Source organism: Diabrotica virgifera, chromosome 1 (assembly GCF_917563875.1).
Source record: "Diabrotica virgifera virgifera chromosome 1, PGI_DIABVI_V3a".
NCBI classification, from domain to species: domain Eukaryota; kingdom Metazoa; phylum Arthropoda; class Insecta; order Coleoptera; family Chrysomelidae; genus Diabrotica; species Diabrotica virgifera.
Window position 1 is genome coordinate 76,345,670 of NC_065443.1, and position 72,089 is coordinate 76,417,758.

The 72,089-nt window shown below is 32.7% G+C and overlaps 1 protein-coding gene across 1 annotated transcript; it reads left to right on the plus strand.

Annotated features, from left to right (window-relative positions):
- Nucleotides 1–12,767: 12,767 nt before the first annotated feature.
- LOC114334745 (paramyosin) lies at nt 12,768–39,061 on the plus strand. Its single transcript, XM_028284832.2, has 4 exons — nt 12,768–12,908; nt 32,051–33,795; nt 36,228–36,491; nt 38,670–39,061. The coding sequence occupies exons 2-4, from the start codon at nt 32,121–32,123 to the stop codon at nt 38,963–38,965; spliced, it is 2,235 nt and encodes a 744-aa protein (XP_028140633.1). The 5' UTR covers nt 12,768–12,908; nt 32,051–32,120; the 3' UTR covers nt 38,966–39,061.
- The last annotated feature ends 33,028 nt before the right edge of the window (nt 39,062–72,089 follow it).

Genomic DNA, 72,089 nt, shown 5'->3' on the forward strand with positions numbered 1-72,089 from the left:
GAGATATTTGAAATTAAAAATCACACTAAATTTTCTCTTAGTTTTTCACCCCTGTAACTTATTAAAATAAACATCATAGAAGTTCTCAGGGACTTTCGGCCCTCGCTAATAACGTAATCTTTCATTCTGCGTTTAAATTTTTCAAAAATACTTATTAGTTTTCTCAGGATTCGAAAAAAATGAATCCCCATTTGAATAGCATTGCAGCCGAAAATACGTACCGATCCTCTTAAGAAGGTTTTATAACAACGTAAGGAATGGCCAAATTTTGTCAAATTTTGAATTTTTGCTTTGTGTTTTTAATTATTTTATTTTTTAAATTGTATTTTTTATTTGTGAAGTGAAAAATATTTTAGTATGTTAAATAAATACGCCTAGTAATATTCAAATAAATTATTTATAAAAGTATAAAGAAATTAATGTCATTTACTGTAATAAAATTATTGCTGTTATAAAACGGTAAAATATTATACAGTTCATAATTTATTGTGGTTTTATTGCTTGGTTACCATATTATATTATAATAGTATCGTCAATGTGAGGATAAATGTGAATATGGGCATAAAGTCTTTATTGCTACCGCGAGCATGACACAAAAGCAGTCTTTGACATTAATAATCCTTATTAATATTAACAAGCTTACAAAATATTAATATGAGTGAATTTTATGAGTATTTAACGTTGAAGTTAGCAATTCTGGAATAATAAGAGAATAGTTAAATGGCCTGCAAAGATGTTAATTTATATTTCATTATCCACATATTAATTTTGTAGTATCCTTGATAGGGGAGTGCAATTAGAACGAAAACATGCATTATTTCGGAAAAATTTAAACAAGCTGATATTTTTTTTAAACTTTTTTTGTGAGTTTATATACATGTTAAAGTAAAAAGTTCTACTCGCAGATTTGGCCGCTAATTGTTTATTAATTGTTTAAACAATACCAATTGTTTTGTATAAATAATTTTAAAAATATCGTTGAATTCATGATTTTACTTTGATCAAATATGTTTCTATTTTTTACTTTATCGTACTATATACGTAGTATAGTATAATAGATAAAGTTATAGGATCGTGCAAAAAAAAATTTTCAGATTTCACTTTTTTTCGACGTCTTGAGTCCCCCTGAGTCTAAAAAGCAAATAAAAAAACATGTCGGAAGTATGTACGTACGTACGTATGTCGCCACCGCCCAGCAAAAACTACCAGACCGATTTTGATGAAATTCGGTATGAGTAAGTTTAAGAGAATTTTGTCGAGAAACTAAGCTTTTAAAAAAAAACCTCTCAAAGGGGGGCCGAAATAGGGGGGTTATTTTTGGCCCATTTTTGCAAACTTTGACCAAAATGAATGAAATTCAACTAAAAGTAAGCTCATCGATAGTTAAATAAAAATACGGAGTTTGACATTTCCCAATTCAAAATGGCGGCCAACATGGCCGACCGCCCACCCGACACATTTCCCTACCTATCTAAAAACTTGTTTAAGATAAGTTTAATTTGAAAAAGACGTTATATAGCCTAAAGATGGGGCTATAAGAATAATATTATCGTTTTTCAGAAAAAGTTACGGGTTGCCTATATTAAATTTGACATAAATTTGAACTAGATTTTCTCAAAAATGGCTCCAAGGATTTTTTTATTTTTTGATATATTTTTGATATCCTGTCGATAAATTGAATGACATTAGTCAGATTCATTAACTCCCCATAGGAGGGGAGTTATGACTTTTTAATAAAAAAATATTCGAGTGCCCGTAACTTCCTTCCTAATAGAAACTAAAATTTGAAATTTTGCAGACATATATGGTACTTTATTATCTATTATCGCAATAAATTTTACCAAAAATATGGCTTCCGGTTGAACCGGAAATGAATAAAAAATCTTAATTTTTTTTGATATGCCCTACATATTTTTACATATTTTGAAAGAATGCAAAATGACCTTTCCAATGACATAAAATTCATTGCTGTAGCTCAAAAAGTCGAAAAGTTACAGTAAATAGAAATTTTGCTATAATCTTATGTGTGTCCTCTCCCACGCGATCATAGCAGAGCATTATTGTAGGGCAGTCAATGAGGGTATTTGGCTCCGATTTCCATCCTACTACATTGAGGTACTTGATATTTTCACAGTAAGTAGGGAATAGCTCAAGAAACAAAATCTACCCTATATACTATGGCGCTTTTTATCTTGGGGCGGTTCCCACTTCTTCAAGGGGGTGGAAAATTTTTTGGTCAAAATAAGCACGGAAGTGGCTAAAGAACCTATTTCTAAGCAAAAACTGGTCTATACTTTTTTTTTGAGAACTCAATGCTTTTTGAGTTATGCGTAGTTGAAAATTGGCCATTTTCATTGAAAAAGTACACCTTTTCGGACGGATTTTTTGTGAATACCTTAAAAACTATGCATCGAACTAAAAACACTATATAAAGCATTTTTTAGATTATATGTAAATAATAAAGAGATTCGTTCCTTCGTAAATGTTCTATTTATAATACAAAAAGAGATATGGTAGGTGAAAATAGTTTGTTTTTTGGTGCATGCTCAAATTGGTGTATTCAACTTGAAATAACAGAGGCACGGTAGGTTTTAGGTGTATAATGCTACCAACACCTTTTGTAGTGTTTTAAAAGGCCTTTAAAACGAGCACCGTTAAATGTCGGTTACATACAAACTAAGCGAGATATAATGCAAAACATTAATGGGTAATGTACTTTAAGGAAAAATGAAAAGTATATACATTTAACTCCCCATCCACCATAATTTAAATGCATTATTTTTCTTTTGCAATACCTTTTAATATAGTGTTATTTCTACTTTCAAAAAGTTGAACGGGTTTAAAATGAATGGTTTTTGTAAAAAATGTGATCAAATTATAGACTGAATTTTTAAATTTTCTTTAAAATCTTCCTTTTTCTCCATGTAATTCGAAAATAAAAATATTTCACCCCTGAGAAGTGGTGGGAACCGCCCCCATGATAAAAGCGCCATAGTATATAGGATAGACTTTGAATTAAGAGCAATCTCTTTGAATTAGGAGATTGGGCTAATCCCAAAATTTCATTAAAATCCATGCAGTAGGATAGAATTCGGAGATAATATCTTGTTCTTAATCTCGCGCATTCACTGGCGTAATCGAAATAGAATGAAATGCAAATATTTTAAACTATTAATTTCTCATAAAAATGAAATAATTTGAAATGAAAGTATGACTATAATATTCTATAGATTTATGCAATAATCTATACATATATGGTACTTTATTATCTATTATCGCAATAAATTTTACCAAAAATATGGCTTCCGGTTGAACCGGAAATGAATAAAAAATCTTAATTTTTTTTGATATGCCCTACATATTTTTACATATTTTGAAAGAATGCAAAATGACCTTTCCAATGACATAAAATTCATTGCTGTAGCTCAAAAAGTCGAAAAGTTACAGTAAATAGAAATTTTGCTATAATCTTATGTGTGTCCTCTCCCACGCGATCATAGCAGAGCATTATTGTAGGGCAGTCAATGAGGGTATTTGGCTCCGATTTCCATCCTACTACATTGAGGTACTTGATATTTTCACAGTAAGTAGGGAATAGCTCAAGAAACAAAATCTACCCTATATACTATGGCGCTTTTTATCTTGGGGCGGTTCCCACTTCTTCAAGGGGGTGGAAAATTTTTTGGTCAAAATAAGCACGGAAGTGGCTAAAGAACCTATTTCTAAGCAAAAACTGGTCTATACTTTTTTTTTGAGAACTCAATGCTTTTTGAGTTATGCGTAGTTGAAAATTGGCCATTTTCATTGAAAAAGTACACCTTTTCGGACGGATTTTTTGTGAATACCTTAAAAACTATGCATCGAACTAAAAACACTATATAAAGCATTTTTTAGATTATATGTAAATAATAAAGAGATTCGTTCCTTCGTAAATGTTCTATTTATAATACAAAAAGAGATATGGTAGGTGAAAATAGTTTGTTTTTTGGTGCATGCTCAAATTGGTGTATTCAACTTGAAATAACAGAGGCACGGTAGGTTTTAGGTGTATAATGCTACCAACACCTTTTGTAGTGTTTTAAAAGGCCTTTAAAACGAGCACCGTTAAATGTCGGTTACATACAAACTAAGCGAGATATAATGCAAAACATTAATGGGTAATGTACTTTAAGGAAAAATGAAAAGTATATACATTTAACTCCCCATCCACCATAATTTAAATGCATTATTTTTCTTTTGCAATACCTTTTAATATAGTGTTATTTCTACTTTCAAAAAGTTGAACGGGTTTAAAATGAATGGTTTTTGTAAAAAATGTGATCAAATTATAGACTGAATTTTTAAATTTTCTTTAAAATCTTCCTTTTTCTCCATGTAATTCGAAAATAAAAATATTTCACCCCTGAGAAGTGGTGGGAACCGCCCCCATGATAAAAGCGCCATAGTATATAGGATAGACTTTGAATTAAGAGCAATCTCTTTGAATTAGGAGATTGGGCTAATCCCAAAATTTCATTAAAATCCATGCAGTAGGATAGAATTCGGAGATAATATCTTGTTCTTAATCTCGCGCATTCACTGGCGTAATCGAAATAGAATGAAATGCAAATATTTTAAACTATTAATTTCTCATAAAAATGAAATAATTTGAAATGAAAGTATGACTATAATATTCTATAGATTTATGCAATAATCTATACATCTATAGTGTGTCCCCGAAATATGGCATCGAACATTTTCTCAAATGCAGGAATTAATGATACGTAGAACCATAAAATACTTTCAAGTACAGAAGGTGTTTCTAAAATATCAAAATAACGAGTAATTTTTGTTATTTTTATAGAATGCCAGTATCTAGTACCATAACGATAATAGATCGGTACGAGAAAGTTCTCGGGCGGCCTTTCCGTCCAGCGTTTTTTTTTTTTGGTTATGCTGAATCCGAATATGACAAATTTGAAAATTCTTATACAGAAGCTCTTTACAGTATGTTTGCGTAGCTAGGTATCACATGGAAAACTTTTTTATTATCAATTTTACGAAAAAAAGTTATTCTTCATAAAATGCTCTACCTGGTCTAGAATCTAAGATACAACCATCAGACATCAAACTTTTTTAGTTTTTTACGAGGTATGTAAATAATATGAATGTTTAATAAGAGTTAAGTGCCTTTATTATTCACAATATTTTAATTAGGAGGATGTAATTGAACACTGAAACATACGTTTTAATTCCAAACAACTTTTCTTAATAACAATTTTCGATATTGTGAATTTTAAAGATACTTTACTCTTGAGTGAAAGTCATATTTTTTGACATAACTCGTATAAAATTAATAAAATTTTATATTTGATGCTTGCATCTTAGATTTTATATACGATGCAAAGTATTTTATAAAGAATAACTTTTTTCGTAGGACTGATAATAAACAAGCTGGAAATGCGAGCATTATCATAATGAAAACTTTGTTTATTTACGTATTTTAATTCATAATATGGAAAATTGCTATTATGAAACGTAGTTTAGAATTAATAATTATATTTTAATGTGCAATTATATTATTCTAATTTAAATGTTATGAACTAACAAGGTAGTTTACCCTTGATCGAAATTCATATTTTTTATAAACCTCGTATAAAATTAATAAAATTTTATATATGATGGTTGCATCATAAATCTTAGAATATGAAGAGCTTTTTATGAAGAACAATTTTTCTTCGTCAAATTAAAAATAAAAGAGTTATAAATGGAAATGTTGTTGGTATCCATAATTTGATAAAAATCTTCAAATATGTTTTTCCATTACAATGATGTAATTGCACATATCAGACCATAATTTTTTATACCAAACAATATTATTTCATATACTGTCGGTTCGCTAAACTTAGACACAACTGGCTAGTGATTTTAGTCAATAATTTTGCCAATTAATTGGGCAAAAAAATTATTACTAATTACTTAATAACTACTAAATAATTAGTAATTTTGCCAATTTTGGCAAAATTCGCAAAAAAACAAAACAATTACCTACTAAAATCACTAGCCAGTTGTGTCGAGTTTAGCGAACCGACTATATTTTAATTTCATAGCAAATGGAACGGTCCATTTATCATAAAGGGGAGGCCGTATACTCGTATAAACCTTTTCACAGCTGTTAATAAATTATTGCTTTTAAAATATACTCAAATTGTATTTTTAAACATCTTATTTATTTTATATAATAATTAAATTCACTATCAAATGTCATTGATGTTTTATTAATATTTAATTTAAAATTTAGTTTGACACTCACGAAGTATCAAACTCAAATGTAAATAGCCTATGCTTTGCTTAACAAATCGAGATTAAAAAACTAGCCTAACTAATAGCAACGATTTCAGCTGGACGTGTAGTGTGTCGGCAGAAAATAAAACGATTGTGACACATTTTAGACTTTGAGGTCGATTATCTCGAAGACGGTTTGAAATATCGAAATGCCGTTTTTAGATTTAGATTCAGAAGAAAAAACTACATAAGAATTAATCGATAAATCTGATCTGAGTATTGCAGGAGCGGCAACGCAATAACACACACACTTTTGCGAATTTATAAACGAAATGTTTTCGTTGAAAAGTTATCAATAGGTTCCAAGTTAGGCAGACATACTGTTTAAGAACTGAAAAAAATTTTTTTTGTGAATCATTTATTATTGTTGAAGCTTATTATTAAATGTATATTAGGTAAGCTTTACAGAAAAAAGTTTTGATCACTTTGTATAAACTTTTTAGCTGGTAATTTTCGATTTTTGTATTACGTTTTTGTTATTCTTCTTAATTTTCTTAAAAAGAAATAGTTTATTTCATTTCTAAAGTAAAATAAACTAATACATTTTAAAGACTACATCCTAATCTTAAAAAACACCTATAAAACTGTGACAGATCTGTTCAAACTTGAGTAATACCGTCTTAAAGTGGTATTAATTCTGTAAAACTATGAAATTTTCAAAAATTACATTATTTAAAACGTCCGTCGTATCATTTCAATTCCATTCTTGAGATATTTTTTTAATAAAACATCGTTTGTAAGATCTTTGAAAGGTAAGTTGTGCAAAATTGAGAGTTTTATAAGAAAAATTGTATTAGTTACACATTTTTAAATCATTTTTAAACAAAATTCATGTAAGTCTCATTTTCAGCCCACACCGTACTTATGCCCATACATTTTATTTCTTTTTATTATAAATATAAGATAGTTTCATTATTCTTCTTTCATGTCCAATTTGTAAAACTTCATTTGATCGATTAGTTAAAGAATTACATTAAAATAACAACCGTGCACTTCGCCGTACGCTAGTTTACAGTGCGCTAATGTTTGTGAGAGGGTTAACTTTAGCGTTAAAATTAAAAAATTATAGAAGCTACAGATTTAATTTTAGAAAAATCTGGTTTTTCTGTAGTCTTTTTTGAATATTGCAATGGTCAAGTCAGTTTTTTTCTAAAATTTATATTTTCGGAGTTATTTAAAAAAACCTCTAATTTAGCAGTTCATTTGTTTAATAAAAAATAAAGCACCCACTTCTCGAGTAGAACTTTTTGATATGTTGTTTATTAAACATTTCTTAATGAAATTACAAAAAGTTCTATCTTGTTTGATTTTTTCCGAAGTGAAAATCTATATGCACTCCCCTATGAAATATTTTTTTATGTACTGTTCTCTAAACCTATTAGCAAACGATTGATTCTTACATCCAAAAAAAGCAAGTCAAAGGGATTATAAGCCAAAATTAATTGCATTAAATATCATTATGGTATTTTTTACATTATTTATGTAAAAAAAGTTGGTGGTAAATATATCCAGGGTTACACAATTACACATATCAATGTGTAACCCCCTGCATATAGATACTTGAAACAAACGCTACTCAACATTATACCTATACCTGTAGCTTTGGCAGTCTTCATGCCTTTAAGTGTATGTTCCATAAAGCAAAGCGTTTAAGCTACTTTGGATATGAGGAAGAATATGAGGGAAAAGTTGAGGCATGAAACCGAAATAGATATCTTCTTTTTCTTCTTAGCCTTCTATCGTCCACTTATGGACATTGGGCCTCCCTTTCAGCTCCATAGCTCTTTATTCTGAGCAACATACATACTACCAATTTGTCCCGACTATTTTTTTAAGTTATATTTCTTTAGGCACGAGGGTGAATTTTTACATTCCCTGGCGCATGCGCACACCGACAGTATGTTGTTAGTTGCTAAATCATCCAATTTATGTATTTATCAGCGCAACTAAGGTTTGAAAATAATATATTAATGTTTTTAGTAAATATATTTATTATAATTTTTGTGTCTTTGGATTTGTCTTCCTTGGAAGTAAGATAATAAATATTTTAAACATTTTTATATTTATTACTTCACTTGATCTATTTGTCACCGTCGTTTGTAATTACGTCCCAGAAGCCGTAAAAACAAAACCCTGATGGGTTATTGGTAGAGCATTCGACTACATAACACGAAGGCCCCGGGTTCAAATCCTGACATGGACGATTGTTATCATTTTTTAAATTTTGGTGTTGTTTAAATAAAAATATTTTGAAAGTGGTAGTATCAAAATTGGTTTATTAATTAAATAAAATACAAATAAACTTTTAAGTATATTTATTTCGTTGAAATCATATAATAGAAGTATAACTTCTTACGTGCTTACAAAGTACACATTCTTTTTTATGTCAACCGTTCATCTCATCCGTGGTCTTCCTGTTGGTCATCTACCTTCGTAAAATCTCCAATATTGTATTTTGGCGTTCAAACTTTGGTTTTTTTGTCTAGCAGTGTGACCTGCGAAGCAGGGCCGTAACTACCATTGGACCATTAGCCAGTGGTAACTACCATTGGCCCCGTGACATTGGCAGTGTCCCGGAGCCCCCGACCCCGTGCATAGATTTTAAAGAGTAAAATAAAAATATGAAATATTTTTATAAATATTTTTAAATGACATAATTTTAAAAACACCTTACAGAGGCACCATAGACCTCAACATAAAGTTTTAATTTTTCCTTGGAGAAATTAGTCTTTTTCACTAAAGTACAATTGGAACAAAAGAAGGGCCCTTGAGACCTGAGCTAAGCTGGGGCTCCCAAGACCTAAACATTAAAATTTAAATTATTACTTAGGAACTTAGTTATTTCGGCGTAATAATTTTTTTTTCACCGTTTATTTTCTTCTTTCATTGCGTATTTGACTTGTCTGTCCCTATAAAGCCTTTTCTTGTCTTTCTCTTCGTAATTTATTCTCTTCTTGTTGTGATTTCGTGAAAGACAAATTACCTTTTACATTGTTCGGCTACACTGTAGGTTTATAATCGCTTTGTACTGCCTATAGGCAATATAACGCGTTTGTAATTGCGTTGTACTGCCTATATAGTGCAGTAACTTAAGGTTTTCACTTCCGATTTCGTTGAACCCTTATAGATTTTCATGAAAATTGGTGAGTAGTTAGAGGATAGCTCAAGAAACAAAGGTGACATGATTCCAACTTGCGCTTTTAGCCTGGGGGTGGATGCCACCCTTTCCCGGTGTTAAAATTATTTTATTAAAAATAATACCATTAATCTATAGAGGCACAAATTATAAGCAAAATTTGTTATATAAAGGTATTAATATAAATCACTACTTTTTGATTTATTAAAAATCAAAAATTTTATTTTTTCGTAAAAAAATGCATGTTTTAAAGCTGTTTTTCATGTATAACTCAAAAACTATAAGCTTTTACAAAAACGTTATTATTACCAAAATTGAAGATAATAAAAAATTTAATACACTCCTCACTTGAAGATCTAAACTAATGTTAATTCAAAGTAAGTTATGAGTAATTGAATGTATATTTTTTTCGACGAGTACTCAAATATAAATATTCAATCTTAAATAACGGGAAAACTATGTATTTTATAAAATATAGGTATCTATTAAACACTTGTCAAAGTACTTCGGAATACCTATCAAATGAGCTCCAAAAAAAGTTAATAGCACTAAAACTACGCAACTTATGATAAAAAAAAAGAGAACCCGTTCGAATTTTTTAGGAAAAAGTGAAAAATAAAACATACGCCATTTCCACAAAAATTAAAATTTATAGTAATGCTTACTACAATTTCTTTACATTAGCATAAGTAATGATTTCAACAATTTTGCACGGTTCAGAATGCATATTTTTGAAAAAAGGTATAATTTAAAAAAATCAGTATTTTTAAAATTATCGTAATTTTCATTTTCTTTTGATAATAACTCCAAAAAACTCAATATACGTAAAAAATTATATAACCGAATTTTAGTTTTTTTTTTGTATTGAATGCCCCCACTAAGTTCCACCTCTCCGAACCAACACCGGCAGAGGGATATTTAAGAGCACCGCAAGCGACGATCCGACAGTCCTGAACGACTGTTCTGGGCTCCATAACCAGCCAAGCGAAGTGAGCGAGGCAGGCCGACCTTAGTCGCGACGTGCACCGTACTGACGTGATTCGCAAACTTAAAAAGGCCAACTCGAGACGCAAGGTGTACCGAAGTGAGGTAATTTGCGATTCGTAATTCAACGGAGGCAAGCGTAGTGAGCGAGTCCCCGATAAATATATATTTGAATATCGCTGTTAATTTTGTTCTTCTGTTACAGACGCCTATCCGGGGGAGGACTTCGCTGGGACGAAATAGAAAATTGAATTATTATTTTGACTTATTTTGTATATAATTTAGAATTAATAGATTTGCTTTATTTTCAACCTGTGTTTTACTGAGTCTGTCGTCCTAAAAGAACTACCACGTTACAACAGTTTTACTATTTCTGTAGGGTAAAAAATAACCGAGATAGAAACGTTTAAAGCTTAAATTTTGCTGCGAGAGCCATGTAAACGGGGCCATTTAAACTTTTATTTTTAGAAAAGTAAAGGGTTTTAAAGATTAAGTTTAAGGCGGTTTAATAGCCCTTGGAATTGAATTTTAAATGGTTTTCAGGTGAACCTGATATCGTAAAAAATAACAAAGTTATTTAAAAAACACAATAACATTTTTTGGAAAAATTTTTTAAAAGATAAATTTTGGAGCATAAATTTTAATGCAATCAACTTGTTCGGGTGCTCAGTTGATAGATATTTCTAAGTACTTTCACAAATGTTTATGTTATAAAATGCATAATTTTCCCATTTTTTAAGCTTGAATACTTGGGTTTGGGTACTCGCCGATACAAATATACATTTAATTACCTATAACTCACTTTAGTCAACACTAAAAGGTTTTTCTAGTAAGGAGTTTATTTCATTTCTTACTAGCTTCAATTTTGGTAATAATGACTTTTTTGTTAAAACTTATAGTTTTTGAGTTATTTATCAAAAATCGATTATAAACATGCATTTTAAAAATTAAAATCTTTGATCTTTAATAACTCTACAAGTTTTGACTTATTCTAATAACTATATAACAAATTTACTTAGAATTTGTCCCTCTACCGAAGTATGGGATTAATTTTAAGACAATAATTTTCACCCACGAGAAGGGGTGGCATCCACCCCCAGAGTAAAAGCGCAAGTGGCACCATGTCACCTTTGTTTCTTGAGACATCCTCTAACCACTCACAAATTTTCATGTAAATCGATGAAGGTTCAACGAAATCGGAGGTAATAGATCATATCCACCTTCAGTGACTGCACTAATACAAAATATAATACGAATACAAACCTACATTGTCGCCGAACAATGTAATTAACATTATAGTATATTTTTTATGAAAACAGAAAAGATGTTATATTGATGGTACTTGCAAAATTAGTTAGCTTAAAATAAGGTGATTTCAATTTTTTTTTTTGTGTTGGTCAACTAAAATAGCAATATGTAGGTAGAGGAAACTGCAGTCATGGAATGCATTAAAATGCGTTTTTAAGGGGTTAAATATCAAATATATTTCCAGCTCCTCCTTCCGCTGGGGTAAACCCCCAACTCCCCAGATCCGGCCAGTAGGGGGTCCCCAGATCACGTTTGCCCCGGGCCCCCGAACATCGTACTTACGGCCCTGCTGCGAAGCTCCATTTAAATTTACTAACTGCTGCCTACGAATGGCGCACCAATATGGACTTCTAAATGCCAAAAAAAGATCACCAAAGATAAGCTGAATAAGCTTCAATGACAACCATGATTAATCATAACAGGAGCGATGTGGACTACCCCAACCACCTCCAAGCAGGTCATGCTTGACCTTGCTCCGTTACATATATGGATGGAAAAAAAGCGAAGAGGAAAAAGAGAAGCCAGAAAGGACGACAAAAGGATACCGGGATCAAATCTGAAGAAATAATTAAAAATCACCCAGAGTTGGTGATTTCATTGCGTCCTATACAATGAAAAAGATGAAAAACAACAAAAGGCAACAAACGACAAAGAAAAACATTTCATTGGACTGCATAAGTAGGCAGGCCAATAAAAGAAGAAGAAGATCGTCAGTTATTTAAAGTAAAAATTTAACTACTTGAGAGTCAAAAAGATTATTAGGGAAATATAAGGAATATATTTACTATTAAATTATAATATTATAAGCAAAGACTTACAATTCCCCTATCTATTAAAAAAAATGTATACGAAACATTTTAGCATTTTATTTGAGATAGGTATAAAAATGTTGCTCATATCCATTGCAATGCAAAACTATTGCAAAATACTAAAAAACACTTCTAATTGAATAAAAAGAAGAAGTCGCCATGACAACAATCAATTTGATGACACTAATAAGGTTATTCTTCTTTTCTTTAGAAGAACTTGTAACGTCAATTATTTGGAACATTCATTTAATTTTGTGTCATATTTTGTAACATGCAATGAACAATAAATTTTCCTTTCTTTATATCAATAGATAAGAACATTTAAATGGCTTTTACTTACAATAATGGTAAATATAACATTTTATTATTTTAAATTCAGTTTGTTGCTTTAATCATCGTTTTGAAATATTTGTACACTAATCACAAAAAATCGCATAATTTTTAAAATAGAATAAAAGTTTAAAAGTAACGTTTAATTTTTAGCAGAATGTTATAATACTCGTATATGGTCTCCTTTAGGTATTTATAAGCCCATAACATTTCAAGTTCAAGCGTGTTTTTGCTGAAAAAAAAGTAAACAAAACGTTGATAAGAGAGAACATTTATTTTGGATATTTGTGTTCTAGTCCAAGTAATGAAGCTTAAAATAGGACAAAACCTCGCAATTTTTACAGAATGGATCAATTTGCTTGAAAATTTGAGAATAAGTGGTAGATAGTCCAAGGATCAAAATCTATATCATGCCAAAAGGCGCTTTTACCATGGGGGTGGTTGCCACCCCATCCCGGAGGTGTCAATTTTTAATATATTTTGACCGCAAGAGTTGGTAAAAACATTCATTATAAGCAAAAAACTTTCTATACATTTTTTTTGATACAACTAATAGTTTTCGATTTATTCAATATCGAAAGTGTTAGTTTTATATCGAAAAAATCAATGTTTTTAATTATTTTTCTGCTAATAACTCAAAAAGTTTTCGTTTTATCAAAACAGCTTTACTTAACAAAAATGTACCTTTTTAAAAAATTAACAAAACCGTTTTTTTATTTTCTTTAAGACCAATAGTAATCGAGATTAAGACCAATAGTAACTTCATTATATGTTGGCTCTTCTTCGTCAAATGCTAAATATTGTAGTTTCAAAGTCAAAGGACGGGAAAACTATGCAATTTTCGAGGATAACTTGTTGAAACTAATTTAAAGTATTTAAAAATATGTATCTCCAGAACTAAAAAAAACTCTAGCTAAAAAAATTAAGTGACAAATGAAAAGAATGTCAGTCCCTATTTTTTTTTTCAGCAAAATAGTGGTCGTAAACAACCGCCTAATTACCACTCTAATTAAAATTTTTTATTGACCTGATTCGATTTTCTTGATTTATGTATTGTTAGTAGGTTCTAGAAGTTTGATCGGCTTAGAATGACTAGTTTTTTAAAAAATTGAATCAAAACTAATAACGAGTTTTTGTAGTTTGGTAAAAAATGCTTTTTTCTTCAGAATAGAAAGATTAGCATCAGAGATACGAAAAAATATTTAAATATTAAATTGTAGATAATTTAATTTCCAAAAACTTGGTTTGCAAAAATTTTTTTTGCGGCAAAAATTGAGTGAGCTATTGACAATTAAATCTTGTAATATCATGCAAAAACCCCCTTTACCAACCCTTTCAATGCTACATCTTTTTGTGACTGAGAATTTTAAAAGGATTTAATATTAATAGCCATATAGGTCTTGTGAAAAACTACAAAATTCTTTTTAACGAACTTTCTAAGATAAAAAATAAAAAGTTACGGTTAAAATCAATATATTTTTTTGAAAAAAAAAGGAGAGATCCAATTGGAAGCATAATATTGTAAGTTGGCGGTGTTTTTAGTCATTGGCCTTATTCATTCTTCCTCATTTATGTATTATTAATATATTCTAGAAGTTTGACTGGCTTAGAATGATTAGTTTTTAAAAAACTGAAGTTTAAAGCGAATAACGAATGTTTGCGATTTGGTAAAAAATCCCATTTTCTTCAGAATAGAAAGATTAGCGTCAGAGATACAAAAAAATGTTTAAATATGAAATTGTAGGTAATTTAATTCCCAAGAACTTGCTTTGATAAAATTTGTTCTACGGTAAAAATTGAGTGAATCGTAAATGAGTATACCATCGAATAACATTGATTTTTTTTAGATATAAAACTAACACTTTCGATAACGAATAAATCAAAAATTATTAATTTTATCAAAAAAATGTATAAAACTTTTTTTGCTTAAAATGAATGTTTTTATTAACTCTGGCGGTCAAATATAATAAAAAAAATTCCACCCCCGAGATGGGGTGGCAACCACCCCCATGGTAAAAGCGCCTGTCGACATTATATAGATTTTGATCCATGGACTATCCACTATTTATTCTAAAATTTTTAAGCAAATTGATCCATTCTGTAAACATTGCGAGGTGAAAAGCTTTGGTTCCTGAACTATTCGAGAATTTGATATGTGCAATACGTCTGCTTGATTTCTTAATGCGGACGTGAGATCTTACAAAAAATGAGTAATTTAACGTCAGAACTAGCAGCCTAAATCGTAGCTTTAATTGAAGATGAACGATCGTAGCATGTTTCTGATGATATGGCAATCCACCAATCCAGCGTTTTCAGAGCTTTAAGAAGGTATAGAGAAACGGGAGGTTACACAAGAAGATCAGTTTCATGATGTCCCAGATGCACGAACCCCGCAGATGACCGGTATTTACTTTTGCAGACTTTGCCTACACGTCATGTTACAGCTATAGGCAACAGCGAAATTATCTTTCCACAGTCCGTAATGGTCGAATAAGTGTCAATTCGGTTAGAAACAGATTAAGAGAATTTGGAATCAGAGTCAGAATGCCTGCTATAGTTCAGAGAAATAAGGGGAAAAAATATCCTGTTGGTGACACAACTCCCTCCAGGCCGAAACCAAATTTTTTGAGTACTATAGACATATAGATTAATAACCTATATATTTCCTGTAGCCGATTTTGATGATATACATAGTTATAAACAAATAATGATCAAAAAACGGTAAATTTTCGATTTTTTCGTCTATTACCAAAAAGATAAGTATTTTAAACAAATTTGAAAGTAAGAAACTCATAAATCGTATAAAAAACTTCAATATGGCGTTCGCTGAATATGTCTATCCTTATTGGTTGCTTAGAAAATTGCAAAATAAATCATAAATTTTGAGTTTATATAAATATTCATAACTTATATAAAAATTAACTTAGAACGTTCTTATTACACGGAGTGCTGAGACTTCTGGTGCTTAAATCATACCCCAAATTTCAAAGCAATTGGTCAAATAGTTTAAAAGGTATTTAATTTGATTTTTCCAAATTAATTTTTTTGCAACGCTATAAGTCAGAAAATGATGAAGTTACAGTAAAACTTTGGATAGTTTATGAAAGAAGAAGATTTATACTATTAATTTAATTAAAAAAAATGACAAAAATTAATTCTAAATATTGCAAAATTATTTTGCAAAAACATGTGAATTAAAAAAAAGGGGGCCAACTTCGTCCCTAATTGTCCTAGGACAATTGTTTTTCTTTCTAAATGTGTATAAAAATTCAGTCTTTCCAAATATGAAAAAATAATTTTTCTACTGGTAACGGTTAAAAAGTTATTCTAATTGTTTTTAAGTAAGCAAAAAATCGACGTGTTTTTGCAAAATAATTTTACACTGTTTAAAATTAATATTTGTCATTTTTTTTTAATTAAGTCAATAGTGTAAAAAATGTTCTTCTACAGTAAACTGTCAGAATTCTAACTGTAACCTCATAATTTTCTGACTTTAGTGTTGCAAAAAAATGAATTTGGGATAAACAAATTAAATAACTTTTAAACTATTTGACTAATTGCTTTGAAATTTCTTTTCTAAGTTAATTTTTACATAAGTTATGAATATTTATATAAACTCAAAATTTATTATTTATTTTGCAATTTTCTAAGCAACCAATAAGGATAGACATATTCAGCGAACGCCATATTGAATTTTTTTAGACGATTTATGAGTTTCTTACTCTCAAATTTGTTTAAAATGCTTAACTATTTGGTTATAGACGAAAAAAGCGAAAATTTACCGTTGTTTGATCTTCATTTGTTTATAACTATGTATATCATTAAAATCGGCTGTAGGAAACATAAAGGTTATTAATATAGATGTCCATACTACTCAAAAAAATTTGGTTTCGGCTTGGAGGGGGATGTGTCACGAGAAAAACCTTATTTCTCTGGACTACTACTGCTCCACTGTTAACGAGGGCAAACCGTATGGCATGTTTAAGGTTCGTACGAGAACAGTTCAATTGGGATATTAACAAGTCAGCTAATATTCTTTTTAGTAATGAGTTAAGATTTGCTCTTTGTGGATCCGACAGACAGACGTATGTGCTCAGTATAAAGCAGCCAGAAATTTTTGGAGATAGCTAGATTATGATATGGAGAGCATCTGCTTTGCAGATGACATAATATGATCACTCTGATAGGTGATCGATATATAAGAGAGGTTCATGAAGAAAATGTCGTGCCTTTTGTTCCAATTATTGGAGATATTTTCGTCCTTATGCAAGACAACATTAGCCCGCACGTTGCTAGAATAACAATGCAATATTTTAAAGTGGTTGGTATTCAAGTGTTTGATTGGCCCGGAGGCAGCCCAGACATAAACCCAATTGAGCATATTTGGAACTATCTAGAAAGACGCATAAGAGCCGGTATTGTCGCTCCAGATTACATTGATGAACTGGGAACTGTTTTAATGGAAGAATTAGAAAATTTGGATTTGGAGTACATATGGTCTCTGATAAGCCCTGACCCCTGATAGGCCCCTTCTACAGAGAATGGGGGACGTCATTCAGATCACAGGTGCTAAAAATACCAGATACTGAAATGTTCAATTTGTCCTTGAAATTTTTTATTTTATATATTTTTGTATTTTTCATTTTTTTGCCTGTTCGTTTTTATTTTTCATTTTACTGGAATTAACCACTGTTCAATATTCCTACGTTTCATTCCCTAGCATTTAAAAAAAATAATAGATACTAATCAAAACTTCTAGTCTTAATACATTTATGCCATACTTTTTGTGACTAGTGTATTAAAAATGAGAATTTAATTATTCACTACTTTTTGTCATTGCATATTCCTTTCCTTAAAACTGGAAATACGCCATTACGACTGTTATAATGATAGCCACCCTACCTTCAATACCACCACGAGGACATCACAATGTCCTATTCAGTAGGCTCACGGTATTATAAGGCAGACAATGAAATCAGTGCTACGCTTTAGGAACCTATTTTTACCTCCTGTTTTACTTAAAGTACATGCTTTATTTAGACTGGGGCTGCTTTTTGGATCTTGTGCGTAATATTTTTGTCGGTGCCAGTAATTGAACTCTCAAAGATAGTCAAATACGTTTTAACTACTCATTTACTTGGTTATATGATTTGCCCCAAGCAAATAGCGTAAGATACGATAAAAGGTCGATTTGTACTGATGTCTTTAATGGATAAAAATTATTGGATATATAATTTAGTATATTAACAATTACAAAAAACAAGAGTTGCCTGATGTAAGTTCTAACATAATTATTTAATAATTAAAAAATGACATTTTTTTATAAAAAAAAACTTTTCGACCCGGGCAGATAGTATTTCAGATTTTTTAGATCATTCTAAACAAAAAAGGTCTATAGTATAAGAGCTGGGAGCGGATTTTGTGCGTGATAAGTAATATGGAAAAACTATACGGGGATATGTTTAATTAGCTGTGTACATCACTTTCACCAACGGCCGGAAACCAGAGTTGGGGCCGAGGGTAGTTATAAGGGGTCAAAGTCGCGGATTTTATTATTTTTTTTTATGACGCTCATGATCGAGATAGTGCACCAAAATTTGGGAATAAGTAGGCCATGACGTACCTAAGTTAAATCTCTAGGGGCTCAACGCTGCGTGGCCGACAAAGGGGTGGGGGTAGGGGTGAATATAAAAAATATAAGGGGTTTTTTGCGACGTTCGTGATTGAGATAGTGCACCAAAGTTTGGGTATAAGTAGACCATGACATAATAATTAAAATCCCCAGAGCCGGAAACCAGAGTCGGGAAGGAAGGTAGTTATAAGGGGTCAAATTTCCGTTTTTTATTTTTTTTTTGTGACGCTCATGATCGAGATAGCGCGCCAAAATTTGGGAATAAGTAGGTCATGACGTAACTAAGTAAAATCTCCAGGAGTGGAACGCTGCGTGGCCGACAAAGGGGTGGAGCAGGGGTGAATATAAAAAAATGTAAGGGGTTTTTTGCGACGTTCGTGTTTGAGATAGTACACCAAAATTTGGGAATTAGTAGGCCATGACATAACTAAGTAATATTCCCAGAGGCGAAAACCAGAGTGGCGGACGAGGGTAGTTATAAGGGGTAAAAGTTGCGGTTTTTATTATTTTTTTGTAGCCCTCATGATGGAGATAGTGCACCAAAATTTGGAAGTAAGTAGGTTATGACGTAACTAAGTAAAATCTTCAGGGGCGGAACGCTGCTTGGGGTACAAAGGGGTGGTAGGCAGGGGTGAGTATAAAAATATATGGGGTTTTTTTTGCCGTTCGTGATCGAGATAGTGCACCAAAATTTGGGAATAAGTAGATCATGACATTACTAAGTAAAATCTCCAGGGGCGGAACACTGCGTGGGGGACAAATGTTGTGCCGGGTCACAAAAAAATAATACACACGGCGACTTTGACCCCTTAAAACTACCCTCATCCCCAACTCTGGTTTCCGGCTCTGGGGCTTTTACTTAGCTAAGTCATGGTCTACTTATTTCCAAATTTTGGTGCACTATCTCAATCTCGCACGTCGCAAAAAACCCCTTATATTTTTTATATTCACACCTACCCCCACCCCTTTATCGGCCACGCAGCGTTCCACCCCTGGAGATTGTACTTAGTTACCTCATGACCTACCTACTTATTCCCAAATTTTGCTACACTATCTCGATCATTAGCGTCACAAAAAAAATAATAAATACGGCGATTTTGACCCCTTATAACTACCCTCATGCCCAACTCTGGTTTCCGGCTCTGAGCATTTTACTTAGTTATGTCATGGTCTACTTATTCCCAAATTTTGATGTACTCCCTCAATCACGAACGTCGCAAAAAAACCCCTTATATTTTTTCTATTTACCCCTGCCCCACCCCTTTGTCGGCCACGCAGCGTGCCACCCCTGGAGATTTTACTTAGTTACATCATGACCTACTTATTCCCAAATTTTGGTACACTATCTCGATCATGAGCGTCACAAAAAAAAATAATAAAAACGGCGATTTTGACCCCTTATAACTACCCTCATGCCCAACTCTGGTTTCCGGCTCTGAGCATTTTACTTAGTTATGTCATGGTCTACTTATTCCCAAATTTTGATGTACTCCCTCAATCACGAACGTCGCAAAAAAACCCCTTATATTTTTTCTATTCACCCCTGCCCCACCCCTTTGTCGGCCACGCAGCGTGCCACCCCTGGAGATTTTACTTAGTTACGTCATGACCTACTTATTCCCAAATTTTGGTGCACTCTCTCGATCATGAGCGTCACAAAAAAAATAAAAAAACGGCGACTTTGACCCCTTATAACTACCCTCATCCCCAACTCTGGTTTCCGGCTCTGGGGATTTTACTTAGTAAGGTCACGATCTGCTTATTCCCAAATTTTGGTCCACTATCTCAATCACGAACCTCGCAAAAAACCCCTTATATTTTTTATATTCACCCCCACCCCCACCCCTTTGTCGGCCACGCAGCGTTCCGCCTCTAGAGGTTTTACTTAGTTACGTCATGACCTATTTATTCCCAAATTTTGGTGCACTATCTCGATCATGAGCGTCATAAAAAAAATAATAAAATCCGCGAATTTGACCCCTTATAACTACCCTCGGCCCCAACTCTGGTTTCCGGCCGTTAGTGAAAGTCATGTACACAACTAATTCAACATATCCCCGTATAGTTTTTCCATATTACTTATCACGCACAAAATCCGCTTCTATCTCTCCGACTACTATTGTAATTTTTCTCTAAAATTGATCGTTTTCTAATAGTTATAAACAATTTAAAACTGAAAAAAGAACGAAAGATGACGATTTTCAAGGCTCAAAAACATAAGTATACAATATCATATTTGAAATTACGAAGTACCTAAATTCAAGTTCAAACCTTATTTCATCAGTTATTAATAAGTTTTTTGGACTTGTTTCATTCTGAAACAGTGTTTTTTAGTTGATACTGCACGTCTCCCCATAAGAAACCTTTCTCATTAACAATTAAAAAAAATATGTTATACAGTATGTCCCTGTAAGTTGTATCCATATGGAAAACTTTTTTATTATTAATTTTACGAAAAAAAGTTATTCTTTATAAAAAGCTCTGCATGATCCAAAACCTGAGATTTAACCATCAAATATCAAATTTTTTGAATATTATACGAGGTATGTCAAAAAGTTTGAATTTCACTCAAGAGTAAAGTAGCTTTATTTTTCACAATATTGAAAATTGCTATTATGAAAAGTTGTTTAGAATTAAAAACTGTATTCTAGTATGCAATTACATCCTTCTAATTGAAAAAATTTTTTTTTGAAAAATTATGGATAACTAACATTATTTTCAGTTATTTTAATTCAAATACCTCTTTTATTATTAATTTTACGAAAAAAAGTGATTCTTAATAAAAAGTTCTGCATGGTCGAAAATCTAAAATACAACCATCTTTTGTCAAATTTTATCAATTTTATACGAGGTATGTCAAAAAATATGAATTTCGCTCAAGAGTAAAATACGTTTATTTTTCACAATATCGAAAATTGTTATAATGAAAAGTTATTTAGAATTAAAAACTATGTTTCAGTATGTAATTACATCCTTCTAATTGAAATATTCTGAACTATAAAGGTACTTTACTTTTGATCTAAATTTATTTTTTTGACATACCTCGTATAAAATTGATAAAATTTGATATAAGATGGTTGTATTTTAAGTTTTAGACAATCCAGAACTTTTTATTAAGAATCACTTTTTTTCGTAAAATTAATAATAAAAGAGTTATCAGAATTGAAATAACTGAAAAAAATAATAAGATCCATAATTTCTCAAAAAAATTTTTTTTCAATTAGAAGGATGTAATTGCATATTAGAATATAGTTTTTAATTCCAAACAACTTTTCATAATAGCAATTTCCAATATTACGAAAAATAAAGCTACTTTACTCTTGAGTGAAATTCAAACTTTTTGACATACCTCGTATAATATTCAAAAAATTTGATATTTGATGGTTAAATCTTAGGTTTTGGACCATGCAGAGCTTTTTATAAAGAATAACTTTTTTCGTAAAATTAATAATAAAAAAGTTTTCCATATGGATACAACTTACAGGGACATACTGTAGAATAAAACATGTCTAAAATTCTTATCGAGACCTGATAGAAAAAGGTCGGAACTTGAATTAATGTACTTGATGATTACAAAAATGATATTTTTTGCTTGTGTTTTTGAGCCTTGAAAATTATCATCTTTTGTTCTTTTTTCAGTTTAAAATTGTTTATAACTCGAAAGCGATCAACTTTAGAGAAAAATTACAAAAGACCTTTTTGTTTAGAATGATCCAAAAAATCTAAGTCATATCTGTCTGGGTCATATTTTTTTTAATTTATAAAAAAATGTCATTTTTTAATTAATAATTAATTATAGTTAGAACAAGATAAGATCGGACAACCCTTGTTTTTTGTAATTGTTAACGTGTTAAATTACATATCCAATAATTCTTATCCATTAAACAGATCGGTGCAAATCGACCTTATATCGGATCCTCTACTAAAATATAATATTTAATTTCTTGTTTGGTTTTATTATTGGTCAAATGTCGCTGAAATAGGTATACTCCTTTGGTTTCACACATCTATCATTTTTCATACTATTTTCAGTTCAGCTCTTTTAAGACAGCTTCTTGTTGTCTTTTTCTTGATCTACTCATTTTTCTTTTACCTTTTGGTATTATATTTGTTAGCCGTTTAATCAACCGTAATTATTCACTTCGTTCTAAGTATCCTACATACTTTTGTCATATCGTTTTAATTATTTTTATTGTAGTAGGGAGCCTTGGATGCTAAATTTGCAGTTACTAAATCGTCATGGGGACCTGATGGGTTGTAAAGATTAGGTCGTAAAACCAAAAAAAAAAGTATAGTTTTCCATAACCGGAAAAAATATTTCGAATAAAAATTATTTATTTTTACGTAAGGAATCCAAATTTTCAGTAAAAAATGGGGTTCCTATTTAAGATTTTAAAGTAACCGCACCTACGTGAGAGGTCGTGTGTCATTCGATATATTTTTGAAAAATATTTAACATCTATTTTTCAGTTTTTCGATCTGATATTCATTTCGCGAAATATTCGCTGTGTTTGTATGAACTTTTGTGATTCGCCCATTTCCTTACGCCCCGCTCAAATTGTCAGATTTTTTAATCATACACTGTTCTTCATGTACTTAACTTATATATACATACAAGCTCTACGCTCCCGAGGAAGCTGAAGCTGTTTTCACTTGAAGATCCTTTTTGTGGGGGATCATCCCATTCTGACTTTGGTTTTACAATTGCTGGTGTGACTTCGCTGTTTCCACTACCTTTCTCCATTCTTCTCTCTCTCTGATTTTGCTTCCTATATTTCTAATTTCCGTACTTCTTAAGTCCTGCCTCTGGTTCTTGTACCTGGTGGTATCCATTCGGTTATAACTCTTAACGGACTGTTCTTCTCTCTTCTCATTATGTGTCCATACCATCTAATTCTCTGTGCTTTTGTTGCTCTTACTATGTTCTCTTGACCCATCCATTCTTGTATTTCGTGGTTCATCCATTGCCTTGCATCCTCTTCGTTTTCCCTCTTTGGTCCCAGAATTTTTCTCATAATTTTTCTCTCAACAACTTTCAGCTGCTCTTCTTCTCTTGCTGTTAATGTGAATGTCTCCAAAGCATATAGCACTATTGGTCTTATGGTCGTTTTGTAGATTTTCATTTTTGTATTTCAGCTTATCTTCTTATCTTTGAAAATTTTTTTATTTCTGTAGAATGCTTTGTTTCCTGCTTGAATTCTTCTTTTCATATCTACACTTTCATTTCTTCTGTTGACTAATACTCCCAAATATTTGAATGTTTCAACCTCTTCGAAGCTGTGTGCGTCTATTGTCATTTCTGTCAGTTGCGTCTTCTTTTTTTTACTTACATTCATGTATTTTGTTTTATTTTCATTTATTTCCAGTCCTCTTAGTTTGGATTCGTTTTCTATTTCTTGAAAGGTTTTGTTTAATGCCTTTTTATCTGTTGCTACTATGGTTATATCGTCCGCATATCCAATTATTTGTACTGTATTTTTATTTATAGTTCCTGCGTTTGACAACTTTTTTATTATCTTATCTAATGATAGAATAAATAGTACAGTTGAGAGCGCATCTCCTTGTCTTACTCCATTTTTAATTTTTATTATTTCTGTTCTCTCTCTTCCGGTGTCTATTGTTGCTTGGGAATCTCGCATTGTCATTTCTATCATTCTTATAATTTTATTTGGTATTTTGCTCTCTTGTAAGTCTTGGATCATTTTCTTCTACTTAGTTTGTCAAAAGCCTGTTAAAAGTCTAGAAAAAGTATATGTGCTTCTCCGTCGTACTCGTATGTTTTCTCTATCGCTTGTTTTAGTGTATGGATAGCATCTATCGTGGATCTTCCTTTTCTGAAACCGTACTGGTAGTCTCCTATGCTTTGTTCTGTGTATATTGTTGGTCTGTCTCTAATTATACCAGTCAGTACTTTGTATGTTACATTCAGTAAATTAATTGCTCGGTAGTTTTTACATATCCTGTGGTCTCCTTGTTTTGGGATTGTTACAATAATTCCTTTCTTCTATTCTTCGGGCATTGTTTCCTTATTCCATATATTCTGTATTAGTTCATAAATCTTTCTGTATAGTGCTTCACCCCCGTATTTTATAAGTTCTGCACATATTCCGTCGTCTCCCGCTGTTTTCCCGTTTTTCAGTTTGCCTATTGTATCTTTTATTTCTGTATAGGTAAATTCTTCTTCTTCACCTTGTTCCGGGTTCATTATTGTTTCTTTCTTCTTCTACATCCGTTTCTTGATACATTTCTTCGAAATACTTCTGCCATGTTTCTGCTTCTATGGCTACATTAGCTGTCCGTTTTCTACTACCTAGCTTTAAGTATTGGTACAGTGGTTTTGAATTGTGTCTCTTATTTTCTGTTTCGATCTCGTTCATAATTTCGTCTACTTTTTTATTTTTCTTTGATTTAAACAATTTCTTTGTCTTTTTCCTTTGATCTTGGTATTTTTCTCGTTCCTCTTCTTTACCTGTGCTTAGCCATTTCAATCTTGTTTTATTCTTTTCGTCCACTGCTAGTTTGCACTCTTCGTCAAACCAATTGTTTCTTCTTTCTTTTTGCATTTTTCCAACTACTTTCTCTGCTGCAGTGTTTATTCCTTGTTTGATTTTTGTCCACTGCTCCTCCATCTCTTGTTCCTCCTTGAACTGCATCTCTACATTTACTTCTTTTACAAATCTTCTTTTTACTCCTTTATCTTTCAATTTATCTACGTCCCATCTTCCCTGTGCTTTTCGTCTTTCATTCTTTGTTGTTTTTATTTTACATTTTGCAATCACTAGCATATGGTCCGAATCGATGTTTGCCCCTCTGTGAGATCTCACGTCATTTATCGACTGTTTGTGTGACTTTTTAATAATTACATGGTCTATTTGATTCCCCTCCAGACTGCCTTTTCTCATCCATGTTATCTTGTGTATGTTTTTGTGTTTATATCTCGTGCTACTTATGTCCATGTTTAATGCCGCTGCTAAATTACATAATCTTTCTCCATTATTATTTGTTGTGCTATGTAATGAGTTTTCCCCTGCAACCTCCCTAAAGCATTTTTCTTTACCTATTTGTGCGTTGAAATCGCCTATAATAATTAATATATCTTCTCCCGGGATTTTTTCGGCATTTTCTTCTAGTGTTTCATAGAACTGTTGTTTTATTAAGTCATCACTGTTTTCTGTGGGTGCATAGACATTTATTATGGACAACTTGTTCGGTTTGCTGTTTACTCTTATGTATGATAATCTTTGACTTATGGGTTTAAATTCCATAACTTTATGCCTCATTTCCCCTAACACAATAAAAGCAGTTCCTCCATATCCTTGTTTTTCTTCTCCAGCATACCATACTGTATAATTTTCTTTTTCGATTTTTCCATGTCCCCCCCACCTGGTTTCTTGAATTCCTGCAATATCTATATTGTATTGTTTCAACTGTGTCGCTAGCTCTTCCATTTTTCCTTCTTCTAGCAGTGTCCTGACGTTCCATGTTCCAATTTTTTTTTGTCATTTTTTTAATTCTCTTCCTTTTTTTTTTTATTTTTCTTATTATTTTGAATACACCGTGACTCATTTACCTCTTCGTTTGCATTGTCTGTTTCCTTTTCATCCATCCATTCTCTTTAGTTTTTTGGGACATTTTCAATTTCTATAAGTTTATTTTCTCTTGCATTCCATTTTAGCACTTTATCATTTATTTCTAATTTCTGGTATCTGATTTTTACTTTTGCTCCTTTGCTTCTCTGTTATTTTGCTATGTCTCTCATTTCTTTTTGTATCTTTGCTTCCTTGAACGTCAGCGCTGCATCTATGTATATTTCTCTACAGTCTCTTGTGTATTTGAGTTTACCTTTTTCTTGCAGTATTTTCTGTTTGTCTTCCCAGCTCTTCGTTTCTATTATACATTTCTTGTATCCTATCTTAAACACACTTTTAACTTCTATTTTCAGTTACAGCTCTGTTTCCATCATTTTTTGTATGTTTTCTCTTAGTCTAACTTCATCTTCCAGATCTACCTGAATTCCTGTTATGATTAATTTATTGCGTATTTTTTCTTTATCGATCTTCTCTAATCTATTCTCCATGAGTGTTAACGCTTTTTTGAGTTCTTCGTTTTCTTTCTCCCATTTTTGTTCTTTTTTTTTCTACTTCTCTTTTTAAATTTTCTGTTTCTGCTTTGTTTTGCTTAAGCTTCTGCTTAATATCTTCCAGTTCGTTTTTCATATCCTTGATTTCATCTTTAATCTCTGTTTTGCTTTCCAGGATATCTTCTTTAATTTCTTGCCTCATCTGGCTCAGCAATATCTTAATCTCCTCCATGTCAGTTAATATTGTACTTACTTTTTTTATGCGCGTGTCTTGAGCTTTTTTGCTTTTATGTTGCTCTTCTTTGTCTTCTTCAATCGAGCTGTCGTGCTCCGGTTTGTGTCTTTTTCCTTCTTTTTTATTTTCTTCGTTGTTCATCTATTTGTCTTGTTGTTTGTTTTCTATACTGAAAATCTTTATCAATATAGTGCGAGAAAAATATATTTTTAGTTCACTTAAAGCTTATAATATACACAAAAAATAGGAAAATGTAACCTGTGTCTAATAGTAATTATTATTATTATTATCTTCTTATTTTTAATTACGTTTTGGTAAGGTCTCAGATATTTTGCACACGCCGGCAACGTCGCAGAATATTTGGCCGTACTTCTGTTTGCTAATTCATGTTTGGCTTTCAGTAATTAAATATTCATTAATGTTTAATTATACACGTTTTTGTTATATTCAATGTTTGTTGTATTTGTAACTTAAAAAAATATTGTTCTGTATAATATTATTGCAAATCTCCTCTCTTACGTGCATCAAATTAACAGAAAGATGACTTACAGTTGAAATGTTGAATTCACCACACACTTTGTGAAAATTTCACCAAAAACCAATGTTTACTTCCGTACTAAAACAACTTTTTTCACCAGAGAGCAAATCAACTTGTGTTCACACCAACTTTTAACACACGTTTTACTTAACTTACCTTGTCTTAATCTGACGTTTTCGAGTTTTTCTAAGGACAGATTTTTTACGTACGGCCCCCAACGCACGCCCCTGTATTAACAGTCCATATATTGGACAAGGAAGTAAACGAGAGAGGTCGAAAAATGAACTACACAAAAACTAAATATATGACAAACGTAGAAGAGCACAAAGAAACCATAATAGTAACAAGTACAATAGAGAAAGTCAAAGAGTACATATACCTAGGGCAAATAATGAAACTGAGTAAAGAAAATCAAACAGCAGAGATAAAAAGGAGAATAAGACTTACATGGGTGACATTCGGAAAAATGAGCTATATCCTGAAAAACCAGAATATGCCCAATACCTTCGCACAAAAGTATACAGTATGGTGCAAATGAAAGGAATAAATTCGTTATTTCATAAACCGGCGACATTAACGGAAAATCCGGAAACAGGTCGATTTTTATTTTTAAATTTTGATATTTTGGCATATATGTTATACTAGTGATGTCATCCATCTGAGCGTGATGACGTAATCAATAATTTTTTTTAAATGGGAATAGGGTTCATGTGCAAGCTCATTTAAAAGATTATCCAATTATCTATTCAGTAATATAAACATCAACATAAGTAGTTGTACATGGTGTCCAAAAAAATTTTTAATTAAATTTTATTGACAAAAAAGGAAAATGTATGGAATTTATTTAATTCAAAACCCATTTTACTGTTGCCCAAAAACAAAAGAAAATGTTTGTTTCACAAATAAACATTGCTTTTCGATTAAATTCACTGTTCAAACCAGCTCCCGCCAGCCACCTGCCTCTTGGAAGTTTTAACATTTAACTTAAGAGAAAAGCAATATTTATTTGTGAAATAAACATTTTTTCTGATTTCTGATAGCAGTAAAATGTATTTTAAAATAAATAAATTACATACATTCTTGTTTTTCTCTCAAATAATCAAATTTAATAAAAAAATTTTGGACACCCTGCATAAATAATTATGTAAACATTTATATTACTGAATGGAGAATTGAATATCCTTTCAAATGAGCTAGTACACGACCCCTATTCTCATTTAAAAAAATCATCGATTACGTCATTACGTCCAGACGGATGCCAAAATATCATAATTTAAAAATAAAATTGACTTGTTTCGGGGTTTTTCCTTAAAGTCGCCGGCTTATGAAATAACGAATTTATTCTTTCCATTTGCACCATACTGTACAATCAATGTGTTCTACCAGTACTTACATATGGAGCACCGACATGGACCTTCGCAAAGGAAAATATGAAAAAGATGGCCAAAACTCAAATAGCCCAATAAATGACCGTTTTGGAGTGTAATTTTCAGAGTCATCTCCGAATTGAATCAAAATTTGGATTTAGGTTCTACTTAGCCTCCACTTCAGAAGTTGAATTTGTGCCGTTGGTTGCTTTTACTTGGGGGGTAACAGTCACCTCTTCTCAGGGGTGAAAAACATACGTTCAAGATAAGCCCGGAAATGGAAAAATTGACTGATTATATGCAACTTTCGTTGTGTAGAGTTTTTATGTAAGTCAATACTTTTCAAAAAATCCACGAGGAAAATAAAATTTCTCTAGCTGGCTGTATACCATAAATAGGTATATTTAAAAGACCCTAATAAGGGTTACATCACATAAACAAAACGTTTTCGGATTAAAAAAATCCATCATCAGTATTACGCCCTAAAATGATAAGTATAACCTAATTAATAAAAGACAATGTTGTAAAAGTTTACTAAGGTTAAGAATTGACAGAGGCCATCCTTACAATAGAATGCATGCGTGAGCCATCAAAAAGTTATGGGTAAAAACCTTTTAAAAGTTGCAAGATCTTAAATAATACTACATATTATGATTAAAATAGATGGATGTTGCAAATATTTCTGGATATTACCCAGGGCAACACAGGACATCCACCCACGTGGGTGTGACATGAAAGGGATGAACCTCACATATTGAAAAGTGATTTTTTTACTTTTATTTTTGTTTCTCTTGAGATTTCTTTTCTACTGCTAAATTTTTTAATTCATTGCGTGGTACAGCTGTATCGTTTTACCTATTCTATTGTTAACTTCAGCATCTTGAGTGCCTGCCTGGTCAATTATTACACCTATATAAGAGAAAGTTTTCACTTGTTCAATTTGTGTTCCTTCAATTTCTATTCTTAGCTCTTATCTCTCTTCACCGATCTGTAGTACTTTGGTCTTGCTTTTGTTTATTGTCATTCCATTTTCAAGGAATACTCTGTTCCATATTTCAATGTTGTGTTGTAAATCTTTTTTACTTCTTACACGTAACGTATCGTCTGCAAACACTCCTAATATTTCTACTCTATGTAGATATCTGTGTCCAACATTTAAGTTTTTGCTGTCTATTGTGCATCTTTTAATTATTTGGTACATAAACAATATAAACAGCGTTGGGCTAAGTGTTCCGTCTTGTCTTAGTCCTCCTGTTACTGTAAAAGTGTTTGATCTATTGTTGTTACTAATCACCGAGTTCATATTCTGGCTATATATTTTCTGGGTGATTCGTGTCATTTTAGGTCCTACAACTTTCTCTCTTAGCACTTTCCACACTCTCTGTCTGGGTACTTTGCCGAAGGTCTTTTCTAGGTCTAAGAAGGCTAAGTATACAGGGTGGTGAATCGGAAAACGGGCCATAGGAAACTCAATGTAAAATTCTAAAATGTTGAATTCCTGCTTCCCTAATTATGTTACATCAAAAGTCATGAGAAGTTATTTGTAGAGGATTGAAATCTGTATTAAAAACAGAAGTTACAATTTTTCTACGATTTAAACAGAGTCCAAAATTTTGAAAAATATAATGTATTTACCGCAGTAGGTATGTGTGGGCATGTTAGGTCACACGTTACTATTTAACTGACAGTGAGCACACTATTGACTAAAGAAAATATCTTTATTATTAATACTTTCTCATTAAGTGAGGGTATCTTATCAACTTTATTGCGTTTTAAACAATAAATGATAAAATAATTAAAAAAACTGACAGTTCAAATTGTTAATATAATAACTTCGTTGTCACCAAATGCAACCTTATACACATTATTGCACTGTGTGTTGTCTCACTTTGGCGTATTACTCTGAAAATTGTATTATATTTTTACAAAATTTTACATAATTATTGTTCGTAGAACAAAATTAACAGTTGTTTTCAATACAGATTTTAAGTCTCTACAAATAGTTTCTTATGACTTTTGATGTAAAATAATTAGGGAAGCAGGAATTCAACAGTTTAGAATTTTACATTGAGTTTCCTATGGCCCGTTTTTCAATTCACCACCCGGTATGTTCTTTTTCTCTTGAAGCGTTTTTTCGCTTATTTGTTTTAGCGTGAATATATGATCATGTATGCTCCTTCCGCTTCTGAAACCGCTTTGTGACTCGTCTAGTGTATCTTCCGCGATTATTCTTATTCGTTAATCTATAATTTTTTCTAATATTTTCATTGATATACATAGCAGCGTCAATCCTCTGTAGTTATTACATTTTCTTTTGTCACCTTTCTGTATGGGAAGTATCAATTCGGCTTTTCAATCTTCTGGTAATATTTCTTCTTTCCAAACTTTACCCATTATTTCTAGTAGTATTTCAGTACCTTGTTGTCCCATGTTTTTTACTATTTCCACCGTTACTTTGTCAATTCCCGGAGTTTATCCATATTTTAGTTGTCTTATGGCTTCTTGTAGTTCGTCTAATGTTATTGGTTCTTCTACATTTTCTTCAGGTGTTTCTTCTGGTTCAGTACTGGTTTCTGTATGGTTTTCCTGGTTCAATAGTTCTTCAAAATGTTCTTTCCATCTATTCATTATTTGATTTGGTCCTGCTTATAAATTTCCATTTTTACTTTTAATATTGTGTATTTTTTGTTTGTTCCCTGTTCTTAATGCTTTTAGTGTTCTATAGAAAAGCTTTTGATTACTTTTACTATCTTGTTCCATTTTATCGCCAAATTTTGTCCATGTTTCCTTCTTAGATGAAGTTACTAGTAGCTTTACTTTTCTTCTTTCATTTTTGTAAATGTTGTAGTATTGGTTTGTTTTGTTTTGTAGATATTGTTTCCATGCTATTTTCTTAACTTTTACTTGTGTTTTTATTTGTTCTGTCCACCAGGCTGTCTGTTTTTTCGTGGGATTTGTTTTACTTATTCCACCTACTTCTTTAGCTATGTCTAGTAATATGTGTTTAAACCAATTCCACGCTTGGTTTATATTCTCTTCGCCCGTTTCTATTGTATTATTGAGTTTTTCGTTTTCTTTCTATTCATATTATCTTGCTGTTTCTTTATTTCTGAGTTTATGTGCATTAATTTTCTCAACCTTTATCATTTTTTCATTATCTGATCGATTATTTTGTATGTATATTGTTTTCTCTCTTATCTTCGCAACAACCATGTAGTGATCACTATACCTGCATCCATGTAATATACCAGTATTGATCGCAAAATTGTCGTTTTACCTATTAATATTATACCTTATTAAATTGCAGATTTAAGATTTTCAAATCCAGATCCATGCTGCAAAATCTATCCTATAGATCTATCAAATATTAGAAAAGTATGCAAAATCAAAACCAGTTTTTAGAGTCTATGCTTGTTCGACTTCTTGATGAGGCTAAAAAATTATCGAACGATAAAGACCCTCCTGTTAGTCCAGAAGAAGAACGCTCGAATAAAACACTCAAAAAGGAAATAGAAAAATTAATAATTGAAAACAAAAAAATTCAAAAATTAAGAAGTAAACATGTAAGAATTAAAGAAGATCGGACTCAGAAAAAAGCTAAGTGTCTATCAATATTAGAGAATAATGTGTCAGAAATAGAAGACCTATCAAAGCAGGTTGAATCACTTTCCCTGAAAAAACAAAAGTATAGAGAAGAAATAGCGAAATTGCGAAATACTTTAACAAAGAAAGATGAAATTATTAAAAACCTAAAAGCAACTAAACATACAAGTGATATAAATTCTGGAACAAGAGACTGCCCACATGATAATATCGATTTACGAGACCAACTGGACAGATGTAAAAAGCAATACTGCAAGAAGGAAAAATCATACATCAAACAAATCGAGGACTACAAACAAGAATCGCAAAAATTTAAACAGCTATATGAAAACCTTAAATCCGAAAAAGGGTTAGACCAACTTGACCAGAAGTGTTTCCACCGATCAGATGAACCGGCTGAGTTACATAAACTTACCCAAAAACTTAAGAGTTTGGAAAAAGAATTAGAAGCATCTACATTAGAACTTGCTGAATACGAGGAAGAAAATAAATGTTATTGCCAAAAAATTGAAACGTTATTAAAAACTATAAAATGCTTACAAGAAGCAAAGCTAAGGTCTGAGCAGGATAGTGCGGAATACTGTGAACGTGTGAGCAGATTAAGAACAGAATTTCAAAAAATATGTGAAGAGAAGAACAAAGATATACAAGAACTAAATAAAAAATTGCAGGTTATGAAAAATCATGAAAAAGAGATTATAGATCTAATGGCACATAAAGATGATGAAATAAAATTGCTTAAAGAAAGAATAGTTCAACTCGATAGTGATAATAAAAAATATCTAGTAATGGAAAGTAAATATAAGGAGTGCCAAAAAGAATACGAAACTTTTATTAATCATTTAAACGCCTCGCAAAAGCTTTTGACAGAAACGTATTCCAAACTTGATTCCTGCGACAAAATAATCAATGATCTTAAAAGCAGGAATAGTGCTTTGGAAGAAAAAATAAGTGAATTGCAATTTTCGCTTGATGAAAAAGTGAATGGTATCGCTACGTGGGAAATTAAGATAAACGAATTACAATGCGCGAATCTGAAACTGAACAAAGAATTAAAAACTAAAGAATCTGCTATAAGAAGTCTCGAAAGTTGTCTTCAAAGGAGTAATCGAATTTTAGAGAACTGTGAAAAAGAAATGAACATGGTTGAAGAGCGCAATCAGATATTTACGAACGAAATGTGTGAATTAAAATCTAGACTTGAAGCAGACTTACTACAAAATCAGTACTCACCTGTACAATGTAAAGATATAGATAGAGACAACGATAAAAATTATTCGGATGACAATAGCGATACGGAGATAACAAATTTAAAAAATAAATATGACGATTTATTAACAACAGCTGCAGCAAGGGAAAATGATATCGAATATATTAAGTCACAAATAGTCAAGTGTTTTGGTAAAGAAGTTTGTCAGTACACTCCATCCTCTGGTAATGAACAATCTGGTAAATATACTTTTTATTATTTCTTATTTTATTTATGTTAATAATTTAAAACCAGCCATATAGTGCTGGTTAGATAAGATAATATTACGCTTTTTACTTACGATTATAAAATTCACAAGGAAACATTTTTCTGTATCTGGCTATACACCATTTATTACAAAAAATGTATTGAACATTACTTGATAAAAGGTATACCTATATTTATTAAAAAACGCTCAAAGAGGTACATCTAAATGACAAAACATTTTCGATCTATGTAGATCATCATCAGTGCTTCTACAGTCTAATCACATGCTGAACCACCAAAAATACATAGGTAAAAACCCTTTAAATGTTTTAAGAATATGTTAGTGTAACATTATTATTAATAAATCCAAGTGATGGATAAAATTCTTATGGATATGGCCTTTGGCATGTTTGAATGTCCACAAGAAACGTGGGTTTCTTGTTTGAAGTATAATCCTAATGAAGTATGTTATAAAAAAAGGTATTTTTAAATTAGGAGTTTTTGGCATATACAGGTACTTACTATTCTAGTGACGTCATCCATGTGATGACGTAATCGATGATTTTTTTAAATGAGAATAGGTGGTAGTGTGCTAGCTCATTTCAAAGGTTATTCAATTCTCTATTCAGTTATATCAACATTAACATAAATATTTATACAGGGTGTCCAAAAATATTTTTTTGATTAAATTAATTGACACAAAAAGAAGAATGTGTGCATTTTATTTGATTCAAAATACATTTTACTCCTATCAGAAAACAAGAGAAAAATATTTAATTGGCAAATAAACAAATGCTTTCGCTTAAAATCAATGTTCAAGCTGCCACCCACCTGCCGCCTGGCAGTTTGAATATTTAATTTAAGCGAAAAGCAATGCTTATATGTCAAATAAACATTTTTCTGTTTTCTGGTAGTTCTGTTTTTCCTGATAGTGGTAAGATATATTTTGAATTAAATAAATTACATACATTCTTTTTTTTTTTGGTAAATTAATTTTATTCAAAAAATTTTTTGGACACTGTATAAATAAATATATTATTGTTTATATTACTGAATAGAGAATTGAATAACCTTTCAAATAAGCTCGCACACGACCTCGATTCTCATTTAAAAAATCATCGATTACGTCATCACGCCCAGATGGATGACGTCACTAATATGATATATATACCAAAAATCATAATTAGAAAAATCGACCTCTGTCGGGATTTATTTCCAAAATCGCCTATTCACGAAAAAATTAATTGATTCCAATCTTTACGTGCTCACTGTATAGTCGCAATGCACCGGTAAAACGGCTTTGCTTTTCAATATATACCAGGGATCTCATCTAACTGACAATAAAGACGAATATCAGGCTGAGGACTGATTGTGAATAGTGCGTGGAATAGGCTCTATCGGATACACTACCCTGCCAGGTACGTTAGTCGTCTACACACAATTCCTAGTTCCAAGGAACTCGAAACCATTTTCATTATATTACCCATATTCGTCCGTCTAAAAATCTAAGGATTGATCCCACCGTAAACCGATAACTTTGTCTTTTTGATATTGAAAGAGAGTCCATACTTCCTACTACACCTTACTACTCATGAGTCTTTGCAGGTCTTGTAAACTATCGGCTATTATTACTGTATCATCTGCATATCTGATGTTGTTAACTAAGACTCCATTTGCTCTTATGCCGACTGTTTCAATCGGCTGAAACTGATTTGGCGCAATTGGTTCTTCACATTTTCGGTAAATTATTTTGTGGATGATTTTTTAAAACAGCTTTAGCAAATGGCTAATTAGGCTTATGATCCTATAGTCTTCACAAACTTTTGATCCTGGTTTTTTGACCAACGGTACGAACTCATATTTGAGCCACTCTGCTGGTATTTTTCCTGCCTTGTATATGTCATTAAATATTTCAGCTATTATCTGTGTTTGTTCTGCATCTAATAGCTTCAGCAGTTCTGCAGGAATTTTATCAAGTCTACTTTCCATCCTTCATTTGTCTGATGGCTGTCGTTAATTCTTCTGATAAGATTTCGGAAATTGAATTCTCTTCAATGGTGGGTTTTTGTCCTGTTCCTGTCCTTGTCTGTGGACTAGTCTTTGCAAACTATCTTCATCTTGGAATTTTAAGATGAGTGTCATCAAACTACTCCCGAAATCCCTAGGAATGTAGGTAAAATTGTGGGTTAAATCTTACCCTTCCCTGAAGGTGAAAGTAGAGGAGTCAAAATACTGTGAGGAAGTATTTCTCTTTCCACATAAATGGATGTGTTTTTTTTTGTAAAATATCGCGGATATGATAACTGTTCTCTTTGGTTTTCTTTTGGTCATCCTTTATAAAGAAATGTTGTAGCTGAGCTTTGAATATTTCTATTAATATAATAATAAAAATAATAATACTTTTGATATTTTATTATATTTCTAGAAATAGGTAATATGCATTTTAACAGAACTGGTCAACTAGGAAAAAGCTTATCACATGGCAATGAAAACCAGTTTCTGAAACGACCAGAAAGTAGATGGGGTAGCAGAATGGAATATCAAAAATGTAAGCCAAGAAGTAGATCTCCAAAGATGACGTTATATTTTGTAAGAGCACAATCTTGTCCAGGAAAAAAGGTGACCCATATATTAAGAGTAAGATCCTTTAGTGCTCCAAGCTTTTGCAGGAATTGGGATGCAAGTACTGGTTAGTATGTCTTACAGTTAGTAATACCTGAAAAACTAGTATAATTTAACAATTTTTAACAAATATTATACCAAAGTATAAAATATAAGTACTGCGGAAGACAATCAGGAATCAGCTCAGAGTCATAACAGCTTCCTTGTTGTTATTTATCAATAACAATGGGGTTGTTGCATTTCTCTTCATCTTTTTTTCTCATTATCCAGTTGTCACATCCATAAGTTTCTATGGGTCAAATATTAATGTACTGAAGATAGACATTTTGATTCTTTTTCTACTAATTTCGATATCATCAATCTTTCATTAGCATAGTATGTACTACTCCCACAGGCAATACGTGAGTTAATTTCGCTACTTACAGAATTATTTTAATCGATTGTTAGTCAGATCTACAGATTACATATAGGCAGGTGTGGTGTATTCCAATAGTTTCTCACTAATGTAAATCAACGTCAGGATTTTATAACAATTCTTCCTTCTAATCCAATCCACTAATGGATGTTCATGGATGTTCGCGATCACGTTTGACCATTTTTCTCTATCCCTTGCAGTATGTATTAGGTCTCCTATGTTTTTTAGTCCTGTCCATTTTTTGATATTACGGAGCCATGGCATTTTCTTCCTGCCCACTCCCCTTCTTCCTTCGATATTTCCTTCAATTAAGGTTTGCAGAAACTGATATCTTTCGTTTCTAATTAGGTGCCCTAAGTATTTCGTTTTTCTCTGTTTAATTGTGCGTAGCAGTTGTCGTTCTCTACCAATTCTTCTCAGGATTTCTTCATTTGTTTTTCGTGCTGTCCAGGGAATTTTAAGGATTCATCGATGAATCCACATCTCAAATTCCTCTAGCTTATTCATTGTGTTTATTTTTAAAGTCCATCCTTCCATGCCATATAGGAGCACCGACCATATATAGTATTTCGTAAATCTTAATTTTAGGTTTAGGTCAAAGTTAGTTCGTAAAGAAGTTTCTGAATTTCATGAATGCATCACTTCTGGCCCTTTCTATCCGACATTTAATTTCCATATCCGACATACATTCCTCACATAGCCAGATTCCCAGGTACTTAAATTTTCTTACGCGCTCTACATCTTGGTTGTTATATGCTAGTCTTGCATTTTGATATTCACATAATTGACGGCTGATTATAAGGAACTTCGTCTTTTTTATGTTGATGCTAAGTCCCATGTTGATGCTAAGTCCCATGTTCTCGCTATGTTCTCCAATTTTATTAGGAAAGTTTTGGAGGTCTTCTATATTGTCTGCTAGCTATTAAGACCGAATCATCCGCATATCGTATATTATTGACCCAGGTACCATTTACTTTGATGCCGCTTTCGTATTCCTCAAGAGCTTCCTGGAAGATACTTTCTGAATATAGATTGAGCAGTAGTGGGGAGAGAATGTATCCCTGTCTTACACCTCTAAGAATTTTTTGAGCTTGCGTTGTTTTATTATCCACCTTGATGACAGCTGTTTGATTCCAGTAAAGAGCTTCTATGCAGCGAATGTCTTTTTGATCTATGTCGAGTTGTTTTACTATATGTACGAGTTTATGATTTACTCGATGGAAGGCTTTTTCATAATCTATAAAGCACATCATTACATCTTTCCTTTAATCGTAGCAGTTCTGAGCTAGCACTTGGGTTGCAACTAGTGCTTCCCTGGTACCCAGGCCTTTTCGAAATCCAAATTGTGAGCAACCAATAACCTTATCGCATTTTCTGAAGATTCTGTAGTGAAGGACTTTAAGGAATATTTTTAAAGAATGGCTCATCAGACTTATCAGTCGTTGGTCTTGACAGTTTGTTGCGTTGTTCTTTTTTGGCAAAGGGATAAAAGTAGATACAAGCCATTGGGCAGGGAATTTTCCTTTTTTATAGATTTGGTTGAAAAATCTTTGAAGTATCGTAATTCCCTCTTCATCTAACAATCCGAGTAACTTAACAGGAATTTGATCAGGTCCAATTGCTTTCCCGTCTTTAGAGGTATTTATTGCTCTAGTAATTTCTTCAATTGTGATCTCAGAACCAGATAGGTTGTTAATATCTATCAATTTTTCCTAAACGACTTCTATCTCAGGCCTCTCTTCTGCAAAGAGATTTTTGATGTATTCTTCCCATATGAGTTTCCTCTCTTATAACAATTATCTACAATAAATAATTATCTTTTGATTCTAGTAACAGAAGCTGCTATGGATATTTTAAATCCTTTCTCGATAAGCGGAGGTAAATCAGCTGATGAATACTCAGAAGCAGGTAGTTTATCAAAACATGTCAGAGGTCTAACTCACAAAAGACAACAAAATGATATCAGAAGTGTGAAAAGCGATAGTAGTTTAGAAGATAATCTTATTAAACCTTGTGAAGCTGCTTCTAGTAGTACTTCAACTAGAAGCCCGTGCACATGTATGTCTGTAATATCAAGAAGATATAGTCAAGATAGGCCTAGCAGAAAACATTGTGGGTGTCGGTGACACATGTTATAAAAAATTGTATGAGTTTGTGATGTTAATTTGTAACTTTGTAGGACTTTTATCAAATTATATTATAATGCTCTTCTTCAAGAATAATGTTTTTTTTAGCTAATATTTTATAGGAAAGAATAATGATAAAAATAAAATACATATAATAATTGTAGAATAAATAAATATGATATAATATTCCCTGAGTGATTCCAAGACAAAAACTACTTTTGATTAAAGATATACCAAGAGTTCATAAGGCGACATCATCATTCAATCTTTGCTTGCCCACTGCTGAACATAGATCTCCCTCATAATTTTACATATTTCGATCTTGTACCTCTTGCATCCAATTCCCATGGCAACGTTTTAGGTAGTCAGTTCAACGTGTTCTTGGACGACCTCTTCTTCGGTAGGCATCATCCCTTGGTCTCAATTCCAGTATCCGCTTTGTCCATATTTTATCTGTCATTAGAGCCAAGTGACCTGCCCAGTTCCAATTCAGGGTTGCTATTCCTAATCATCAACACTGGCAAAACACACTGATAAAGGTTTTTCTTTTGAAATATATTGGTGTGTCGAACGATTTGAAACTGTGGTTCAACTTGCCGAAGGCTGTCCAAGTCAGTCTTGTATGATGGATAAGTTCAACGGTTTGGTTATCTTTCTAATGCGAATCTCGAGACCTAGGTATTTATAGTCCATTAGCTGATCTATGGATCTTATTCCTACGCATATATCTTCGCCGACTACAAGATTTGTCATCATTTGTGTTTTAGATATATTTATTTCCAATCTTTCTTCTAGCGAGGAAAGGTAGAGCTGATTTAAAAGTTCTTTAGCCTCGTCTATCCTATCGGTATTATAGTGCAGTAATTGAAGCGTAAAATAGGTTTTTACCTTCGAAATTTGTTACTATAAACCGATTTACATGAGATTTTGGAATTAGGCTTATCTTACCCTTAACTTCAAAAGTGATATTGACCCGATCTCCGTTTTTTATTTTTAAGGGGTGAAAACAACCCCTTAATGGAAAAATTGACATTGAGCCATTTTTTTGCCAGAAAACGTGTTTAATAATAAAGAGTGATATTGTGAAGTGTTTTCTAACACAATAATCTCATGTTAAACTCATTTTCATCCCCTTGAAAACCGTACAACCCTTGCAAACAACCCCTAAATCGAAAGAATTTGCAAAAAGTTAATTTAGTATGACATAAAAATATATAAATATAGAGTAAATGATATTTTACGTTCTCTATCTTAATTATCATATTGTTAACCCCCTTTCAACCCTTAAAAACAACCCCTAAATAGAAAAAATTTACAAAAAATTAATTTGGTTTGACAAGAAGACTTAAATATAGAGTAAACAATATTTTACGTTCTCTATCTTAATTACCCCTGGATTAAAAATTGTATAAAAAATTTCTTTTGATAAACTGAAAAGGATTTAAATATCGTTCCACGTTCTCGAAAAAGCTATGCTGGAAAATCATATGCTCAAGTTCTTTAACCCTTAAAACTACCCCTAAATTAAAACATTGAATATGTATGATTATACATTTAAAAATAATTCAATTATAGAGTAAGAAATCACCATTTATTATGTTTAGTTTACTAAGTAGAAAAAAAAATACGATTAGTTTTTGGGTCATAACTACTTCAATTTTGAAGCTATCACAACTTATGACCGTTTTGAAGGTAATTAAAAAAACTACAACTTTTTCCTTGTAATATGTAGTGAAAAACCTTTTATTTTGAAACGGTGAAGGGTCAAAGGGCTCGAGAGAGACTGTGGTTGCGCTACCGCGCGCTCTTTAATCAATCATATCTTTGTCAATTTTTGTGTGATAGGAAAAACAAACAAACCAAAAAAAACCTATTTTGTCAAAAAAACCTATTTTTTTATTATTACACTTTGTACGTATCTTTCATTATTTTTGAGATATTATGAAAGGAATGTGGTTTTTTTTTAATTCGAAATTTTTTTTTCTTAAAATCGTGATTTTTTCAAAAAATATGTATTCCAAAGCAGCGAAACTGCTAGAATATATCTAACTCTTTATACTAAAGGTGACTCTAGACGAAATACTATTAATTTCAATTTTGGTGTAAATGGCACTTATGAAATCCATTGATTTAAAAAAAACATTAGATGTTCCCCTTTTTTTATTACAGCTTACTCATTTTACGTACAAAATACTTTTAACAGTGCTCATTTTAAAGCTTATTTTAAGCACTATAAAATCCATTCTCATTATCATGCATAACATTTATTCGCTCTCCGCTAGATGGCATTGAATACATCAATTAAATTTCACAAAAAATAAAAAACGGCTTTGATCTTCAATATCTCGCTTAATATTGCACTTAGTCTTTATTACTTAACAGTCTTTAAAAAACCAGTTTGTTCATTTTTTTATTTGCTACAATTTTGTTCATTATAACATTATCGGTGCATCAAAAATGCATTTGTTTGGAGATATTTGCAAAACAATGTTGAAAATCGTGAAAAAATTGCGAATTTTCAATTGACAATAACTTGAAAAGTACACACACCGGCAAAATTAGCCGAACACGTTAAAAATGGGACATGTTTGATGTCTCGCATTTCATAAACCAGTGGTCCGATTTGAGTGATTCTTTTAGTATGTTATAGCCTTATTATTTAAGAATATCGTTGTAATAATATTGTTGCTAGACAGGTAAATACCATTTTATACCGGGTGTACCAATCATACTGTGTTTTTTTCTTAAAGTTTGGAACACCCTGTGGAATATTCTAGCATATGTAAAATATTAGAATTAATACTCGATTATAGACTTAGGCTTGTTGAACATTTACCTTTTCGATTCATTTACTAATGTGAGATAATAAAAAAGTTATGTGCGTTAACATCTATCCATGTTTTACATCAATAAATCCTCATAGTAGGGGAGGAAAGTATACTAAATTTGCAGTTACTCGAGCGATATGGGAACCTATTGGATTGTGAAGAGTATGTGCTAAAATCAGAAAAAGGTTAAGTTAAGTTTTTCATAAAGTGGGGGACTTTTCATTTTTTAATTTAATTTTCCATTTGAAACAATCATTTTTCTCCGATTATAGCGCTATCTATCCATAATTCGAAAAAATATGTAGAATAAAAGTTGCTTATTTTTACGTAAAGAATCCAAATCTGCAATAAAAATTGGGGGCTTCTATTTAAGATTTCAAATTAAATCCCCCACCCCACCTCCGTGGAAGCTCGTGACACCCCACGGAGAGGGGTGGGGGGTAAATTAAAAATTATAAATACGAACCCTGCGATATTTTGCGAAATGAACATCAGATCGTAAAACTGCAAAATAGACCTATTCAATATTTTTCAAAAATCTACCGAATGGCACCAAACACGACCCCACACGGAGGTGGGGTGGGGGTTACATTAAAATATTAAATAGGAGCCCCCAAATTTTATTTCAGATTTGGATCCTTGACGTAAAAATAAGCAACTTTTATTCGCAACATTTTTTCCTATTATGGATAAATAGTGCTATAATCGGAAAAAACGATTGGTGGAAATGGAAAATTAAATTGAAAAATTTAGAGTCCCACACTTTATGGAAAACTTAACTCAACTTTTTTTGGTTGTAGCACCCACTCTTCAGAATCCACTCCAGGTCACAAGAACGCTCGAGTAATTGCAAATTTAGCATACTTTTCTCCTCTATTATGAGGATTTATTGATAAAAAACATGACTAGTTGTTAAAGCACATAACTTTTTTATTTTTCAACATCAGCAAATGAATCAAAAAAGAAAATGTTAATAAAGCATAATTCTACAATCGAGCTTTAATTTTAATATTTTATATATGCTGGAATATTCCACAGGGTGTTCCGAACTTTAAGAAAAAAACACAGTATGCTTGTTACACCCGGTATAAAATGACATTTACCTGTCTGGCAACAATATTATTACACCGACATTCTTAAACAATAGGACTATAACATACTAAAAGAATCGCTCAAATCGGACCACTAGTTTATGAAGTACGAGACATCAAACATGTCCCATTTTTAACGTGTTCGGCTAATTTTGCCGGTGTGTGTATTTTGAAAAAACTTAATACAACATTTTCTGCTTAAAATTAGGTCTTCTATCGATATCTAATGTTTTTTGCAAAAAAATTCCACCATCGAAGAGGGCTGGCAACCACCCCCAGGGTGAAAACAGAGTTCGGGTCAATATCACTTTTTAAGTTAAGGGTAGGATAAGCCTAATTCCAAAATTTCATGTAAATTGGTTCATAGTAAAAAATTTCTGAGCTAAAAAGCTTCAATGACTGTACTATTAGCACAATATCATCTGCAAACCTCAGGTGGCTACAACATAGATAAATCTGCTATGAGGCAACATAGATATAGAAATACCTACCTAGAGATATATCTCTTTTATCAATTATTGCGACATAATTGTCGCAGAGGTTAGACGGAATGGACAAAAATATTAACCACTCCTTGGTAATTTTTCCTGTTATATAATTATGTTGTTTAAGATTTGAGCGAAGAGATCTCAAAGTTTATTTTTTTTTAATTTCTTCCATTTTTGATGTATTTATTGGATATTTTATTTCTGGTTTTAGTATAGGGAAATCATTTTTGCCAGGTATACGCTTAGCGATGTTTTGTGTTCTGTTTTCCAAATAAGTTCTTAATCCTGCTACTTTTTTAATTTTTTTGTACTTAGATTATCCTTTCGTCGTGTATTTTCTGCAAAAACTCTCAAAAGGCAGGGTTATGTTAACATTTTCTTTCTACCATGAAGGATCCTTCCTCATAGAGTTTCCAGAACCTAGCGTGCATATCAACGCAAATCACTATAATGAAACATTGAAAAAGCCCCATCAAGGAATAAGACGAAAATGTTCAGAGAAGCTCATACGTGGTGTCATTCTTCTGCACGGTAACAAAAGAAAAGGAGGATATTAGAGCATACTCCCTATAGCCATACTCCCTAGTAGTCCAGAAAGCCACTGCGCATCCGCTAGGAAAAATATTTATAATAATAATATTATATATATATATATATATATATATATATATATATATATATAATATAATAAATATTATAATATTAAAAAAAACGACCCCTTTTAACAAATTTGCATGTTGCCAGGTCAAAAAGTGAGTCAAAAATTTTTTAAATGTTTTTTTTGTTTTTTTTTTCCTAAAATTATTTTTTTTACATCGAACAAAGATTTTTTAGGTTTTTTTGGATCCTTCCAAACAGAAAAGATCTTTGGTGACTTTTCTCTATAGTTGATAGTTTTTGATATATAACGGATGAAAATTTTTTTTTATTTAGCTAATAAAAAAAAATTGCGAAATCGGCCATTTTTACCTTCAAAAACTATGTGAAAAACTAAAAATTTCAATGTTGCCAAGGTAGGTAGATATTCTTTAAACATCGATTGATGAAATCCTGAAGAGTTTTCAGCAATACAAGATCGAAAACCACTTTGTTTTTTAATTGCTAATCAAGCGGGCGCGACACTATTTTCAACCGTTTCATGTATGTAATATGCGTAAATATATGTGCGGAAAAATATTCTGATTCAATTTTTTTTCACCATCTTGTTTGAAAATGTCTTCTTTTAAAAAATTTTCATGGCAAATTCTTCAGGATCAAAAGGCAGTCAAAATTTTTTTAAACGTTTTTTTTTTTGTTTTTTCCTAAAACTATTTTTTTGGATCGGAGAAATTTTTTTTAGGTTTTTTGGATCATTCCAAATAGAAAAGACCTCAAGTGACTTTTCTCTAAATGTGATACCTAGTTTTCGAGATATAAGCGGTTGGAAATTTAAAAATTGCAAAATCGGCCATTTTTAACCCTCAAAAACTATGTGAAAAGCCGAAAATTTCAATGTTACCAAGGTACGTAGATATTCTATAAGCATCTATTGATGAAATCCCGAAGAGCTTTTTACAATACCATATCGAAAACCCCTTTGTTTTTTAATTGCTAATCAAGCGGGCGCTACACTATTTTCAACCGTTGCATGTTTGTAGATATAATCGGAAAGTTTAAAAAAAATTGTTTAAAATTTTTTTTACCCATTTTTGACTCTGGCAACATGCAAATTTGTTAATAGGGAATTTTCAAGCAAGATGGTGAAAAAAAATTGAATCAGAATATTTTTCAGCACATATTATATTTACGCATATTACATAATATACATGCAACGGTTTAAAATAGTGTCGCGCCCGCTTGATTAGCAATTAAAAAACAAAGGGGTTTTCGATACTGTATTTCAAAAAAACTCTTTGGGATTTCATCAATCGATATTTAAAAAATATGTACCTATCTTGGCAACATTGAAATTTTCAGTTTTTCACATAGTTTATGAGGGATAAAAATGACCGATTTCGCAATTTTTAAATTTTTAATCGCTTATATTTCAAAAACTGTCAACTTGAGAGAAAAGTTACTAAAGACCTTTTCTGTTTGGAATGATCCAAAAAATCTAAAAAAACTTTGTTCGATGTAAGAAAAATAATTTTAGGAAAAAAAAACAAAAAAAAAAGTTTAAAAAAATTTTGACTCACTTTTTAACCTGGCAACATGAAAATTTGTTAAAAGGGGTCCTTTTTGAGTAAGATTGTGCAAAAAATCCGAATCAGAATATTTTCCTAGCGGATGCGCAGTGGCTTTCTGGACTATAGAGTCCTGCGATTTTTACATTTTTGGCCCACTGTAAAAGGCAAAAGGTAATCGTTTTCAGTCAGCCGAAATGTGTAAAATGTGAAAGAATTCTTTGAGTTGGGTTGGTAAATCGATTGAATATATGCCTTAATTGTAATGGTAATTATTTGTAGATATAGGTATTTGCTAATAATTTTTTTTCGGTTAAAGATGGGTTTCAATCGAACAAACCTAGTATAATTTTTTGCAGACTGTGAAGTCTGCACAAAATAAAAATAAGATCTTGATAAACCGACAATTGGGAACTTGCATACAATTTTAAAATGCGAAAAAAATGCTATTAGTCCAGAGAAATAAGATTTTTCTCGTGACACATCCCCTCCAGACCGGAACCAAAATTTTTGAGTAGTATGGACATCTATATTAATAACCTATTTGTTTCATGCAGCCGATTTTGATGATATACATAGTTATAAACAAATGAAGATCAAAAAACGGTAAATTTTCGTTTTTTCGTCTATTACTAAAAAGTGAAACATTCAAAACAAATTTGAGAATAAGAAACTCATAAGTTATATAAAAAAACTTCCATACGGCGTTCGCTGAATATGTCTATCCTTACATATTTTTTGCTTAGAAAATAAGTCATAATTTTTGAGATTTTATAAATGTTCATAACTTATGTAAAAGTTAAGTTAGAACCTTCTTATTACACGGAATGCTGAGACTTCTTGTGCTTAAATTATATTTTAAATTTCAAGGCAATTAGTCAAATAGTTTAAAAGTTATTTAATTTGTTTATCCCAAATTTATTTTTTTTTTTTGCAACACTATCAGTCAGAAAATTATGAGGTTACAGTAATACTTCGGAATGATTATGAAAGAAGAGCACTTATACTATTAACTTGTTTAAAAAAAAATGACAAAAAGTAATTTTAAACAGTGTAAAATTATTTTGCAAAAACATGTTGATTATTTGCTTACTTATAAACAATAAGAATAACTTTTTAACCGTTACCAGTAGAAAAATTATTTTTTCATATTTAGAAAGACTGAATTTTTATACACATTTAGAAAGAAAAACAATTGTCCTAGGACAATAATTAGGGACGAAGTCAGCCCCCCTTTTTTAATTCACAAGTTCTTGCAAAATAATTTTGCAATATTCAGAATTATTTTTTGTCATATTTTTTTAATTAAATTAATATTGTAAATCTTCTTCTTTCATAAACTATCCAAAGTATTACTGTAACTTCATCATTTTCTGACTTATAAATAATAGTGCTGCAGAAAAAATTAATTTGGGATAAACAAATTAAATAACTTTTAAACTATTTGACCAATTGCTTTGAAATTAGGGTATGATTTAAGCATCAGAAGTCTCAGCATTCCGTGTAATAAGAAGGTCATAAGTTAATTTTTACAGTTATAAATATTTATAAAAACTCAAAATTTATAATTTATTTTGCAATTCTCTAAGCAACCAATAAGGATAGACATATTCAGCGAACGCCATATTGAAGTTTTTTTATACGATTTATGAGTTTCTTACCCTCAAATTTGTTCCAAATGCTTAACTTTTTGGTAATAGACGAAAAAACGAAAATTTACCGTTTTTTGATCTTTATTTGTTTATAACTATGTATATCATCAAAATTTTGGACTGCTTAGACATATGAGAAGCAAAAACTTAAGCCAAAAAACAAAATAACCATATACAAAACCCTTATACAGCCAGTGTTGACATATGGATCGGAGACATGGACCATCTCCAAGGCAGATGAAAACCTTCTGCTTATAATATTTGAACGAAGGATCATGAGAGGAATATTCGGTGGCATCTGTAAAAATGGTATTTGGAGGAGGAGGTACAACTACGAGGTATACCACAGATATAATATTTGGTGGTAAAGACGTAGTGTCTCTTATAAGAATACGAAGACTAAGATGGGCAGGACATCTAGCATGATCACAGCATAACAACCCTCCTAGAAGAATCCTTATGTCACAACCTGTGGGAAGTAGAAATAGGGGTAGGCCAAAACTTAGATGGAAGGATGGTGTAGATGAGGATGCGAGAAAAATAGGCGCAGCAAACTGGCAACGGTTGGCAGTGGATAGGACTGACTGGCGTAATAGACTTGGGAAGGTCGAGGCTCTTTCATAGGGCTGTAGCACCATTGATGATGATGATATCATCAAAATCGGCTGCAGGAAACATATAGCTTATTGTTGTAGATGTCCATACTACTCAAAAAATTTGGTTTCGGCCTGGAGGGGGTTGTGTCACCAACAGGATATTTTTTTTCCTTATTTCTCTGAACTATATAAATCACAATAGAACATAATTTAAAACATATATCAAATAAAAAAGTTTTTTGTCTTTCGTTTGGCTTCTAAAGACGATTAAAAATTCAAATTAAAGCAGCCAGCCCAAAACGCGCCTCATTGGTCGAGACGTCATATAATTGTAGTATTGTATATCCTCGCCATTAATTAATTAAGTTTGGCATTCGTTTTGACACTGACTCTCAGTTTTATAAATATTTTGATAGATTTTCCAATCTCAACAAACTGGTATATACAATGACATACTATAAATGTCATTAAAGTATAAATATAGCCATAAATATAAACATAAATAAAATATAATAAGGTGACGTCACGGGTCGTTTGAACTTTTTTAAATACACAGAAGTTTTTAAATTTGTACTTCTAAGTTATTATGAGTTTTTAAAACGTGAAATTTTGGAAATCTCGTTTTTAAACAAAACTGAACATTATTATGTAATAAAAAAAATGTGACCTATTATATTCCCTGAATTACATATTAAAAAAAAAGTTTATTAAGAAATGAACTTTGCATGACCTATGGCCTATGGCATACTTCAACAAAAAGCAGTTAAAATGTATATTTTGTATTGTGCGACCCAGAAACCAAATGTACAATATCTAAAAAACATTAGTGCATTCCACTAAATAAGGCTGACATGATAAAACTGATCGCAAAAACGCAGTAAAGCACGTGAAGTTTAGTGATTTGTAGCATCATAAATTCCAGTTTTTGTTTTATTATCAGCCGCGCTTCGCAGATATCAAATCCGAGCTTTTAACAACCTCACAGCAAATACTCTCTTCGTTGTTTAGATAACACTGTGTCAACGTAGGAAGGAGTGTCTATCACAAAATCGGAACACGAAGTATAAAAGATTAACGTCTCTCAGTAGCGTCTATTTGCGTATTTGCAGCACCAATGTGTATGTGTTTTTATACACTATATACATATAGACTCTTTTATATAGTTCAACATAAAAAGAACTGAAGTTTCAGAAAGGGTTTTGTTGTTAGGTGCAAGAAAAGTTTTAACATAAAAAGAAAAGTATTCATGTGGCGCAAATGGTGGCGTGGAGTCTTTGTTTTAAACATAAAACGTACATCAATAAACGAAGGAGCGAGGTCTCTTGATGTAAAATAAATAATCGGCCACATTGTGTTAAAATTACCAACTGCATATACGATATTAGACTTTAAGAACAAAAACAGGGATTTGAGTAATAAATAGTAAGCAAATATAGAGCGGGCTGTATCGTCGCCTCTTAGTGTACTCGTGATCTGGCATTCTAGCAATGTGTCCAGCCTATCTAAGTCTCTGCACTTTAACGAATTTCACAATAGGTGATAACAATAATAGGTGTATAACTGATACAATTCAAAGTTGTATCTTCGACACCATAGCCCATTTTCATTTACGGCCCCAAAAATCTTTCTAAGAATTTTTTTCTAAAAAATACCAAGAAGTCTTTCATCATTTTGAGATAAGGTCCACGTATCAGCCCCATATATAAAACCGGTTTAATTAAGGTCTTGTATATATTGGGCCGGCGTAGCGCAAGTGGTAGTGTGCTTGCCTCGCATGCCGGTGGTCCGGAGTTCAAATCCTACCGCCGGCAAGAACAACTAGACATTTTTAAAATGTCTATAGGCCCCAGGTCGACTCAGCCTGAATAAAATGAGTACCTTGGGTAAAACCAGGGGTAATAATAGGCGGTTGAAGCGTAGCACTGGCCCTGTTACCTTCCTTGTATACCGTTGGCCCTAGATATAGCAGACTACCCTGCTATACTCCCAAAGCCGCGTGCGGTATAAAACGGGAGACTATTATTATTATATATTGAGCTTTACTGCACGTTTTATATTTTTATTTTTTAAATGTTTCTGGAGACCGTGAACAGTTCTGTTTGCTTATGATGATGATGATGATGTATCGTCGTCCCCGTTAGCGAAATTATTCCGATTCGATTTTTTTGCACAAACCTATTCAAAAAGAGGTCCTTATAACAAATCCACAGGGTGTCAGGTGGTCAGTGGCGTAGCTAGCATGGGTCACACCCAGGGCGGTAATCGATGGTGTCACCCCAAATTCAAAAAATAAAGATTGTTAAAACCAACAATAATCCAGTAGACGTTTTGAATAATGAAAAATTAAGAGTCACAGTTAATAAACAGAGGTTATTTAGCCTTGTTTGCGCCATGGTTGCTCGCAAGTAATTCTTGATTCATTTAAGCTTACTAAAATTTCTCTCACATGAAGCAACCGATACAAAAATGGTCATAAACAATTTTAATGCGACCAAAAAGTTTGGGAGGGATCTCATGAAATCCAATTCCACAATGAATGTTTTAAAAATCTACAGCTAACCATTTAGAGGCTGTAATATTGGCCGCTTGTAAATGTCTTCTGAGACTTGGAATTTCTAGCAGGAGGTCTGCTTCTGATACCTCCTCATGGTAAAAGTCACAAAATGTTGGAACATCTAATTTGAACTGTTCACTGTTCGTAAAAAGCAAAGTGTGTCTGCATAAACTCGAACAATGAAGCCACATCATGAATGGACTTTGATCTAGTTTCAATTTCAATATTGAATAGGTCAAAATATATTGAAGTTCGGCTCGAAGTGCGAGTCCTGAATTCGTTTTTTGGTAGAAATGTCGTCGTCCTCATATTTTTTTGTGGCAATATATACTCCTTCAGCTATAACATGACCACGTTTTCTTCAATATAAAGTGCACCTATTTTGGTGGCTGATTGATCAACGGTTATGCCTTTACTTTGCAATTTAATCTGACACAAATTTATTTCCTTAGTACATCATTCCAAAAGAAAATATAAGAAATGTGAAATTACACACATCGGGCATATGGTTATGTGCAGCACCTATGGTGTCTAAGTTTTCTTATTGATGATATAATTCGTCAATTATTGCAGCAACAAAACTATCAAAATGTTCTGCCATTATTTAATTGCAGCACAGTGAGCACTTCAACGCATAGGGCTTTTCATTCAGTCATTTATTTCGAGCTTCTGTCATATGTCGTATTATCCGTGTATATTAATATAGACAGAATATATAAGATATGACAGAAGTTCGAAACAAATGACAATCGATGAAAAGATCTATTGTGGAAAGTCGTGTACCAGATGCTTTGCTGTGTATAATAAGCACTCTCCAGCAGCTAGTGGCAGCAGAAAAAAAAAATTAAAAATTGCCTCTACGGTTGCCGAAAAATGTTACACAAAGCGTATTTTGTGCAAAAGAATGCTGGCCACATAAATTAATTAAATGATCAATATATCCAATGAAAATGGCCTTTTTGCTTTTGCTTTAATAACAGCTTTTATGCATCCATGTGCCCCGCTCACAACAGCTGCATTATCGTATCCCTGTGAACCGCACTTCATAATAACTTAAACCATCAATTTCAAGCTTCTTGAGAATTCCACTACTTTCAGCTGCTTTTTTCCTTTTAACGGAAAAAATCCAAAAAATGCCACTTTGGCTTCAACTTTTCTCGGTTTCGTGAGTTCACAAAATAATATCGAATTGTATTTTGATTCTTTTGTGATCTTTGCGATCTCATTCATTTGCGATCGGGTCTCTCGGGTGTCACCCCTGAAGGGTGATACCCGGGGCGGACCGCCCCCTCCGCCTCTCCCTAGCTACGCCACTGCAGGTGGTGCCGTGGTCGAAAGATTGTTAAACAATTTTTTTAAACAAATTCAGAAAAATAATGCTTTTATTTCTAACAATTTTTTTTTAGATAATTGGGTCATTCTGGGCAAAAACGTCTCGCGTGATTTTTTTCTAAAATTGATTGTGGTCGAGTTATACGCGATTTAAAATTTGAAAAATACGAAAATGTCCATTTTCAAGGCTTAATACGTCGATTAAAAATTATATTATGAAAGTCAGAAAGTTATCAAACCAAAGCTTCAAGAACATTAAGAAATTTTTGTCATTATGTCATTACAAAGATGTTATTTTTAATTTTTAACAATTAGCGCTATTAATTATTTCGATTAGATTTTTTTGCACAAATTTACTAAAAAAAGTTTACTAATTTTTTTACTTTGAACAATTTTTTTAGATAATTTGGGCCATGCTGAGCAAAAAATGTATCTTGTGATTTTTCTCTAAAATTGATTGTTGTCGAGTTATACGCGAAACGATTAGTTATTTAGCCATGAAAATGACTATTTTCGCATTTTTCAAATTTTTGATCGCCTATAATTCGACAACAATCAATTTAACGGCAAAATAACAGGAGACCTTTTTTTCTCAGAATGACCTAAATTATTTAAAAAAAAAACTTGTTCGAAGTGAAAAAATTATTTTTGTGAATTTGTTTAAAACAAATTGCTTAAACAATTTTTCGACCAAGGTACCGCCTGGCACCCTATGAATTTGTTGTAAGGACCTATTTTTGAGTAACTTTGCGTAAAAAAATCTAATCGAAATAATTTCGTTAACGGGGGCGACAATACTGCCTGGATTATAGCGCTAATTGTTAATAATTAAAAATAACAGCTTTGTAATAAAATAATGACAAAAATTTCTTCGGGGTCTTGAAGGAGGAGTTTTAAACTTTAATTTGGTCACTTGTTGACTTTCATAATAATAATTTTTAATCGAATCTTGAAAATGGCTATTTTCGCATTTTTCAAATTTTAAATCGTGTATAACTCGACAAAAATAAACTTTGATAAAAATGACAAGATAACTTTTTTGTTCATAATTCCAGATTATCTAAAAAAAATTGTTGAAAAGTTGTTAGACATAAAAAAACTATGTTTGTGAATTTGTTTTAAAAAATTGTTTAAACAATTTTTCGACCACAGCAGCGCCTAGTACCCTGTGGATTTGTTATAAGGACCTCTTTTTGAGTAAGTTTGTGCAAAAAAATCGAATCGGCATAATTTCGCTAACGGGGGCGACGATACAGCCCGCTCTAAATGTATGTATAGGTATACAGTACTATCTTCTACTTAAAAAAAAAAAACAGAGATAAGCACTTTATAAAAAGTCTCATGTCACATTTGGTTTATCATCTAAAGAAAGTGCCTTGCAGCATATGTTATAGACTAGTAATTGAGTGTTTAGTCTTTGGAAATAGCTATTTGTATAACAAGGGAGGAAAGTGCTACTTTTCCTCCCGAGAATGAAGTTTACTGCCCGACGCGTAGCGGAGGGAAGTAATCATTCAAGGGAGGAAAAGGCACTTTACTCCCATGTTATACATATGGTTTTTCCACCTTCCTCAAATTAATAACAAGTCATTTTTCATTTTTACTTAATTTATTTATGTAACTAACCAACAAAATTTATTAAAACTAAAACTAAAAGTAGGTACAATATAACTGTCAACTGTCAAATATAAGTCAAATTATTAAATGTAAACATTGTTAAATCAAAATAACAATTTACTGTTTTTTACCATTCTGCAAAATACAGGGTGTTTTATAAATAAACGTTAAAATGTACAGATACTTACGTAATAGAAAATAGATATTGTACAGGGCGTCAATAAGTTATATTTCATGAATGAAATATCATGACGTTACTTTTACTTTTCCTCCCTAGGGAGGAAAAGTACAACTTTGCTCCCTACAATCAGGTCCGGAAAAGTATACTTTCGGTAGAGGTAGGTGGAAATAATTCTTTTCAGTTATATGCCTTAAATAAATGATCATAATAAGTAAAGCAGAGGCGTAGCTACCGCCGTAACAGCCGTAATAATTATACGGGGCCCTGACATGCAGGGGCCCCGATATGGGCCAAACGGAAATTACATCCATTGTGCGGCACACGCATTAAATTTAGGCCCCGCTCTTATGACAAGCACTTAACGCGCGATAGGGCTTTTCATCGATTGTCATTTGTTTCGAGCTTCTGTCATGTGTCACATAATATTAATATATCTACGTCATACGTCTTTGGTTTGTATCATTGGTTATATTAATAACGTATGACGTAGATATATTAATATTATGTGACACATGACAGAAGCTCGAAACAAATGACTGTGAATGAAAAGCCCTATTACAACAACATACATTTTACTTGAGACCGGTCACATGCTAACGCGCGTTTTAATTCATTAAAACGCGCGTTGGCATGTGAACGGTCGCAAATAAAACGTATGTAGTTGTAATCGCGCGTTATCAAAATACGCGTTAAGCGCCTGTCATGCGAACTGGCTCTTAATTTTAAATAAGGCCCCGTTCTCATGACAAGCGCTTAACGCGCGTTTTGATAACGCGCGATTACTTGACACTTCATACATTTTACTTGAGACATTTCACATGCTAACGGGCGTTTTAAGTATACCTTGTAATAGGGCTTTATAACATATTATAATACATACAATAAACTAATATTTAAATATTATTTACTAATTTATTTCAAATTTATCTTATTGTGTTCATGTTTTAATGAAATTATCGCGATAATGCGTTGAAATAGAATTATTTGATGGCTTTTTTCTAAACGTACGGACGTAGAAAAATTATTGTTCCTAACTCATGTGGAAAGTGTATTTCCCGCACTTGACTGCTTGCTCGAACTTCGCTATCGCGTCGTTCGAGTCAACGGCAGTCGCTTGCGGGAAATTATCACTTTCCGCATTAGTTAGGAAAATAACTGTTCCATGTGTGAAATAAGTCTAATTTCCTTGACCATTTGTTAGGCCGGGTAGGTACATAATTATTTATCGTCAATCTTTTAAAAAGATTTCTATTTAAATATAATTTAAAACTTTGACTTTAATCTCTCCAACATTATGTATGCCATAACTAACTTAAAACTTCCCGTAATTTATGTTTTGCTCGTGACGGTCCTGATAAAATGGAGTTTGTAGTGAAGTTGATGGATCGCCTTAACTAAAATCTTCGCTTATAAGAAGTTTCGCACAGCAGATTTAATGATTATAAATTTGTTTAAGCTACACCTCCATTTCACTTTATAAATATTATAACTTCGTCTACCCAAGTATTATGCTGTCATGTTACTTTCCGTCACTGAGAGCTTTAGATTAAACGTTTCATATTAATAGAAATACTTTGTGCTTTATCAAAAACGCGCACAACTTCCTACCGCAGCTGTTACACAAAAAATATCACGGCTGTTAAACAGAAATGGAAACAATAATATGAGACCACTCAGAAAAAATTGTTAGTCCTTTATTTCGCGATCCATTTCCAGTGTTAAGAAATATTAAAAAATATATATTTTAAAGCTCGAAAAAATATTTGAAGATTAAAAAACCGGTTGAACCATGTGCTTGTATAAAATTGATTACTTACAATACTCTATCGAGTATCTCATAGTAGTCTGTTCACTGATCCAGTAATGATTAGATTTTTTGTTTTATTTGATTTTTAAAAATAACGGTAATCACCATTTAACTGACCAAATAGGGTACTATTTAATTTTACATGTAATTGTATGCTGGAGAATAATAATTATTGTAGAAATATATTGCTGCATTTTCCTCTTAGCTGATTCATGCCCTATTCATCTAAGTAAATGAATTGTACAACGCCCGGTTCCCCAAAACGTCTATGTAACTCAAAGTTGTAACGCCTGTGTAACAAACCTTCTATATATTCTTTTTAAAAATAGGTGTATGATTAGTGTGACCAACTAGTCCGAAAAATCCGGGACATGGCCCGAATTACGAAGTCGCGTCCCGGCGTCCCGGACTTAGCATCCGGGCCATCCGAATTTTCAACGTTTTGGTAAATTCTATTTTGAAATTTTGAATATGTTGTTCTTCTAAGAATTCACATCAAATTGAATTGGTGAGACGAAAAAAAGGCGACAATTTCTAGAGTGTAGTACTAATACCACATCCAAAAAGCATGCATTTTATATCGTGGTATTATAGTTCTACGAAACCTCAAACTGTGGACTTTTTTTCGTTTCATATGACAAATATGATTTTGAAACAAGCAATGTAAACAATGAATATAATATATTATATTATTATATTATAATATATTTTCTTCGTTGAGGTCAATTTAAAATATGGATGGATTGATTTTTAATAGTTTCCGACAAAATTTTACGACAAAAATATAATAGTAAGAAGTAATCGACATAAAAATGTTCTAAAGCAGTTTTCTTGTGGCATGTTTAACAATTATATTTTTCATGGGATTAAACCATAATTGGTTGTAATGATAATTATATTTTTATATTAAGCTAAGATTATATTTACATGGAAATCCAACATCAATTGATTTTCAAATTTGTCAGTAAGATAAAAGAAAAAATAATACTACTAGAGTAAGATAATAACAGAGAGAGAGAAAGAAGGAAAGTTGCGGTTATCTCTACTTTGTTGTGCGTGAACTAAGACTAAACAATTTTGCATTCTGTTGGAAGGACATCAACAGTTTCTTCGAATAGAGGTACAAATTCGAATAGAATAAATACAACTACCTCGGTACCATAATAAACGAAGAATGGACCAACAACCAAGAAATAAGAGCGAAAAATCTAGATCCACCTTGAACCGGAGGGGAGCCTTCATCAAGAGCCACAACCTCTCTCCTGGTATAAAAGTCAGAATGCTGCGATGCTACGTCCAAAAAGAGACCCCTCATCAAGAATATCCTGTCGAAGCATAACATCCAGATCCTCGCACTCACAGATACTCTGTCGAAAAACGATCCACACTTCGCAGGATATTCGATCATCCATCGAAGCCGCTGTCAGGTTTCACGTGGGAATGGTATTCTCGTGAAACACGGAATACCGCACAACATACACACATTCCCACAAAATTTTCGTCCACCTGATGTGGACTTCCCGGCAATTGACGTGCACATCCCCAATAACGAAACCCTCACGATAGTCTCTTACTACAAACACCCGGATCAACCACTCAACAGGCATTTGCTAGAGTACTTTTCAAGGCTCGGCAAGGCTGTGTTGATGGGCGATCTAAATTGTAGACACACACAGTTTGGTGATCATCGTCAAAACCCAGAAGGCATCCGCCTCACGGATTACCTACTAGACCTTCCTATTTCAAGAATCACCAACACTGAATTCACGTTTTTGAACGCCAATGGGGCTTCTATTGTCGACCACATTCTAGTTACTAGTAACATTCTGGATCGGTTCGGGGATAGATGCCACATAGGTGATTCGATAACGTCAGACCACGTACCTCTTCTTGTCGACACCGACATACTCATTCCAAAACAACCAAACCCTCCAAGATCTATTAGAGACTATCGTCACGCTAACTGGACTGAATTCCAAAACTTCATCACACAAAATCTCCCTATGTTAGGCGAACTCGATACTAACGACAGTATCGACACCAGTGCAACCGATATCGAGAACCTCATCACTGAGGCGATCACGCACGCAATTCCACTCAAACAAATAACTTATACATCACCGGCACTTCCACAATACATCATTGCCAAAATTCAACAAAAACGACGTCTTCTACGTCAATACAAGGCCAACAGAAACCCACTTATCAAAACAGAGTGCAACCGGATCTGTGCCAGGATAAAGAGGGAGATATCTGTCCTAACGGCTCGCCGGTGGGAAGATGCTACCTCAAAACTGGACTACAGAGACGGAGGTAAATTCTGGCAAAAATTCAAAGTCCTAACAAAACAAAAATTATCTCAACCATCTCATCTGTTGGTCAACAATCACATAGTCAATTCCCCAGAAGGGAAAGCCGAAGCATTCAGAAATTCGCTTCAAAACAATTTTCAAACGCCAGATAACCCGAACTTTGATCGCATATTTAAATTCAACACAGAATACATTGTAAATGTTACTCTCAACCACTACATTCCAGTCTATGATCCTATCATGGACCCCCTCACAGACAGGGAAACGGAGAGCTTTTGCCAAATCGGCAAAAACAGCGCTCCCGGACCTGATGGCATCAATCGAAGGTGCCTCAAAAAACTTCCAGAGAGTATCATCCCTCTTCTAACTAAAATATTCAATGCATGTCTCAAAAACAGCCACTTTCCTACTCCTTGGAAAGTGGCCAACACCATCATGCTTTTGAAAAAAGGCAAACCCCCAACCGACGTGGAATCCTATAGACCAATTTCATTAATAAATACTCTGGGTAAGGTTCTTGAGCTAATCCTAAAAGAGAGGCTCAATAACTTTCTCGAAAACCACAATATCATACCAAAATTCCAATATGGATTCCAGTCAGGAAAATCCACTAAACATGCATTAATAGACTTCACTACCAAAGTCACTCAAACCATCAACGATGGTTCATTCGCCATAGCCACATTTCTGGATGTGCAGAAGGCTTTCGATCAGGTCTGGCACGACGGGCTTGTTCGGAAACTTCTGGACATCGGGCTTCCATTGCAATTTACCAAAATTGTACACTCCTACCTCCACAATCGTACTGTCAGAGTGAAAATATGCGATCAAAAGTCCACCCCCTTCACTCCACAAGCTGGAGTTCCCCAGGGTTCAGTCCTAGCGCCGCTGTTGTACATCATCTACAACAGCGATATCACTAACCAAAATATCCCAGGTACTCGGCTGTTCCTCTATGCGGACGACACGACTCTGCTCTCAACTACCTCTCGATACAACCCAAGACTCCTCTTCAGAAGAGCCCAGGCTCTGTTGGACGGCGTCGGCGAATGGTGTTGTAAGTGGAGAGTCACGCTCAACGCGAACAAAACAACAACAATTGTGTTTCGCGCCCCTTCTGTGTCAAATAGAATCATCCGCAATGAAGACGACCAATATCCTCTGAGTTTGTTGGGAGAAAGGCTTGTTGTTAGCCCGACTGTGAACTACTTGGGAGTACTGTTTACCAGGACTCTCAACTGGGACGCAGATCTAAAGGCAACTTTAGATAGGGTAAGGAACAGGGCCAGACTTCTCAACGCCCTCTCGGGAAAAATTGGCAAGACACACAAGAAGACTCTCATTCACACTTACAAGACCTTTATTCGACCCGTCATGGAGTACAAATCATGTATCTACTCTCTTTGCTCAAGACAAAAACAAGAGAGGTTGTTGAGGACAGAGCGCAGAGTCTTGCGTAGATGTAACTATGAGCACTGGCGATATCCCTCAAACGAAATCCATAACATCTCGAACATCCCCAAAATCACCGAGAGAATAAACTCTCTGAACAGGAACTTCACAATCAAAGTAATCAACGGCCCCCCTTCCGACACACAAGAATCTCTCAAATGTTCATGTTCATCTTCCGGCCACGTACTCTACCGAAAGCCCAAACGCAAAAAGATTCACGTACCGTCCGCTCTAATGCAAACATGCATTGACGAACTCCCGGTAGAGTACGAAAACATCCTTGAGGCTACCCCGTTAGCCTACCGTACCCACCTCTAACATTTCCTCTTCCTTACCCCGAACAGGGAGAAGTTGGTTTTTTGCGGTTTCCCAACTTCATTGCACAATTATACCTGTTCGTCCCAAGAAAATAGCCGCAACTATTTTCTCCACTCGAACGCTCACTGTCCACGCTGCGCTCAAAGCCACCTCCTGACCGCCGACGAGGGACGCAGGTTCGCCTGTCGTTGTACAATGGTTTCTAGGGAGACTGGTCGAGAGCAAAGCACGGACAGTACACGTAAATGTCTATGGAACCAACAACAATCCATCAAACTTTCTTCTCTGTTGACTTCTTAGCCTCTGGACACCACCGTCCGGCATAACCAAGGATCCAAGAACACCAGGACACGGCGCTTGCCCCAGTGTATTTTTTCGGACTGTTTGCTTTTGCTGCCAACTCTAAACATTCACCACAAACCCTGAAGAGGACAAAATCCTAAACGGGGAATCACATTGTACGCATTTCTTCTTAACATTATCAAGACAAGCAAATCAAAACAATGTAGTTAGTTAGTAGATGCTACGTCTTCTCTGCCCTTTTTTATGGTGTTGAATCGTGGATCTTGAATGAAAATATGTGCAGAAAAGTTGAAGCATGTGAGATGCGGCTTTAGCGGAGAATACTTAAAATTCCATAGACTGACCAAGTCACAAATAAGGAGGTCCTCAGAAAACTGAAGAAGAATCGAGAATTACTGACCACCGTCACCTCTAAAGTTGCAATATTTCGTACACATTATGTGAAATGAATCCAAATATACCTACCATCCTACAAGCAATCCTACAAGGAAAAATATTTGGAAAGCGGGGTCCAGAAATAAGAAGAGCATCCTTGTTGAGGAATCTCAGAACCTGTTTCAACACAACAACTGTGCAGCTTTTCCAGGCTGCTGCAGATAAGATAAAGATTGCCATGATGATCGCCAACATTCGTCACGAATACGCACAGCAAGAAGAAAAGAGGTGTAAATTAACTCCATTATATTTGTTAAAATCTTTAATCATATTTTAATTTTTTCCCTCTTATGATATGTTTAGAGGAAACACACCTTAAATCGAATAACTTAAATATTAAACATTATTCCCACTGCCTTAAAACTCGTGACATAGAACAAGTAGATTCAACAGATTTTCTGGAATTGCGATTCGACAGTCAACTGACATGGAATTCTTCTTGTAGTTCCTTCTCCTATCGGAGGTTGGCTATCATCACAGTTGTACTCCAGGGAAATAAGCTAGAATTAGACCATGTTCGGGACACTCAAATGTCCAGGTAGCTGACCACTTTTTTAGTTATTATAGACCTATAGGAAGAAAACCTACCTGTTTCCTGCCTAGAGTTCGCGTCTTCTTTTTCTTAACGTGCCCTATCAAGTCCCCTTGACGTTGGCGATTAACATTTCGAAACTGTCTCTGTCTCGAGCTATTCTAAATAGTTGTTCTGTTTTCTTTATTCCTGTTCACTCCCTGAAATTCTTCAACCAAAAGGCTTGCTTTCTACCAATTCTTCTCCCCTTACTCCGTCTCCAAAATAGGCCATCTTTCTATATTTGATGTTATCAAGCAGCTCGCGGGCAGCATTTGCTCTCTTAAGGACTGCCACATTTGTCAGCATAGCCGTCCACGGTATTTTCAGTGTACGTCTGTGAAGCCACATTTCAAAGGCCTCCATCCGATTAATGGTGAATATTTTTAATGTCCATGCTTCGACACCATACAAGAGGATTGACCAAATGTAACATTTATTCATGCGCTTTCGAAGTTGAAGTTATCATTACAGAAGAATGACCTCATTTTTAAAAATGTCGTGCGGGCTATCTCGATTCTACATTTTATCTCTTTATCTGGATCTAGTTGTTCAGTAATATGGCAACCAAGATATTTAAAACTGGGTACTCTTTGAATTATATGACGATCAACATATAACCGTGAATCTTGATGGGCCAAACGGCTAAATACCATGTATTTTGTTTTTGAACAGTTTATGTTTAGGCCAAACTCTCTTCCCAATGTGTCAATGGCATTTAAAAGGTGTTGTAAATCCATTCCTATCATAACTTAAAATAACTGTATCCTGTGTATATCTGATTGTATTTATCAGAATTCCATTAACTTTTACACCTCATTCCAAATTATGCAGCGCTTCCTTAAATAATATATCTGAATATAAATTGAATAACAGTGGGGACAATATGCAACCCTGTCTGACACCTCTTTGTATTTTGCATATTTCTGTTGATTTTCCATTTATGCAAGCTGTCGCTGTTTGACGCCAGTATAATTTTTCTATGATTCGTACATCTTGCCTATAAACTCCTTTTCCTTTCATATTTTAATTAATTTGTGATTGTCTCGATCAAAGTCTATAGTCAATAAACACAGCAAAGACGCCTTTCCTTTGATCTCGGCATTTCTGGAATAATACATTTAGTGCAAAGAGTGCGTCCGGGGTTCCCAGTCCATTTCTGAAGCCAAATTGTGTTTCATCCTGGTCTTCTTCACATTTATCTCTGATTCTACTGTGGATGATACGTAGAAAGATTCTCAAAGTGTGGCAAAGATAAGGCTTATCATTCTATAATCACTACAATTTTTCGGACGTTGTTTTTTTGGTAGGGTTATGAATTCGGACTTTAACCAATCTTCAGGGATATCACCAGTCGAATAAACATCATTGAAAAGTTTGACCAGTATTCCAATGTTTTCTTTATATATAAGCTTTGTGAGAGTTCTCGTCCATTTTTTAATTATTAACAAATTTAGTGCAAAAAACGCGATTTTTTCGACTTTTTGCACCTCGTTAAAAACCTAAATAGTTGACATAAAATTATAAAATTTAATTTTTTAGAACATTGAAAAGCCTTCGAAATGCCGATTTTTGAGTTAAAAAGTTGATTTGTTGCTACGCAAACTGAAAAATAAGTGAAAATCGTTATTTGTTAATAACTTTTACTAAAACTACCTTCGAAGTTGGGTATTGGGGGACTTAACAAACCCTCAAAATTTGAGACCGTTCCATTATAGTTATTAAGGTACCAAGGATATTATAAGGATAATAACGCTTGAGGTCAATAACGTATATACCGAGGGCCTTTGGCCCGAGGGATATATGTTAACTAAAAGCGTTATTCTCTATAATACCCGTGGTGCCTTCACCGTTTAATGTCCGACTAAATTATTCTTTATATGCAAAAGATTTGAATGAATTTTGAATTAATTAGTTTTCAAATAAGTACATTTACCAGCAATAGTCGTAACGTAATTGTGGTAACCATAGTTTTACTTAGGTTGTTATTTGTCAACTTAACAGTATTTAACTAGTTATTTAAATGTAATGTCCTAGGGCGTTATTTTTCAAAATAACGCCCTAGGGAATTATATCATACTTAGCTGACTCCGAAATTATGTCATTATTTGTCAAATAATATACCAGTCGGACATTAATTAGTTTAAAAATTATTCTATTTGTTTATCCCAGATACCTTTATTTTGCAATAACAAAAACAAAATAATAAAAAGGCAGAAAATAATGAAGATAGGGCAATTCTGCGTATGCCAAATGAAAGTAGAAAAGTTACTATTAAAATGTACTAAAAAAAGATAAAAAATTATCTATAATAGTCAAAATTCCTAATGCTAAATTTTTGAAATTTTGCATTGTATATACATTTAGAATGTTGTTAGTAGAAAAAAGCATTTTACATATTCGAAAAGCGTGTATTTTACACGAATTTTTAGAAATATAGTTCAATTGGTGACTAGTCGTTGTAAGTGAATGGGTAGCTGGGAGTCGACATATGCACGAGTTCAAAAACTAAAAAAGCAACTTAAAAATACTATCATTTTCTATATTTCGGGATCTATTCAATGGCTTTTGATCTTTCTTTTTTTAATTTGTATGTAATTTTTGTGCACACTACAAATATGCAATTTGTCTAGAGATTTATCAATTAATAAACAGTCTTATTTGTTTAAACAATTTTTGAAAAAATAATTTTTTCCCAAAAATCCATGTTTTTAATCATACTATCATTATTAATAATAGAAAAAGTTAAGGTATACTTTAATAAATAAATAATTTTCAATAAATAATTATATAATAAAACTATTTTATTTATTAAAGTACACTGTAACTTTTTCTATGATCATTAATGATACTATGATTAAAAAAATAGATTTTTGGAAAAAAAATATGTTTCAAGAATTGTTTAAATAAATTAGGCAGTATATTAACTAAGTAATAAATTTATAAACCAATTGCATAGGTATTTGTAATGCACGTAGAAATTACATACAAATTAAAAAAAGAATGATCAAAATTTATTGATTTGATCCGAAGATACATAAAATTGTATTAATTTGAAATTGCTTTTTCGGTATTTTAAATCGGTGGATTTGTGGGTTCCCCATAGTAACCGTTTGAACTACATTTTTGAAAATTCGTAGAGGGTGCTGTAAGGGTACGATGTTTGTGCAAATTTTTTAACAAAAAATATAAATCCGATTCTTTAAAATGGCGTCAGTGATATTCCTTAATTATTATAAACAAATTAGCTGTGAGTTAAAAAACAAATGGTTAACTTTGTTCCAAACTTTTTGTTGAACCTTTTTTGAACCCAGGCTAAATTTTTTTATTTGACAATTCGTGTTAAATACTAGTTTTTAGAATGTATAAACATATTGTTTCTACGGACAATATTTTTAAAGTTATTATAAATGTTTATAAACTACAAAATTTCAAAAATTTGTCATTAGGATTTTTGACTGTATTAATTAGTTTTTGTATCTTTCTATAATACATTTTGATACTATAACTCTTCTACTTTTATTTAGCATACGCAGAATTACCCTATATTCATTATTTTCTGTCTTATGTTAGTGCAAAACAAAGGTGTCTGGGATAAACAAATAGAATAGAGGAAAATCGCTAATTATGGAATACCATTTTGTTTTGGGGATATAAAATAATACCTTTATAGAAATGAAAACAATTTAATGTTATGACACATCAGTCATACATTTTTATGTAGTAATTAAAAGCCTTCTATTAAATATCTTAATTAACAAAAAAAATCGAACAAAAAAACAAAATCCCAAATGGTAACCAAATATGGAATAGGTACCCATATATGGAATATAGGCATAAACCAACATATCAATAACAAAAATAGACATAAACATCTGAGATCAAATAAGTTTAAATAAGAAAATTTTGAAAAATGGAAGAAGTAGCTTAATTCACTTGCCGACATCACAGATCCATGTATGAAACTCTGGACCAGCACAATCATAATGAGCCCACTTACACTTAATCCACTATTCCATAATTAGGCACCAACGACTGTCCATATTTGGATTTGTACATTAGTTCAAACTAGTATCAACATTTTTTCAAGTCGTAATGTTTTAATTACAGAAGGTCATAAAATATCAAAATAAAGGTACTATTTATATACGCAATAGCATAACAAGTCTGTATTCATGCATAATAACCAATAATACTCGTTGAATATATTTACCTTTGAAATTTTCTGCGAGACGATAAAACAAAACGCGCCTGTCAGACACGTATCGTTGGCGCATCTGACACAGAGGTGTGAATACGATAATAAAGAGAGCGACTGAAATAGAGGATGGCCTTGTAGTGCGCTTCCAACTTATATTTTCGGAGAAATCAAGGAATTCCATATTAGGGCACTATTCCATATTTGGTTACTTTCCTCTAACTTTTAAACTAATTAATGTATCGGTCTCAAATTTTTTGAAGGTTTGTTAAGTACCAAAATATCCACCTTTGGGTGAAACCCTAAAATTCTAAGTTAAATTTAGTAAAAGCTATTAACAAATATCGATTTTCATTTATTTTGCAATTTGCGAAGCAACAAATTGACTTTTAACATTCAAAAATCGGTATTTTGAAGTTTTTTTCGTGTTTTAAAAAAATCAAATTTTGTAATTTTATGTCAACTATTTAACTTTTTAATGGGGTGCAAATAATCGAAAAAATCGCGTTTTCTCCACTAAATTTTTAGTAACTAAAAAACGAACGCGAACTCTAGGCAGGAAACAGGTAGGTTTTCTTCCTATAGTCTACAATAACTAAAAAAGTAGTCAGCTACCTGGATATTTCAGTGTCCTGAGAAAATCCCTATTTCTCTGGACTATTGATGAGTAACTGATTTATATTACTATCTTAGGTTTCTCAGCCAGGAAATTCTTCTTCTACCTATGGATATTTTACCCTTAATTTTACCTTGCAATACGAGCCTTAATATACTGCATTCGCTCTCGCGAGATTTTTTTTGACACATTCGGAATAGGAAACATACAACACAAAAATTCCTACCTTACGCTATTAGCTGGTGAAAGTAACTTAATCTTTCATTAAAAAAAGAAGAATTATGAGAAATAGTGGGAGTGTCTACTAATCTCATAAAATTTTGAGTTTATTTCTACAAAATATTTTTATTTTGTACAATAAATAATTTTCTTATTTGTTATCAATACATTATAATGGTGTAAATAAATAATTATTGCTTGTAATAAAGATTTATGTTATTTATGTCTGTTTACTATTAATAATGTTGATTATGCGCACGTACGTTGGGTTGTGTAGTAATTTCCAGTCGAGTCTGGCAACCTAACTTTCCAAAAAAAAATTACTAAAATCGCTAGAAAGTTGCGTCTGAGTTTAGCGAACCGACTATATCTCATATTTCGCACCTCTGCATTAAAACCTCCGACTCTAAAAAAATTGCATTATCGAAGCATCAACATTTCTGAAGAACCAAGTTAGTTTAAAAATATCTTAAATTATAATTTATCCAATACAATTAACTATGTTAAGGATATAAGATTATTTTATATATAAAATGTAATAATTATATATTGTAATTTTTGTACATAAATCGATATCTAAAAATTTACATCCCAAATTTTAAGTGCTATACGGTAAAGAAGATCTGGCTGTTTTAATATTGTAAGTCAATAATCTCCGACCTCTCCACCACCGCAATATCTCCAACGCCCGTCTGGCTGTAAATCGACAGCTGTTTCAAAATTCTCCAAACGGCAATCCCTCAAACACTCACTTTGTCAAACAAATCGTCCATGGTATCAAAACGTGACGTAGAATAAATTGTACCGACACAAGACTAAATAGCTCCTCTGGAACGTGTCAAATTCAAAATGGATTATACACAACGTGAGTGAGAAATCAGGAAATATATAGCCGGGTATTGGGGTATTATGGTTTCGAAGATTACCGACCTGGTGTCAGAGGTTGGTGATGCGTGAATGATAAAATTAGGATGTTAAAGCCAAGGATATTGACGAACAAATGTAATTACAATGGGTGAATTATTGTTCTGTCGATAGAACATATTGTTGGATAGCTAGATTTACCACGTTTAATCGAAATAATAGTGCACAAGTATAAAAAATAAAAATATTATATATCACATTTTGATGCATGAAAGGGGTCTCTTCTAGACATGTTTGTTTATGACTAAAGGAAGATATTCCTTTATAAGAAGCTTGATGTTCATTTATTTGAGAACTTGATTCGCAGTCAGTTTCGTCAGCAGAAGAAAAACGGCTTAGAAGTAGTTTCTTCTTCAATCTAGTGATTCTTCAATTGTCTTTTAAACTTTTATTTTGTGTTTGAGAATATACATTAATAATTGTCCATATAGTAACTGGAGAAACCTTAGCACAAAATACGAAGATTTCACCTAAAACACTTAAATAAAATCTGGTTCCTTACTGAGTTACAGGGTGTTTTATCGAAAAATTTAAAAATTATTTTTGCTCAGCATTTTAAAACTATTCGACGTGTCCTTTTCATACTTGACAGTAAGTGTGACTACTGTACACCCTACTAAATTATGATAAACAAACGTTTCTGGCTACTACCAGAGGCGTACGACAGTGGATAGTGAATGGTTGACCCTTCTCAAATTTTACGCCAGTGGAGGAATTACTATTTTAGTGTCATTTTTAGATTCTCCAATACTTTCTACGTAAATAATATACTCCTCATTGGTAACGATAAAATCATTAGTTTTCGAGATATTTGAAGTTAAATATGAAACGGCACAGTTATTTTGATTAATTTATGATATGATTCATATGATTAAAATTTAAAAATTATTTGTACCCAGTACTTTAAAACTATTTGTAGTATCCTTATCATACTTGGCAGAAAGTGTAGGTACTGTACACCCTACTATATTAAGATAAATAAGCGTTTCTAGCTACTACCAGAGGCATACGACAGGGGGTAGTGGCTGGTTGACCCTTCCCAAATTATACGCCACTGACAAAATGGCTATTTTAGTGTAATTTTTTTATTTTTCAATACTTTTTATGTAAATAATGTACTCTTCATTCGTAACGATAAAATGATTAGTTTTCGAGATATTTGAAATTAAAAATGAAGCGACACAATACATTAATCAAAATAACCGTGTCGTTTCATTTTTAACTTCAAAGATCTCGAAAACTAATTACTTTATCGTTACGAATGAAGAGTATATTATTTTCATAGAAAGTATTGGAGAATCCAAAAATTGAACTAAAATAGCAATTCCGCCAGTGGCGTAGAATTTGTAAAGGGTCAACCATTCACTTTCCCCCGTCGTACGTCTCTGGTAAAAGACAGAAACGTTTGTTTAACATAATTTAGTAGATTGTACAATACCTATAATTCCTACCAAGTATGAAAAGGATACGTCGAATAGTTTTAAAATTCTGAGCAAAAATAATTTTTAAATTTTTAGATAAAACACCCTGTAACTCAGTAAGGAACCACATTGTATTTAAGTGTTTTAGGTTAAATCTTCGTATTTTATGCTAAGGTTTCTCCAGTTACTATATGGACAATTATTAATGAAACACCCTGTATAAAGTTTATAATTTCTTTTATCTACTCTATGTCATATTATTTATAAGTTTTTGGTTTGTGAAAACTGTCCTTATAGATAGCAGTGCGTGAAGAGTTTAAAGTGTGCGTGAAGTAACAATATATTTTAAATGGGATTTACTTTTTCGCACTGTTTTTGGCACACTTTCATATAATCAAATATCCTTAACTTTCGCGTTGTCATGGTGATGACATAATGAGCAATAAATTACAACAACAGTATATTTTGTGGTTTCAAAGAAGTTAGAATTTTTAAATGTCAAAGTTCTAAATATTGTAGAATAGAAATGAATTCAAGTGACGAAATGTTACAGTTTTTTTATTTGTTTATCGTAGATAAAATATTGTATGAAACTGTGCGTGAAGTTCTTTTTGCGAACTTACGCGATGTGTAGCACTCGCTCCGCTGTCGCTCGTGCTCTAAACGTCGCGTACGTTCGCAAAAATAAAAGTATACTTCACGAACTGTTTCATAAATAACTATTATTTCATTGCTTCATTTGAATAATTTTTAGCAATATGTTCAGGAGGTTTTTAGTGAAGGGAATTTGACAAAAAATCACATATTTCATGAAAAGAAAGTGTAAAGGAAGGGGTTCTATTTTCAATTTTTTCTTTAATTTGATTGAGAATATCTGGAATATCATCTTGAGTTTTAGGCTTTTTGTTTTTTTGTTTTTCAGTAGTGGGAGGATGTAGGTCATTTTCAAGGATTTCAGGAGAGGTGGAAATTTGTCTTTTAGTAACATGAGTAGCTTCAGTTATTTTTCCATCGCTTTCAATTACTGAATTATCTTGGGCTATTTGTGTTTGTGACAAAATCTGTAATTCTTTGTTTGTTTGTGAGGAAGTGGTTTGGTCGTTTTTAGCTGATGTTAAGTCGTGATTTTTTGTGGTGTTAGGTTCCGTTTCCTTTAATATCTGGGTACCTTCTTCGTGTTCTTTTCGTTGTTGTTCTTCTAGCTGGCTATATTCTTTATTGGCAGAGTTAAGTATATTCACTTGGGGGTCAGTTTCCATTTAATTAATTATTTGGACTACTTGATGATGATAAAGAAGGAGAGTCAGAATCTTGATGTCCGACTATCTTCTATATTACATCTGGAGCAGTTTAAACCGTTGATGGAAATGTATAGTCGATATGATTGTATCGTCTTAGTCATAGTTCTTAGGTGTTCTTCAATTATGCTATTAGGTATAGTAGGACATACGTTAGATATGATTAATCTCTGGGCAGGGGTTATTAGTCTTCTTACTTCAATCTGGTTGCCCTCAATATTTATATATTTTTGGGAGCTAAGAAATTGGTTAACTATATATTTAGACGAGAGGTAGATGCAGATGCGGTTGTTTGCGATTCTGGATGCTCAAATAACATTTTTGGGCTGTACTATTTTTCGACGGTAGCTAACACAGCAGCTTAACTCTGAAAATATCGACCACAAAAAATTACCGACCACGGCATTTAGCACTAAAAACCGCCGAATAAAATATATTTTCTATGTCAGGAAAAAAATCTACTATAGAAAAAATTGGTGGAAATTCATAATTGCTTTTTAAAGTGCATAAAATGCATAAAAAAGTGCATAAGCATGTCAAAATAAGCATAGTAAGGGCCAGATTTTGATATTCGTGGGGTTTTTGGAGTCGCTGAATACGACTACGCCATCAAAACCGACCTCCGGAGCACCTGACCAGGGTCACTGTTAAGGCACGTCATCTGGAGGTTTGAGGATTATCGGCATTAATTTGATGGAAACAGATTTCTTGGCGGTTTTTGGAGTCGCTGAACACGAATACGACATCAGAACCGACTTCCAGAGCATCTGGTGCTCCGTATCACTGCTAAGACCGCCGTTTTCTGGAGTTTCGATATTTTAGGCGTTAAATCGATGCAAATAGATTACTCGGGCGGTTTTTGGAGCTAACAAAAACGAATATGCCGTCAAAGCCGAGACCGAGAACGGGAGCACCTGGCGTCTAGGGTCACATCACCTGGAGTTTTGAGTGATTTTGGCACTAAATTGATGCAAAGAGATTTATTTACAAGGGGTTTTAAGGTTACTGAATATGAATATGCTATCATGACCCCCGGAGCACCTGTGTGCTTTGAGTTTCGAAGGTTGTCGGTCATAAATACATTCAAATAGATTACTAGGCGGTTTTTGGGGTAGCTGAATACGAATACTCCATCAGAACCGACCCCCGAACCACCTTCTGCTCAAGGTCACTGCTAAGGCTTGTTATGTTCTGGAGTATTTATGGGCAGCAGGTGCACCGAAGGTCGGTTCTGATGGCGTATTCTGGTTCAGAGACCCCAAAAACCTACGAGTAATCTGTGTGTATCAATTTAGTACGGAAAACCTTGGAAACTTCAGAAAATGACGTGCCTTAGCAGTGAACCTGGGCACCAGATGCTCCGGTAGTTATTTCTGATGGCGTATTTGTCTTTAGCGGCCCCAAAAACCACCGAGTAATAAAATCTGGCCCTTAATACACATATTTTGACATGTTTGTGCACTTTAGGATACACTTTATTCACTTTAAAATGTACATCTGAATTCGCTCTACCGAGATTCACTTTGACACATTCGGAATAGGAAACATACAACACAAAAATTCCTACCTCACACTATTAACTGCTAAAATCAACTTAATCTTTCATTAAAAAAAGAAGAATTATTAGAAATAGTGGGAGTGTCTACTAATCTCACAAAATTTTGTGGAGTTTATTTCTACAAGTTATTTTTATTTGGTACAATAAATAATTTTCTCATTTGTTATCAATACATTATAATGGTGTAAATAAATAATTATTGATTGGCGTAAGTTTTATGTTATTTTTATGTCTGTTTACTATTAATAATATTGGCTATGAGCAGGTGCGTTGGTTGTGTAGTAATTTCCAGTCACTTCTGACAACTGAACTTCCCAAAATAGTTATTTTCCTAACAAGTGCAGAAACTCGAAAGTCATACTTTTCCGCACGCGACTGCAGTTTGCCGAACGACGCGAAGCGGGAGTTTGTCAAGCAGTGGAGTGCGGAAAAGAGACTTTCTGCAAGAGTTAGGAACAATATTTTTTCTACGAGTCTTTAAAAAGTGACCAAATCTTAATCAATTAATTTAATTAATATGAAAATACATACACAAATTAATTCTTTGACAAGGTTGTCAAAACCAAACTTTCAATATAATTAGTTAGCATGACGACGATCTTGGTTTCCATGACGATGATTCAAAACGACTGTTATTGTCTACCGATTTGACTTTCGAATAATATGTCAAAATAATTTTATTTCATCGAATTGTCAGTAGTAATTGCACAAGAGCTCTGAAATTATTGAATTTTTCCCGAGTGACACTTTGACAGTCAAAAATTATATATTAATTTCAGAGGTCGAGTGCAATTTGTTGCGATTATTTCATGAATAAAACTGTTCAAAACCAAAATTTTATTGTAATTTATTTATGTAAGTACCATTAAACACACAGTTTTTATAAATATTTGACGATTGAAAGTCATCACTTTCATAATTTTTAAAACATTAATTGTCATTAATGTCACTGAATGTATTTTTTCGTAGCAACGAAGGGCATCTGACGTAATATACTTAACGACGGGAGATTATCAAAAATTATCGATTTAATTCAGATTTCTGTAGCTTTCTATTGGTCAGAATCTCCTATGAATGAAATAATCGCGTTAATTTCATTAAAACAGGAACACAACAAGATACTGTTATGCTCTACTTTATCTCTTTTATTAGATTGATTAGCAAATTCTTAATTTAATTAATTACTCAATT

What these genes read in the sequence shown, in the direction of transcription:
- LOC114334745 (XM_028284832.2), top strand. Translation starts at nt 32,121, where the DNA reads ATGCAAAATCAAAACCAGTTTTTAGAGTCTATGCTTGTTCGACTTCTT. An exon ending in CTCTGGTAATGAACAATCTG is followed by an intron (nt 33,796 to 36,227) that starts GTAAATATACTT and finishes TTATATTTCTAG; the next exon opens with AAATAGGTAATATGCATTTT. An exon ending in GAATTGGGATGCAAGTACTG is followed by an intron (nt 36,492 to 38,669) that starts GTTAGTATGTCT and finishes TTTTGATTCTAG; the next exon opens with TAACAGAAGCTGCTATGGAT.